Source organism: Nymphaea colorata, chromosome 3 (genome assembly GCF_008831285.2).
Source record: "Nymphaea colorata isolate Beijing-Zhang1983 chromosome 3, ASM883128v2, whole genome shotgun sequence".
NCBI lineage: Eukaryota > Viridiplantae > Streptophyta > Magnoliopsida > Nymphaeales > Nymphaeaceae > Nymphaea > Nymphaea colorata.
The window spans coordinates 4,615,681-4,687,769 of NC_045140.1; the positions used below are offsets into that span (position 1 = coordinate 4,615,681).

Consider the following 72,089-nt stretch of genomic DNA (forward strand, 5'->3'; position numbering starts at 1 on the left):
CTTCTGTTTCATATGGCCCATTCTTTACACCAGGTTCTTGATTTAAATTTGTTGAATTATGGTTTGCAGTTGCATTATTTAAGTTATGTTGTTTTTGGCTGATAACCATGAGTTTCTTTAGTAGTCTACAATATTTAGGACGACAATAGATTATTCAATAGCATTCATGGTTAAGCATGATCATTGTTTTTGACAGTTTCTTCTCGCAGCAGCCACCATCTTCTTCTTGGTTATTGAAAGCAGTGATAAGACATGTGGGGTGGAAACATATCCTTCAAAACCGGCCAATGTCCATAATCTGGGGGCACATCGGTCATATCGCACTACACGGCCTCTGTATTACACGATACAGGTGATACGCGTACGATACACATGTGTATCATGTATCATATGCATATTGTATAGGTTTCTCGAGCCTATACGAGAAACCTATACGATACGCCTGTGCGGTGCGATACGGTTAACATTGGTCGAGATAGTTGGCAAAACCCATTTCACTTCCTTTATTTGTTTTCTTTATTCTATATTTGAAAATGACTCTCAACCAGTGGCATAACCACATGGTGGCTGGTCTAGCCTCACAAAAATTAGTTTAATATATATGTTAATGTTTTGGTGTACTTGATTATTATACATGTAAGTGCCCATTAAAGGTATTGAATGAGTGCTCCCACCAGAAAAAAAATTTTCAGTAGTAAAATGAACTGCAATGATCTCCCGCACCCTGCCACAGTATTAAATTGCGACACAATCACAACAGCATCCACCATTTAGATTTCTCTCGTTTGTTTTCATTAACTAAACAACAAGTTCCTTAAAGGGAGACCCGAGTCAGTGGGTGCAGCACAATGGGTGATATCATATAGGGCTACCCTTAATCTTGGCATACACCCCAAAATCTTGCCCTAGCATTGCTTGGTAACTTTGTGGATTGCTTTGCTAGATATACATTCTAAATTTATTACTAGAAAAAACTACAGCCGCCTGATACTCAACTTGCTTCTTGCCACCATCCTCTTTGTGCATTTCTACGGATCAAGGATGGGTTTGGTGAGGGGAAGGATCTGGTGGTCACTGTCATGTCTGTAAGTAGGTGATCTGCTATCATCTGTTTTTAAACAATTTTTAGTAAGGATTCTTTAGAGCTTTAATGGTGGTGTGCTGTAGAATGGCAAGAACAGTTGATCATCCCTCCTTAGAGGGTCACCTTACTTCACCACATGCTCATTCATGTGCTTTACCAGAAAATTTTCACATCTCTTCTTCCATTTTAATGAAAACGGCTGCATGAACCTATCTAATTCATATGGCATAATACTTTCGTTTCTAACGGAAGTACTCTTTTTTGTCTGTTCTTATTCTTTCTGTGCTGTGTCTTTCCTGATCTTAGACACGGTTATGAAATGCAATTAACTTCCTATTTTCTTCCATTTTAATGAAAACGGCTGCATGAACCTATCTAATTCGTATGGCATAATACTTTCGTTTCTAACGGAAGTACTCTTTTTTGTCTGTTCTTATTCTTTCTGTGCTGTGTCTTTCCTGATCTTAGACACGCTTATGAAATGCAATTAACTTCCTATATTTGCGGATATCGTGAACTCAGACTAATCTCATGTGTTATGCCTTCATTTCTTATCCACGTCCTTCATTTCAATGTAAACTTGATCGGTGGCGTAGCTGCTCACTTGTTTTATATATATATATATATATATATATATATATATATATATATATATATATATATATATATATATATATATATATATATAGAGAGAGAGAGAGAGAGAGAGAGAGAGAGAAAACTTGGTGACTAATGGACCCTGGACATCGGCCGGGTTTGGCCTCCTTTGATACTCCAGGCAGAGCCCGACCGGAGCCTGAGGCAGTTATAACTTCTAAAAGAACTGAGCTCACTCCTGTTCAGTTGACAATTGCTATTTGTTAATTCAGTATTATCATCATATTAGTTTTTCAAAACTTAATGAATTTATTTAATCAGGTTTAATTGGTCTTAACCAAGAAGTTCGGGTTGAAGTCAAAGAATGTATCTTATCCGTTGGTCCAGGTGAGTCCAATATCTCTGTTTAGATTTTAGATACCAACATCGGGTTGAGCAATAACCGGTTGAATCCAGCATTAGGCTCGAGCCCGAACCAGATGATACACAGGTAAGGATGCCAGTGGATCCAATTTGAATTAGATGTGCTCTTTACCATGTCCGATTTATTGGATGTTCACATATTCAGGTTTGAATTCAGATTCAAATATGAATGAAAAAAAAAATATATATACTATGTCTGAATCTGATTAATAACTTCACAATCTGGACTCAGCCTGAATTTGACTTTTATTTTGACATCTGAATCCGGATCCAACTTTTAAATACACAACCGAGTCTTAATTGACCACACTATGGCTATGTTATGTTAATATAACCAACGTTTAGAATGTATGAATATTAAAAAAATAATCCATTTGGAACTGAATCTCAAACAGGTCAAGTATTTATCTAAAAGCTAATACCAATCAAATAACCCTCATTGATTAAATCCAAGCCCAATCTACATATTAAACTTTTTTTAAGCTTTTTCAGGTGAGCAGGCAGAGAACCGAAGCTTTCACCCAACCCCTTGTCTTCAAAGGTATATGACCTGTTTTTTGTGTATCGGGGTGCCGACCCTACTATACTTCAACTTGTGTATCGGGGTGCCGACCCTACTGTACTTCAACTTGTGCATCAAGGGCCTCCCTTTCACAACACAATAAATTGTCACATTTAATACTCAAAATAAAGATTAGCCACGTACTAACCCTCATGCCAAGCCATTATACCAAACCTCTCGGGGCCCACCTTTTCGAAGCATTTTTGAATATGATCCATTGGCATCCCTATGCATAGCCATATGATCACCGCTTAATATCAATACTTATAATTATAATTAGGATTATAATTATTAACCCATTGAGCATACCTCCAGATGTATATGATTATAATTATTTTGGTGCACAACTTGCCTTTAGTTTATTGGCTGCTCTTAGCCGTTAACAAAGCATAGAATGAATGCAAATTTCCAAAGGACTTCAATTAAAAAATGAAGCAATCTTTCCCATTTGATGCATTAAACAATGGAAGGATCTTGACATTAGGAAAAAGAAAAGAACAAAAAGGTACTCGATAATTTATTCTATTATCAATTCTCATGTGGGTTAGGTAAATCAAACAAAATTTCATTTTAAAATATTTTATTCTACGTGTAATTCCCGACAGGCGGTCTGAGTCTCAATCTTAATAATATTGATTGCACTCAGAATTTATACATGAGCATGCACATGTACACACATACACACACATAAAAACATTTTGCATATATTTATATACAAATATATAAATATACTTATTTTCATATTTTAGTCGACAAATCGCACATAGGTGGACTGACCATGTCACCAGCAGTATAAAGTCTCAAAGCTAGCCCCATAAACATAGGGGCCCATGCCTCGTCCACTTCCCCCCACTTCTAGGGTATATGAATATATGAGTAGAAAACGGTACATCCATCGACTAGAGTATGACATCTATCATCTGTAGTGTAAATAAATAATGTCCACAAAATCGAATTGATGATTGAACTTTCACTAGCTCGTCAACTGACCAGCTAGAGATGTCAATATATCTGATTTGGATCGCATATCCGACCAAACCATTTTTAAAAAAAATCGAATACAAAAAAAAAGAAAGATCCAGTTAATAAATCAGATCAGATTTAGATATACATAAATATTGGATTGGATTAGATTCGAATCAGATTTAGTTTAAGTAAATATTTTATATCCAACGCTCTTACATTTTGAAAATTAGCCAGATTTGTTTTAAAATTCAGAATTTAAATTCAAATCTGAATGCAAGCAAAAGAAAAACGTTATTTTCTCAATATTTTTTTAAATATTCTTTTCTATAATTAAAAGAATAATCTTTATAATTTTTTGTTGTTCACGATGACCACACTTTTCATAAAAAGCCTCGGATAACGTTATGTAGACCCGATAAACAAAAGAAAGACGTTATTTAAAATGATAAGGATGTCATTAATAATAAAGAGTAACAACGTGAAAAGAGATTGGTAGGTAAAAAACTTTACGTTGAGTTCTTATTTAACAACTTCTATGAAATTGTGAAGCTCTTATTGAAAAAATTGTCCCTTTCTTAAAATTACCAGTAAAAGGTAGGCTTGATTTTGTCAATTCCCAAGAATGTATTGTCATCAAGCTTAGGGGTGGAGCAAAAGTATTTCATAAGGCAGACTCGATTTAAAGTTTTTAAGTTTTGATTAGGGCCAAGATATCATTTTTCAAAATTTTTATATAAAACAAGTGAAATTTTTTAAAATCTACATGTAATTTTAATTTTAGCTTTTTTTTTTTTTGTGAAAGTGGGCCCAGAGTCCATGCGAGCCTACCGTGGCTCCGCCTGTGATCAAGATTAAACGTGGTAATAATACTCACTACACATATACGTGAATTTAACATTTTACTATTTATACGGATTCAGCCCGCCGAATTCTAGTAAAGTTTCTAAAATCTAACTTCAGATATCAACTCCAAAGACTAATTGACTGGACTTTATGACTCGTAGATTTTGAGTAAACAAAAAAACCATTTAAAATAGTTGGTTAACAAAAAACAAAGTTCTTCTCATTAACACATTTCAGTGTGGATCAAGGTGCTTTTGTTTAGGCAGCGTGGGCTGATGTAGGCCCAAACCCAACTTTTTGTAAAACAAAGGTGCTATTGTATCAATGTTTTATGTCCAGCCTTTTGGATTAGGCAAAGAATGATAATTAAATAAATGTTTCATAGTCAAGCATGCTCATGTTCATTATATAACTAAATTACTGACATATTTTTCTTGCAAATAAACAAATATATACCACTTAAGACTCATTGAAACTTCCAGTAAAAGTAATAGATCGCGTTTTGAATTCAATCCCATGTTAAAAACATAGATCCAACGCAAGTGTCATTCAAATTCAAATTTTATTACTGAAGCATTGTCATGTTGGGCCAAAGTACAGTTTCAGAATTTTAACAAGGGCCAAAATATATTTTTTAAAAATTTTACATAGGATAAATGTATTTTTTTTTAAATTTTACATGTATATTTAAGACGATAAAATCACAGAGTTGAAGTCCCAAGAGATTGTAGCGCATTGGTTGACAAGACAGTCCATTCCTTTTTTAGGTTGTACTATGTCTCAAAACATGCTCTGTGAACCTTGAGGTGGCAGGCATAAGGAGGAGGCAATGACCAACTTTCAAGCGAGTGTTGTGAACCGCTCACCCTAAAAAAAAAATGGATGGAGTTGAGACATGATCAACTTTACAAAGCTATGTATCTATAGTGCGGCTCGTTTTGTGTACCACATCAAACTAAATTAATGGTTTTCAAATTTGTATTGAAATGTTTCCTTAATAGGTAGTTTGATAGTAGATTGTTTCACAAATATAACCTAATCATAAAACACTCACAAAGTGTTCCTGTTGTTAAACAGACTCTTAAGGAGACATTTAATAACAATAACATTAAGTCAATTTAAATGAATCATCTCAAAGATTGAGGTAGATTCATCTAATACAAATAGTGTTACATAAGTTTAGCTCAAACTTTTCGAGATAGATTTATAAAAAACTGAAACACGAAGTCCATGAATTTAGCACAATTTTTAAAATAGATTTATAAAAAACCAATATAATGTTCTTGTCACCAAATGCCCTCTAAATTCTAGACACGTGGAATCACCTCATCCGTTGGCGTGGTACGTTTTAAACAATTTTTTTTTGTTATAAAAGACCTTTGCTTCATAAACCAAGCAATTTACGTTCTCTTCATGTTGTTTCTTATACAAGTTTTTTCTTTTCTTGGTAACTTAGAAGTCATATGTGCTTTTACAAGTGTCAATGTGACACAACATTTTCAACACTAACTTTCTCATTTAAATAATGAAAGGTAGAGATAAGCATGAGATTGGACATGCTTCAATGAATCCTGTCACAAGCAGCCACATGGGCCACATGCTTGGCTTCATATAGACATAAAGCCTCCAAAAATACTTTATTACATATTAAATCTTTTGGAATGGACTCTTTGCCTTTTTTGACAAATACAATTTCTCAAGTCAATTCTTCATCTTAGCTGCGCACCTTCTCCTTACAAGGATTTATCCATTTCCTTTTCGGCCGCGTTTGATTGTCTTGTATATAAATATTATAAGATTTGAGATCCACACATATTTGAAAATCCTGGATCTATTATCCCGTTTTATCTCGTATCCACAGTTTTTTAAGATAATACAGATCGGAAACGCTTGCTTTTACTTTTTTTTTTTTTTTTTTGAGGAATGAAAATATGCAACCTAATCGTGAGATCGGACTGTGCCAATATTTAGCTTGGCATACTTATTGTTGCAATTTTTCAGACTACATATTTCAATATAAATTAATTTAATTTGGGTTTTTGGATGCCTTAATTCGTAATTCCAGATTTTTAGAGAAAAGGCCCGAAATTTCAGCAGCATAACTACCGAGATAATAATGTTTGGAAACTTTTCATTTAAGCGAATATAACTTTTGTAATTCGCAATGCGGATGGACCTTGGCTTTCAGTTAGGTGGCGAAATGTATTAAGGTTAAATTCAAATATCTTTCTGCCATTCCACTGAAAGGCAAACGCATTTTTGTAAGATTTTCAATTTTTTTTTTGCACCACTAGTTTTACTTTTTACCACCACTTAATTGGAATTTGGATCCAGATTTGATGCATCCAGCTGTAAAGCAAACGCTGTAGAAATAGTTATGAAAAAACTTTTAAAAATTATGCCAATTTATATGAGTGTTATTATAAATTGGCCTGAATTGGTCCGTTTAAATTGAATCGTTGGCAGATGGATTTGAATCTTTAGTCAATTTACTTAAAAATTTAATATTGTATTGAAACTTGTGAGTGATCATCAAAGTCTTATAAACAAGTTATTTAAGTGATTGATTGTGTTGATTCTTAACCTTTAAACATGGTTATAATTTATGATTGCTATTTTAAATATTTATGTTATTTAAAAAAATATCTTTAATTTTAATTTTTTAGTCACTTAAAAGGGTTAAAAATACTCTACCAAAATTATGCCAATCAATACCCTTTTTCTACAATTCCAGTATTTGATATGGTCGTTATTTTTGAGGTGATTACTAATATTTCATTTTTTGGATTAGTGTAACAAAAAAAATTCATGGGGGATTCAAAATCCTTGTTTCTTGGGACCGATTGTCTAAACAAACATTGAATCTCGACAACACTTGAAATTTTAACATTTCTATGCATTATTTTTTTAAAGCGCATTCAAAAGATAAGCGTGAGATTTAAATGGAAAGATATGTCAAGTTCTTTTAATCTCAGACATATTGGATTTCACGCCAAAACAACTTCTCTTGAATAAATATTAAAAAAAACCAAATCCAAATCCAAAACGAATTTTGGATCAATCCAAATCAAACATGGACCACAGCTGTCGGTTCCTTCTTTACCGGTTTTCCGTTAACCAAGAAAAGGCGAAAAAGAAAAGATGGAAAAGGGCGAATGACGCGAAAAGAGAGCGAAAAACCAGAGGCGTTCTCTCACGCGCCCTTTTCCACCTCTCCCCCTCTTATAAATTCAACGGGAAGCCACAGAAGGCCGCTTCCTTTCTCGCTTCCCCTACCTGAGAGGCTGCGCTTCCCCACGGCGCGGCCTCTCGCTCTCTCTCTCCCTCCCTCTTTGCGCCTTCCTCCTCTCCTTCCGTCTGCTTTTCCTTTCTGTCCCACGTTGTGTTGTTCGTCAGTTGAGCTTCGGGCACGAGGTGTTCCGTCTTGCTTCCAATGGATCGGAAGGAGAGGGTGGCTTTCCTCGCGCTCGGGCTCTTTTTGTTATTTTATCCGTTCGTCATGCGGATGGGAGTGGAGTCATCCGAGTTAGGAGCAAATTCGCCGGTCTCCGAAGCGGGATTCACCGGCTGAGGGCGCACGACGGCCGGCGGCACGGCAGGATGCTCAGCGCCGTCGATCTGCCGTTGGGAGGCAGTAGCAGTGCCACGGTCGCTGGGTGAGTGCGGCGGGCCGGATTTGGCTTTTTCCTGTGCATTTTTTTGTTGCTGCATTTGCTTGTTTCCATTTTATTTTGTTTTTCCTAGTCGGAGACGGCCAATTGGACGTTCTCTTGAATTAAGGCTTTCGGCAGGCCTTCTTTGAAGCGCCAGTTTCTTTTGCTCTCCCGCTGGCTCTTTTTGGTATTTCTCATTCTCTTTTTCTTCTTTTTGGTGCTAGATTGTACTATACTGAACTCTGGATCGGGAGCCCACCCAAGCATTATTTTGTGCAAGTTGATACCGGGAGCGATCAGCTTTGGGTGAATTGTATTCAATGTCGGGATTGTCCGAAGACGAGCGATCTTGGGGTAATCTGATATTATTTAGCAATTCCCGTATTTTTCTCTTTGTTGCTTGGTTTTGCACTCGATTATTTTGGTGCACTTTTCCGTCTTGCTTTCTTGTTTCTGCAATTACTTATCGTTGATTCACCGTCTTGTTAAAAGAATAAAGTGGTCACCATTGGTTATACATTACATCCGTGGTATTCACTTTTATGGAAATTGTAGTCGGAGTTCATTTATCCGTTTACAAACTTTCCTTAATGATTATTCATTACTTTCAAACTTTAATATAGTTGTTTGATGATTTACTCAGACTACTGTGTTTTTGAAGTTCGTTTAACATGCTTTTGGTACAGCTAGAGTTGACTCTTTATGATCCAAGCGGTTCCAGCAGTGGGTCTTTGGTTGCGTGTAAGGATGATTTTTGTTCAATGCTTTATAGGGGCCGAGTTTCGGGCTGCACTCCTAGTGCCCTCTGCCAATTTTATTTGCAATATGGGGATGGCAGTACGAGTAGGGGCTACTTTGTAAGAGATATCATGCAGTATAACCAATTGACCGGCAATTTTAAAACCAGCCCTGCCAATGCGAGTGTTGTGTTTGGGTAAGTACCCTCTACCCGTTATCTCCCATTTAATTTTTGAGGTTTGAGCTCTTAAATATGAAAAAAATTACCTGTAGCATCAGTGTAACTTTTCTAACACCATGCTTAATATGCTAGTTTAACTAATAAGACAATTTTCAATGTTTTAAGCCGTTGACTTATTTGGCAGTTACTTGACATGATTTTCTGTTCGATCATGTGAACCAACATTCCACATACTAGACTATGACATGGTTGAGCGTCATATATCTGAAAGAAGTGCATAGGACATGATCCTTTTGGTGACTAGTCATTGTTTGGAGTTTAAAAGTTTATCCAAAACAAACATGTCATTTCAAAGATTGTTCACAGGCTCTGTTGCATGGATGTGGGAACGATCAGTTCAGTGATTTTATTTCTTAAAAAGTTTCTTTTGGCACTGTCATAGAATACTGTGTTTGGCCTTCCTTGTATACTATGGTTGACAGATCTGCTGTTTGTTTGTTTAGTGTTTTTTATTGCTGGGCTGGATGTTTATTTGTCAAATTGATCCTTTCATATAAATCTATTAATAGAAATAGTGTTTTCCTTGAGTGGGACTTGGAAAATTAAATAATATGCATTTTTCTCTTCACTGAAAGTTCTTCACTTAAAAAATTTATATGATGATCACTGGCTTCCTAGGATCCAAAAAGTCAGCTCATTCTTCTTCAGGATTGTTTTTTGTTTTGTTCTCTAACGGCTCATGTGTGCTTTTTGTCAATAGCTTCCATAAAATTTGCACTCTGGATTTCTTTTTTAGATCCTTCTAATAAAAAATGTGCCTTTTCCACAGTCTTTTCATTTTTCCTCCTTTTCAACATTAAGCTGTTCTGTACTTTTTTTCAAAATTTTTTTATGTGACTGTATGTGTCCATCTACGCTTCTGTATATGTGACTAGTGATTATATATAACAGTTAGTATTGCATTTTTGTTCTCTATTTTTTTTTTCGTTGTATTGCTCAAAGTGCCTAGTCCAGTCTAGGGACACCTAATCTCTAGGCGCTATTCACTGCCTTGGTTCCATCTAACACTTTTAACAAAGTAGGATTCAACTTGATTTTGGTTAACAGTTATGACAAGCTAAGCAATGGTTTGCCATTGCTTATTGTCAGAGACTGGTCATTGTCTGGTAGTTTGGAAGATATATCCTGTTGCTACCCATTATTATGGATCTATATTTTGTTCTCATTCTGTTTTCTTCAAGTTTGTATTTTGTAATATTAATATATATGTTTATGCATGTTATACAGGTGTTCTGTTCATGAAACTGGGCAACTTGATGCTAGTAGCCAGGCAGTGGATGGAATCATGGGCTTCGGACAATCAAATACTTCTGTGGTTTCTCAATTAGCTTCTGAAGGAAAAGTCAAAAAGATGTTTGCCCATTGTTTAGATGGGGTAAATGGTGGTGGAATATTTACTATTGGACAAGTGGTAGAACCACATGTAAAGATGACTCCTTTGGTAGCTAACCAGTATGTTACCTTTTGCTATCTCACTGAGAACATTTTAATCAGCAGACCTAGAATCTCTTTGTGTGATAATTTAAAACGTGATTTCTTTTTTTGATTTAATTGTAGGATGGTTTTGGTATAGTTAGGGGATCACTATGTTGATATAGATGCTTGATATTCTCCTTATGGTTTTGTCTCCATGCTTAAATTTCTAATAATCGAGGTGTGAGTGACTGAGTGGGACTCTTGAGTTAGGTGCTAACTGCTAAGTGGTGACAGTGATGTGTCTAATGTTCTCTGTGTTTTCTAGAGGAAAAGAGAGGATGTGCTAAACAATGTGGTTGCACTTTGAATTTGGAAGTTTGTACTTGTGCATGTGAAATGATTTTGTCTGATATTCAAGACAATTTTTTGAAGTTTTTGATAATTCCTTTTTTTAGTTGGCTATTGTGTATTTTAGGGCATATTTTATGTTATTTTCCATTGAAGGTCCTTCTACATGCTCGCTCTTGTATATATTCAACTATTTCCTAATAATGAGTAGTTGGAAAACAGTTGGTGCACTTGTGGACTTTGTCCTTGTCATTTTGGTCCATTTATTTGGGAATCTCTAGTTTTCCCTTTTCCTGTCTTGGTATCACCGTATCACGTAGCAGCACTGCTATGATTGGAGTCAGAGTGTTCAGCATTTAAATTTAACTTGATGCTTTCATGCTTATTCAATGATTGACTATGCCAAGGCTCTTGTTTGGATAACTCTTTCTTATCCAAGCAGCTAGTTTTACTTGAGTTTTCGAGTTTGTGTTCAGTGAACTTTAGCTTTTAATATTACTTCGTTTGAATGGAGCTTCTTCACCTTTACTAAACCACCACTCGAGCTATTTCTGAAAAGACAGCTTATTGCATAATAGGCTTCAAGGAAAGAAGTTGAAAGTGACCATTTCATATGTGTATGCATCTGAGGATGTGTACACATTCACCACGTACCTGCATCCATGTTTTCCAAATTGTTGTATCACACCTTGCTTGCCTACAGTTGTACCTATGTGACATAGATATTGATCGCATGGACTTAGCTGCCTTGTGTGGCTTGGTAGTATTTGAATAATGTCTTCTCTCTATGATGCTTTTTTTCTTTTCTTATGTGATGTATTTGTGAGACATTCATAAGGCATTGTTATGCTTATATCAATCTCATAGTTTTCTTCATCACTTGTTATATTCAATGCAATCATCATCTGATATGTTAGTTGTGGCCATCTCATAGGTCTCATTACAATGTGTATATGAAGGCAATTGATGTTGGTGGTGTGATGCTGCGACTTCCTTCAGATGTGTTTGATACTGGACGTGGGGTTGAAGACAGATTGGGGACAATAATTGACAGTGGAACAACATTGACTTACATTGCAGAAGAAGCTTTTAATCCTCTAATGAAAGCAGTGAGTGAACTGGCTGACAATGGTTACTTGATTGCTGTTCTTTCATTTGTTAGTTGCTCACTTGTCTCTGTCTTGGTTCTAGATTCTGTCTTATGGGCCACATGTACATTATTATGCGCTTGAAGGTTCAAGTTGCTTTCGGTACACTGGAAGGTAATTACTGTAAGCATGTAAATTATTGATTCTGTTTTTATCCAGTCAAGAATGTTTTCTATGCTTACAAATGTGTCCTAATTTCTAAACAAATGAAAGATCCTCAACAGCTTTCAGATGCCCAGCCAACAAAATTCTATGTTCAATTAAGAATAAGTATTGTATTTGGTATATAACATCAGGTGAAAAGGAAAAAAGAAGAACATTGTTTAGCCACTTTTAGTTAGGGATGTAAATGGGATTGGGTATATCTGATTACTGATCCAGTTTAATTTGTTTAGTTAGTTGTGGTAAGGAAACCCAGATCTGATTACTAATTGATTGTGGATTTGATGTGCCGTTTCATGACTAAATATGAATGAGTCCTGATATCCTGAGTGTGTCCAATAAACATCCAGTATAATTACATATAAATGTCAGATCTTATGCTAGTCGTTTCTCAATGGTGTTAAGAAGTAGGGTCTGAGTCTGATTACGTAAAATGATTAAGTGAAATTCAGTAAAGGCAGGATCATTCAAATCTGAACCACTTACCTCCTTACTTTATCTTTTTCAGATTTTGATGTTTTCTAAGAAATAGTATTATAATTCATATTGTTTTTGTACTGCATGTGCACATTATTGCACTTTTATTCTACTTCCGTGTATGCCCTCGCACCATAAAAAAAGATGATCTTGGTTTATTTTAGGTCCTGTGAAGATTCATCGTCAAAGTCGTGGTTCTTTTAGGTTCTGTGATTCATCGTAGATTCTTTCCTATTAGGTTTATTTTCAATATCCTCTTTATTCTTTTAGGTTCTGTGATTCATCGTAGATTCTTTCCTATTAGGTTTATTTTCAATATCCTCTTTAGTCCATATTTTCAACCTTAAGCACATACTTCTTGACAATTATTTGAAAGGGACCTTCTTTTTTGTCAATTGTGCAGCTGATCCCTATTTACAACCATCTGAAAAATTTCCAGATGATATGTTCGCTTCTGGTTTGAAAGTTATTTTCCTTTTGGGCAAATTTTGAATAACTTGTCTACTCCTTTTGGGTAAATTTTGTTGCCTGTTTGTCAGTCTTTATTACTTTTGGTATCTTCGATAACCTTTTTTTATGTTGAACAATTTGCTTCCAAGTATTTGCTGCTACAGTCTTTTATGTGTTGATGGTTTTAGCTTTAAATTGTTCTGGTGTCCCATTTTTGTATTACTAGTTTTAGTGGGGTTACCAATTTAATGGAATAATCCAAAAGTTATATTTCTTGTTCACTTCATGAATGTAAATCTCGCAACTGGATGAAAGATGGCATGAGGTTCAATTAAAGGTTTATTTTAAGAAGCTTCCTAGAAAGTAATTAGAATAATTTACTTCTGTTTTTTCTTTGAAATGAATTTTTTATGTCAATGATCTTACTACTTTTTTCCAATTTCTATGTCTTAAGCATCTTAGTTTTCTGTGTTTGTTTCTTTTGTCTGTGTGAAGTGGAAAACTACATTTGTTTTGTGTCAGTCTTTGTTTTGTTCTGAGACATTTCCATGTTAATTAGGTGGGCCTACAGGTTTGGTTGATATTACTGGCATTTTCTCTTGGTGAAATCTTTGGTCTGTCAAAGAACCATAACTAAGATAGCATGATGCAATTCAACCATGCATATTCTTGGTTTTTTTCTTTTTGCCCTATTTTTTTGACCAATTGTTGCTGATTGTTTGTTATTTTGTTCTAATATTTTATACAAGTGGTGCTTTTGCAGGATTCATTAGATTTGGAAAATATGGTTTTGATATCAGTATACTTGCTAATCTACTCTTTTCTACCTTTTATTGGCAGTGTGGATGATGCCTTCCCATATGTCACCTTTTATTTTGAAAATTCGGTTACTTTGAAGGTTCTACCACATGAATACCTTTATCAGATAGGCGTAAGTACTGCTCTCTTGTTTCATAAGGCATTCTCCTTTTAAGATAATATGTTGCATTGTTGAGTTATTCTCTTCTTGTGCTTGAGTGCAGTTTTGTCCATACTTTGTTTCCCCACTTAGATATTCACATCTATATTTCTAGCTTCTTGGTTAACAGACAATTTTTCTGTTTGATGTTTTTCTAAAATTTAGCATTGTATGTTACTCGACTTGTAAGTTTGTGCTGTGAAATTGGACATTTGGTTATTAATATTATACTATAAAATGTAGATATTAGTTATTGTAAAGCATACTGATTGGTTTTTTAGAAGTTTTACTCATTTATAGTCTTAAGCTTGTTTTTACCTAAGAAAATAAAAACGATGCTTGATCATACTAAGTGATATGGGTACGGGTATGGAGATGCGATATATATATATATATATATATATATATATATATATATATATATATATATATATATATATATATATATATATATGCAAAATAATACAAAAAAGTCAAAATGAAAGGAACGTTTAAATAAGCAAGTGATATAAATTAAAATAGTACGTGTTAATGAACAATAGCTCTAAGAACAGAATGAAAACTGAGTTTGCAAAAAATTAAATCAAGTAAAATTAAATAGTTTGGATCAGTTCTAATGTAAAAAGTACCCAATTGTGTCCAAGTGGCAAGTACCCACTTTGGGTACGGGTACGGCGACACGGGTACGTGGGCCTTTTGAAGTACCCATGTAACTTAGATTAAAAGACATCCTCTACATTGCTAGGTTGTTTAGAGCAAGAAATCATCAGTTATCTACTTCAGATACTTCTTTGCAGTTGCCCTTTAAGTTTCAACATGAGGTGCTGCAGCAGCCACTGCTAATTCGTCCATGTAGAATAGGGGAATGGCTATTGGAAATAAAGTACATATCATGTTTGAGATACTTTACCAAACTCAAATAGCCAGTGGCAAATTGTAGTTTAAGCTATGAGTTCTTGTTGAATCCATGAAATCTCTTGGAAGTCTTTCACACCAGCTGTGCCAATAAATCACTCAAAATAAATACTTTTTCTAAAGAAAACAGAGAGTTTAATGGTATGAGGTGCAGCTGTAAAAGCTTATGAAATCTGTCTAAAGTCTAAATTGGAAAGGTTTGCTCTCTGATCAGATTGGAGATTGAAATGCTGAGTGGTGTTTCAGTGCCTGTAGTTTGAACGTATTAAGGATGGTCACATTTATGTGTGGCAGAGGTCTTGAAAATGGATGTTGACAAGGCATACTTGTATGGATTCATTTTGAAAGTTTGTGATTGTTTTATCCTTGATGGCTTTTGATTAATCTGTGGCATTAACGTAGGTTATCAAGTTCTCTTCTGTATAATGAGTTTATTTCTTTTAAGTATATTTTCTTGATTTTTCTACCTACCTTTGATACTTAATCACCTGAAAATTTTCATTTCTTCTCCAAAACCTTTCCCAACTTTGGTTGGTTTTTCGTTTCCTTGATTTTGCTGTCAACCGTTTGTTCTGATTCTATGGTAGGTGTCCATCTCATAGGACATATTCATCTTTTTTTTTTTTTGCAAATGCTATTAAATCATTTTAATATATTTGATGTGTATTTTTTAATGTTGTATTGTTTTTTTTTCTCCTTTTTGCTGCTCCTTAATCTGCTTAAAACACTGTAGAAGGTCATTGGATTTCTAATGGTCTTACAGAAGTTCCTTTTAATTGTAAACTATTTATTTGTTACATATACTTAACTTTTTCTAATTTGTTCTAACTAGTACATCTCTTGCTTGTACTAGCTTTCTTATGCTTTGTCAATGTTGGAGCCTAATTGAGTACAACTGCTTGTGCATTGTGCAGTTTTTCTTTTTGATAATATTTTTTTCAACAGCTTTCTCTTGATACTTGCACTTCTTACCAGTTTATGCAACTGACTGTTGGAAACTTGGAACAATTTGATTTTACATATCCTTTCAAATTTCTGAGATATTCTCTACCTTAAAAAAAGTATCAACTCAACTGCTAATAGCATATACCTAAAGCCCCCTGTACCTAAGACTAAAATATATGCATGTTGTCATACATGATGTGTTATTTATTGCAAAAAATTGTCGAAAATATGATGAACAGTGTCAGGAAAAGTGCGCCATCATTGATCTGTTAGTGTATATGAAATATGAACTGAACCTTTTAGCTGTAAATTGTAAAGTGTAATAACCCATGTCATGTATCTGTTTGGGATGATTGGTTCTGTTGGTTTTTGGTCCATGTCTTATTACCTGCTTTCCTCACATTTTTTGTTCCATTCGTATCAGTATGGCATTGGATTTTTTTATGTACTTTTGCAGGATTTTGATTGGTGCATTGGATTTCAAAATAGTGGGAGCCAAAATAGGGACTCAAGAGGTTGGACTGTATTGGGGGGTATGGTTCGATATCCTTTTTCTTGCATAGAAGGGACAGTTCATAGTTGTGAGCTATCTATATTTTCTTTTTTTTGGTTCTTAGATCTTTATCTTGGCGGTGCTTATCACCGGTAAAAAGGCGTAGCTTCATAAAGCTAGTGGACCCATCTCTTGTCGAAGGGCATAAACGGACAGAATTCAAGTCTGACACAGCCATTCACATAATTGGTTGCAGATTCAGATTCATGTAGGTTAAGGGAACTTATTATGAGGTCATATTGGCTATAAGAGAGCTATTCAGAACATTTATCTATGCATGCACTGGAATCAAATTCCTTGTGCCCTTGGCATATAAGTGAACTTGGACGTGATTCTTGATCAGATTTGGTTTCTTTTTACCAAATGTAGATGATCAGAGTGTATCTGGATTGACAATGAGATAGACTGGGCCCACTGACATAGCACAGAGTGTATTCCAGATGGTGCATGTTTTCTCCATTTTTGTGTTGGAATACATTCTCCAAACGAAAAACTAGAGATATACGGATTGAAAGGTGAGTGCAGTCAAAGGGGGACAACCTCTGGCAAGGAGAGAAGCTTTCTTATTGAGCTCTCCATCTTTTGTAGAATGTGTTTACTTCTATGTCTAAACACTCATGAGGCGGACAAGGGACTAACTCTATATCTAAGTTCTATGCCTCCAAAAGGTGGATGTATTTGTTCTCCATCTTTTTCTAGGCAAGGCGGCATAGAGTTTTCTATGTGTATCTTGCATGTGGGAGCTCAACCAATTGCACTTTGGCTAAGTAGAATCCTTTCCACAATAATTGGCTGGCCGCAAATCCACGTTTATAAGAACATAGGGGAACTCATCTTCATCTTTAGCAACTTTTGATGGCAATGGTTGAACATAGGGTTTCTGGGGCATCACGTCACCTAGATGCACCTTATTTTTTTGACAACTTTCTATAGTCTTGTTTAACATAATTGGTCGTGCTTAAATGTAAATTATGAAGAGAGAGAGAGAGAGAGAGAGAGAGAGAGAGAGAAATGCTATCTTTGACTAATTAATCTTATGTTGTCTGTGCAGATTTGGTTTTGGCCAATAGGTTGGTGGTTTATGATCTTGAGAACCAAGCAATAGGATGGACTAATTATGATTGTGAGTTAATATGTTGTCATTTTTTAGTATGTTTTTTTGTTGCCATTTTTTTTATTTAGTTACATGTCAGTGATTCTTTTTGTGGTTCCTTTTTTTTGTTTCTGCAACTATTCTTTAGCTTTTCAATATAAGCAACTAGCGGAGTTTACCAATCCTTCATTTTACTTGGGCATTAGAGTATTCTTTTGTATGATATATTTAAAATCAGTTTGTGAACTTTCCGTTAATTGCTTAAGATTTCTTGTTTTGTTATCTCCTTCCTATGGTTTGTGGTTTTATATATAATTTCAAGTTTGTCTCTTACAAATTTGTTGCAACTTGTGATAAATGAATGAAAGAGTATTCATTTTTCTTGTGTGCAAACAATACGTGTTGAAGTGTCTTAGAAGTAGTTGACTAAGGAAGCAGTCGTGAAAAAAAAAAAAGAAACCCTCTATTGCAAGGACTTCTAGGAAATAGGGAAAACTGCATGATTTTAACGTTTCATGGTTATAGTTGTAATGATTCCTATTACTACCAGGATTTTTGATGATGAATATTCCCTTGAGAAAAATTGCCAATTTTAGAAAAATTAGGAACACGATTTTACTGTACTCGTACATTATCTAGACATTGTGGTAAATGTTGATGAAAATTATCAACAGCAGGTGCGCAAAAGAGGTCTGTGTTACAGTGAAGTTTTTGAATTGTTACGTTTGTGAAAATTTGAAATTAGTGCTCTCTCATTGTAGAAACACAAACAAGAAGAGAAAGAAAAACAACGATCATGATGTAACGTGGAAAACCCTCAACAAGAGGGAAAAGACCACGAATGAGGAGGAGCCGATGCCCACTAGCCGCCAGACTCTCTCTCTCCTTAGTCTTTCATTCACACCTTAAGGATTAGGGTTACACGACTTAAATAATGCCCAACAAGGGCTACAAGCTGGATCGGATCCGGATCCGGACCCGGTCCCGAGACCCATGTAACATACTTCAACACTCATCTTGCCAGACATGAACTTTCTAGTCCATGCTGATTGTTTGCGACATCTATGGACACAGTGTCTTCAACCATCTTGGTTTCTGGCTGGTCTGAGATTAAGTAAATGATGGTTAAGGTAACGAGTCTCAAGGGCCAGAACATATATGTCTGGGTCAGCTGACGTTGGCCACGTTCAGCTAGAATCTGGTCATCTGACTTTATGCCATATAAGTAATTTTGTTTCTTTATTTAAATACTAATAAACGCACAATCATTTAATGAAATTGTATAGCTTAGGAACGCATTATTTCCCATCTTTATACCTAATGCCGTTCAAGTTGGGTTAAGAATTTACCCGGTGTGAGATATCAGGTTGCTGTTATTTATAACGTTATTGTTTCATACTGGCAAAAGAAAAAAAGAAAAGCATGGTTAGAAAGTGGTATCTTTGAGTTTGGTCTGACATCTGGTCAGATTTAGGTTAGTTTTGAATCCATCTTACCAAATTCAAGCATATCTGAGGTTTAGTCGGATGTTATAAGTTTGTCTGGCTCATTCACCAACTGAAAATTAGTCAATCCTCCTGTCACATAATTTTTTTTCCTTCCCCCTCTCTGTAAGGGTACTTTCTCTGGTCATAGTATTTCCAATTATATCTGATGGTTTTCAAATTCTCTTTTTCTTTTTCAGGCTCCTCAAGCATCAAAATCAAAGACTCCAGGACTGGAGCCATGTATTCCGTTGGGGCCCATAACATTTCCTTGGCCTGTAAACTAGATTTGCCGCGGTTCTCTTTAATTATATATCTGATCATCCTTCTTCATTGGATTTGTTGAGTTAGCTGGTTAATGCAGCTTGATTCATTTTGTTAATTTATCTCATTGAATGAAAAAAGCTGTTGTATTTGTCCAATCCACGATCTTCTTTTTGTCCAAAACCAATTCTGCAAGATGTCGCCCAAATGCAGTTTTAACAAATCTGGATCAGTTGTTGCCGTCATACCAGCAATTCATGTTTCTGCTCTTGTGAATGCCACTCTCTGTGGGTGCTGGTCATAACTTTGGAGTTTTACCATCCTGGTGTTCAGCCTAAAGATCTACCTGATAGTGGGTTATGTGTTCGTGGCCAAATCAAAAAATTCCCTGAAGACTTCCGTGCACATTGCAATCTTAGCCACAACATGTTTGAAGCCAAAACAAATAGCAAAACTGGAGCAAGTTTGTGGAGGACTACCCAAGAGCTTATATATATAGAGATATATATGTCTGGTTGGGGCTCCGATCTTCTGATGGACTTTTGCCTTGTGCTTCAACCAAGGGGACATCACTCACATTGGAAATTCCATGTCTTGGGCATAAGCTGGAACTTCTGGTGGGTGTAATTGAAAGACAGCTTCTGCATCGGTGCTAGAGGCAACCCTCCGTTGACGACGCAATCATCAAAACGAAGGACCTTCAACATTCTGGGATCGACGAGATTCTGCGACAGGTTCGCACACCTGACATGAATTTCTGTAACAGGACACATCGGGCAGTTGTTCTTTATTTCCACCATGAACTGCGGCAGCTTCCCAAAACCCACTTGGACCTGGCGAACTGAAGGACCGTTGTTTTCGCACCTGGATCCAGCCACTGCATAGTAATGTTGCATCTCTCATGTTAAAAATGATGCATTTCTGATATTTGTGTGACATCATTGCACTTCTTTTGCATAGTTATTTATGTGCAGTACTGTGAGAGGGAGTTAGAGAGAGAAAGCTTTCTTTGTGGTTTTGGACCCATAAAAGTGTTGTCCTTGCTTCACATCAAGTTGACAATGATGTCTTGTCAAGTACCTTTTCTTGCGCTTAGCTGATTGAAGAATCCTGTAGGCCGTAGAGATGAGCGTTCTCTGTTCAGCCTTGCAAATTTTCTTCCTAGTTTTATCAATTAAGCTTGCCCCAAAAAACAGGGTAGATTTATGGAACACTTGTTATAGTGTTTCAAACATCCAATCCATTTTTGGGGCCTGACTCATGGGATGTAAGAATGTGGGATGTTGCCAAACGACTTCTTAGCTTCACAGGTTTTGGAAAAAACGCAGAAAAAAGAGAAAGATAGAAGAAAAGGGAGGCGCGTAAGGGACGCGGTAGAATTTCATATCCTGCTTGAAAGATATGCCAAAAGGTCCTTTTCTAGATAGAAATATGTCCATTATTTACCGCCAATGCTATTATGCGTGTGACCATGATGCGAGAGAGCAGATCGAATCACGCAGCAGATGGCCCTCTGAATGTGAAACTCTGTAGGATGCATATATGTTGCAGGCAGCAGATCGAATCATGCGGCCGACGGCCTTCTTAATGTCAAACGCTGTATATATATATATATATAAGACCACCGTTCCTCTCAGGATGCTTGCATGCATCTCAGTGATGGGCCAAGCCCAACCTTGCCTTGTCTGAGGGCCCAGGGTTAAGTGGGTGAGACCATACTACTTGGTCTTGGTGGTGTTTCATGTAAAAAGGGTCGGTCACTTGGTTGACCCATCAGCTGTCTTTGTTGTATGGGTACTCTCTAGTTCTGCAAACTGACAGCTAGATCTGGTTGGAGAGCTCATTCATTATCTATTCTACTGAATTTGATACTTATTTGGTTGAAACGCTAAGAGGATTGGGGCAAAAGAAGGGGCTCCAGCCACCTGCCCAGCGGGTTGGATTTAAGATCTTCAAAGTTTGGAAGATTATTTGTGGGGTTCTACTAAATCCTAGCTTGTTAACAACATCTAAAACAAAAGTAGTAAAAATGAAGTCAAGAATAAGTTTTTGGGAAGTACCCACTCCTTTCAGACAACAGGAAGAAGAAACATTGGGAAAAATTTTCTCCCTGCTTGTGTTCTCTCATTCATGAGAAGATGGGGAGAACTTTCCTTGGGGATGCATTATTTACCATTCAAACTGGACCTTTGGAAGGCATGGAAAACTATTCACTACCCTGGACTTGTGACAGGTAGGATAGGAGAGAGAAAAAGTGGGGGGGGGGGGGGGGGAGAGAGAGAGAGTGATGGGCAATCTGAGGACTGGTGCAACGATTCATTCATCAACCATGCAAAACATGTAAAACATTTAAGCAAAGTGTTGAAACAATTAGTAAAACTATTGAGGTAACCAATTTATAAAAGCAATGGCCTCAAGGAGTGACTTGGACGGCCAAAAAGAAGTCATTTGAGCATCAAGGAAAAGAACTCCAGCTTTGATCTCAGAGAGATGGAAAAAGGGTGAGAAAACAAGGGTGAGAAAACCTTTCATACCTTGTATGATCAGTAAACTGATGGCGGCCATTGCAAATACCCATTGAGCAAGCTTGAAGGTTGCTGTTGTCGGCATTGTTCTTCAGAGTGAGAAAGAGAGAGGGAGGGATAGAGAGAGGGACAATGGTAGGCTGGAGAAGACGCGTTATCTATATAAAGAACAGCAGGGGAAGAGTTCACATGCAGAAAAGATGCAGTAATATTCTTGTGGCTGGTTAAGACAAAAACCGAGCATGTGTACTTCGGTTTCTTACAGATTTAAACAACAAATACGATAACAAAGGGAAAAGAAAAAAAGGAGAAAAGGTTCTCTTCACCTTCAGTCAACAGTTTAATGGAGTACTGTACCTCGATATCACTGCACTTGAGTTCAGAAGCAACTCAACTTTGAGTATTCATGTTTACAGCAAACGCATGTATCCTTTTGGAATTTTAAACCCCCAGGTTTCAAATCCTTATTTTCACGCAAAATTTGCGTTAAGATCTACGAAGTTGAGATATAATAAGGATTTCAGATTCATCGTTTTCAATTTTCGATCTTAAATTTAAGTTGAGCCTTACTTTATATCAGACCTACCAATTTAAGATTCAAAGTAATCAAACGTCTCCAAATAATAATTAAAAAAAAAGGTTCTTCAAACTTCGCACGTTTATTATTTCGTTAAAAATGATGCGGTTCTTTATGTTTTTATCTTCAACCTTTATGTCGATGAGCGGGGCCTTCTAGGTCTCGCTGTTGCTTCTGATCTCCTTGCACATGCTCTTGTAACTGAATAAACTCCCCCATGTGATACGCTCTGCTCTGGATCTGACACAGTGACAGTGCCAAATCCATGGCTTCCTTGTTTTCTTTTCCCTCCTCTTCTAATAATTGTTGTGGAAATTTGTGGTCTCAGAATTTCCTAAGTCAGACCAAGCTTTTACGTGATATATCATGTCAGATGCCAACTTTCATATGATATTACCAACATTTGGAAACATTTGCATTGTCACAACTAGATTTTCTTGCATACCCAATTTCGGCTGTCACCTAAGCATGCCTTGAACACCATTGTAGAACTGTGCCATACATTCAGTTTTAATATTTTTTGTCCAAGAGTCTTTGGCCATTTGATTCACTTGGAATGAATGAAATTTTAGAAGAAGCATTACTCTCATTCTTTAAAAATGTGACTTGCATTATTAAACGAAGAATGGATTCTGGTAGGCTCATTCTGAATCAATATTCTAGAATTATGATCCCACCTTAAGGGATAGAGTTATAATTGTAGAATTTTGGAATTTTTTCATCTGTCAATAGGGCACAAGACATGAAGACTTTAATATCATGAACATTAGAATTTTAATTCCTTGTTTGCCAAACAAGTTATCTTTAATTTTAGAATGAAAATTTCATCCTATCAAAATGAAAGGAAAATTAAACTTGGAATCTTCATTCCAATTCTCAATCAAGGTGGAAATTTGATTATAGAATTTTGATTCCAGAATTAAAATTCTAAGAAATCAAACACCCTTGAGATATCAAATTGAAAAATTACAATAAAACATTTATGCAACCACTAAACTAAGATCAAATCGCGATTCATTTCGCCTGGCCGGAGCGCTTCATCCATATTGACATTATTATTGTCCACAACGCGCCGCCTACTCTAGCAAACCAAGTGTGGTTTCAACTTGTTGGCAACATAGACAGTTGTTCACAAGATATTTGTTTCATACCCTCTAGCCCAAAAGGTCTGCTCTAACTTTGCCTTTCACAAGAACTGATGCCCATGAAAACATTCTAACCATGATTGCCTCTTTCAATTGTGATGTCCACCATCCTCTACCAACTCTTTTGAATCTCCATATCAATGATCTTTTCAAAGGCACTTAAAAGTCCTTGATAATAACAGTAATAAAAAAAAACACATGACTTTTTGTTGTTATAACAACAATTGGTTGATTCCTATGGAAATTGGATGGAAGCATGTTGTTTGTTATGTTCTTGGTGGAGGAACATGAAAAGGAGTGCCCTCGGTTGGCACGCAGCACGGGGTGCATGCGTGGCACATAAAGGGTAACACGTAGAAGGTGCGAGAGCATAGCATTCAAAGTGCCTTCAAATTGGATTAGAGGCTTGCCTTCTAGTAGCTACTGCGTTTGGAGTGTTTGGATGCCATCAAAACTTGATTTGATAAAATGTGGTTTTTTACTCAAAAAAGAATGTTTTGTTGCTCAAACAGTGTTTTGTGCATGTAGCCAAACGCGACCCTAGATTCGATCAAACCCGATTTTGTAAAAAGAAGTGAAAAACCTCAACCATTCGGGTTTTTTTATGAAAACCCAAGTTTTGGGTATGTCACTCAGACAAACAAACCAAGTTTTAAAACTCATTAAAAAGTTTGAGTATATAAAAGTGAGGTAGATGAGGGTGTCATCCAAATGCCCCCTTAAACTTTTTACATGGTTAGTATAAGCCTTCTATAAGCTTGGTTTTGCTAATTCAATTGTTGAATTTTATTGAAGGTTGATCATTTTTCCCACTTGGTGAATATACCTAGGTTTCTCTCACACAACTTCCAAATGCTAAACGGACATTGTCGAAACTCAAACGGCATTTTGCCACATAACTATATTCACAAATTTAAATTAAAGGCAACAAGACACCTTTTATGAGCCGTAAAATCCAAAGATATGAGATCCAGTGTGCAAAACAAGAGCCAAGCCGATAGGGACGAAGCTAGGGCTGGGCATCGGACCAGCCCGGGCCCAGACCCAACCATCATGGACTGGGCCCCTATTCAATTTTCATAAAAGAATTAAAATATGTATATTTCAGATATAGATATAAGAAAAAATATTTAAAAATTAATATTTTTATCTGGCAGAATTGGGTCTGGCCTGGCCCGGCCGATGTCAACCCGGGCCTAGGCCTGAACCTACTTTTCAAAGCCATGGTGGCCCGGCCTTGATGCAACTTCTGCCCAGTGCCCAGCCTTAGACAGCTGTAGGTTTTTTTTTTTCCCCTTCTTGGGGAGAGGGGATTATATAATTTGCAAAATTTCCACCTGGCCAAATGAAAATTTCTGTAAGATCTATGGGAAGCATGGTCCCTGCCGGCCTTCTTTGGCTCCACCCTTACAAGCCAACCTCGGGATTCGAGTCTCAAGAAAACCCCTTGAGATCATGCTGATGAATTAGTAAGCGCCCATAGAATTTTGACCCAGTGGGCCTGGAGACCATCAGGCCGTGGTGGCCTGACTAATGGGCCCGAGCCATCAGCTCACTTCAGAAGAAGGACGCCTAAAAGATGCTGATCACACGGCGCATCCTACACAGTAAAGGAAGGAAGGAAGGATATTTTGATAATTTGTTAAAACAAAATGTCCTTCATAGTCTTTTTTTTTTTCATTTTCATTTTTGTCTTTATTTCATTTTCATTTTTGTCTTTTGTTTGTCAATATGCAAAATAAGTATGTTAGTCATTAACCATATTGGCGCAGAAAAATTCGTGCACCAATATGATGCATATAACAAGGTTCGGCCAACCACTGGCACAGCTGTGCTCCTTAGATTGCTCCATTCATTACCCTTCTCTTTGAGTTTTGTTTTCGCCTATCTTAGCTGCATTGATGTGGCTTCACATTCTCAACTATATATATATATATATATATATATATATCAGATCGTAATATGTACAACTAGAGAGGACAAGAGCCCAGTTCGGCCCAGCTGAGGCAGCTCAAGCTCAAGGCTTGGCTCTTAGAGGGCATTGGCCATCGAACTCGAACCAGGCTCGAGTTGACTAGCTCAAACTTTGAGCTCGGCTGGTTAAATGAGTTCATCCGGCCGGAGGTTTGAACTCAGTTCATTTAATAAACTAGTTTAGCTCCAACCAAACTTATATATAAGTTGAGCTCGAGTTCCATGCAGCCATGCATAGAACCTGATTGAGTCCCTAACCCGATCCATATATTTATGATTTACATCTACTAGAAAAAAGGAATTGCGTGGGATACCCAAGCAAGATTATGTTCCAAACTGCCATAAATATTATCAATATTAGCTTCATGAAACCTATATGGCGACTGAATTATATTTTTTCTCGCTGTTTTGAGAAGTCAGATCCAGGATAAAGTCAGATAGAGATTAATGGAGCAGTATGAACCCTAGATCCACTCCCTCATAGTGCTGTAATAGAGACTCGGCAGTGTCGAGGGCCGAGACATGAATAGATGGGTCAAGTGGCTTCTGCTCCGTACCAGATCTAGTTTCGAGGGTTATTCATGACAGGTTATTTTAGATCTGGATATAGTTGTATAGATCCTGGACATTGCATAGACTTAAGTTATACTGCAACTTGCATCTCATGGCAGTCTGAAGGTTAGCCTCCAAATCTCCCTAAGAAAGGGCACTGGTTTCAGATTTTATGTTGTCTCACCAGTAAGATCTCAAGTTCACGCCATTAAAGATGTTAACTTTTGGTCAGTCAAAAAAATAAGATTTCCTATTAATGAAGGTAGTGAACTAACTAAAATCTATTTTTCCTTCTATTTTTTTTATTTTCATTATTGTGCAATTTTAAACTCTAAAGTGTGATCTGCTTGATTTGTTTCGTCTGAATTCGAAACAGAGTCTAGCCACTGCCAACCTCTGCCCCATCCATTGCAGCAGCCATGTTTTGGACTCTAGAAAACATTCAAAAAAGCTAAAACTATTAAAAAAAAAGTGCAAAACTAGCAAATGCAATCTTTCAATTTGTTATGGAACATCCAATGTTCTTCAAGCTCCATCTTTTCAATGATTTGCATTAAAACTTGGTTTTCAATGTAAGTCAGGTTTTGGTGATTCTTCTTCTTCTTCTTTTTACTATCCACATACTCTTTTACTTGACTGGATTAAAACTTGGTTGAAAATAGTGTCGTGTATGCATGCTATTTTAGATCCAAGGGGAGATACTTTGAAGAGGCTGAAGCCCCTCCTCCCTTTCCCTGTTCCTAGAGTCAATCTACTTTCAGATCAGGGTGAACTTATAGTTACTCCTTTTAATTTGAGAACAGTAGCATCTGCCACCATTTCCAGTATAGAGGAGTATCAACACAGAAAATCAAAGTAATGACCAGGCTTTCATTAGTTCACCTGCCTGACCAATCCTTCAAGAGGAATGCAACCCATTTCTCATTTTGAAGCCCAAAATTGAGCAAAGTATACAAACTCTCAAATACCCAAGTTATGTAGGGTTTGTCATCTAAAGGATACCTTATGTGAGTACAATTTATATACGACGATGCATGAAATACATCATATTTTTAACATATTTTGAATGTATTCATCTACATTTTAAAGATCTAAAATTCCATGTTTACATTGTTTTTTGTGTCAAGGAATGAGACCTCCAATTTTATGCAAAAGGGTTAAAATGGACATGTCATAGTTTTGGTGCTTTAGAGTAGATTTCAGTGTTGACCTAGATCCAAAACTACTCCAAGCTAATTTTGTTGGATCTTGGATAAAATTTGACCACCCTAACCTTTTTAATACTCAAATCCATCCAAAATGTGAGGTTTTATAATGGTAACTTTGCTCAAAAGAGAGCCCAACATAAGCTATGTCTTTTCAAGGTTTTGAGCAATTTTCAAGATTTTTAAGGTCTCCTAAAAAAAGGACAGTTTAAACCAAATTTTCTCATTATAAATAGAGGTTTTCTCTCGTGGAGAACCTTGTCCAACGCTTTGAGGACTTTAAAAGAGTTTGGGTCTTCCTTTTCCAATTATAGCACATAAGGAGATTCTTGCTGCTGTCCCGATCATAAGCTCTTGGAGACTGTTAGGGTTGCTGTCAAGCCGAGTAAGTCATTTCATCTCTTTCCTTTTTCCATTTTCAATATTTCTTATCTTCTTCTCTGCTTTTTGTTGTTGGTTTTTGCAAGTGTGCAGCAAAAAGCTGCAAGTGGAATCATGGGTCTAATGAGGGACTTTTGTGACCCTTCCATTTTCTATACTTGTTTTTTTCTTTTCAGATTTTTGCTAACTCATTAAAAACAAAAATCTTAAGAGAGGGGTGCAATAGACAGGGTGAGGAATGGTAGGCGGCCCATTTTTATTTTGAATTTATGCAATGTCAACTTTTTGCATTGCAAAAAGAGAAAGGAAAGACACCGATATGCAAGTTGAAGATAATAGAGGCTTCAACTTGATGCACCAAAGGTAGAACTATTATCCTGAAGAAAGTGGCAATGGTGGAGCTTCGGCCCTCTTGTTGTAAAGTAGGATGAAATACTCCGAAGTCTCCAGCCTTGGTGTAACTAGAGATTCTTGTGGCTAAGACTATCATTCTCCTTCTTGTGTTTTACATACCTGTAGAACAAACTTTACATCAAGTAGGGTCTTGTCAAAACTCTCTTCTTTAAATTGAAGACCATATATCACATTGTCTTTCACTAATTCCTTTCATCGGACACAGACCGGTAAATCTTCTTCTTCCCACTCTCTTAGTGTCATGCCATATTCTTTTAGGTCCATTTTCTTTGTTTTTGATGCACAAATCACCATAACAACAAGGATTATTTTTGTGCTATAGTTGGAAAAGAACAAAAGTCTCTAAAGCCCTATAAGCCTTCGACAAGGTCCTCCAATGGAAAATACCTCTATATAAAGGAAAAAATATTTTTAATTAAAGTTCTCATTCAAAGCAACTATTCAAGTTCCTAAAATTGCTCAAAACCTCAAAAATAACTATATATGTGTATGACATATGTTGCATTCTATTTTGAGCAATGTTACAGTTATAAAACTTTATATGTGAAAGGATTATGGTTTTAAAGATATTAGAGAATGACTTAAACTAGAATGACATTGTCTCTGGTTCACTGCCAAAATCTATTTCAAAGCAAGTTGAAAGTGTAATCCTATTTTCCAAAATATATTCAAGTGATAAACTTTTAACACTGAAATCAATGAAAATATGGTATTTACACTTTTGAAATATGAATGAAATGTATGCCAAATATACTCAAAATATGATGCATTTCATGCATAATCAAACTTTTTCATACTTACACTCAAAAAATAAAGGAAAAAAAAAATGAACAAAGCTATGTAGATACAAAACATAACAAACTAATGTGACAACAAATAACTGCATTTAGTGTATCCACCAAACATTTTAAACCCCAAGATTTTAGTCTAGTGGACGAGTAAGCTCTATAGTTTTTCAAGTGATGCCACCTATAAACATCATTGCCATGCATTAATATATTTTCAAAAAACATTGGACATTACTTTACTTTATGTGCATCTTAAAAAACTAAAGGCATTTGGTTAACATGCCAAGTCATTGGGCCTTGAACACCGTTCACAGTTGTTTCACATGGTCTCCCATTGAGCTGTTGTACACCACAATATCATCAATATATACCACCACAAACTTATCTAAGTACAAATAGAATATCTTGTTCATTAGAATCGAAAAAGTTGCAGGGGCATTTATCAACCCGAACGACGTTACCAAGAATTCAAAGGCACCGTAGTGAATGAGACAAGTTGTCTTCGGTTCGTTGCCGTCAACAATCAGAACTTGCCAATACCCTAACGGAATGTCTAACTTGGAAAATACATGTGCTCCACCAAGCTGATAAAAAAGTTTTGCAATCAAAGGTAAGAGATATTTGTTCTTCACTATTACCTTGTTCGACGCTTTATAATCCACACATAGCCTTTTGAAGCCATCATATCTAATCCTAACCTTAATGTATCTCTAAATTACCTAATGTGAATAATCACCTTAGCTAGAACATAAGTATCCTATGTAAAAAGAACAACAAGTAAATAGCAAAACTCTAAGAAATTATCCCAAGTTAATATTTGATTAAAGCAAGGCAAAGAAGAAAAGAGGATAAGTAACTACACTACTGAAACATGATCCTCTACTAGGCACCCTCGGAAAAAAGACCTAATGTGAGACCACTTCCTAAATCTGCTAGAGCTACCTTAAATGACATTTCCTAGGGTGAGGAACACTCTCCTAGATTTTAGGAAAGCTTCCTACAAGCTATGGTTAATCTAAGATTACCTAGAGTAGCCTAATGCAACTCAATGAAAGAAGAAAAACTATGGTTGGATCAATTAGACATGAACAGACCATAAGGGGCCTTTTGGGAAATGTCTCATGCATCTAAGCCAAAAGTTGTTTAGATTCATTGGATACTTTAAAAAAACATTCAATGAATCTGCCCCATTATTTTGAGTAGATGTATGGAACAATAACATATTGTTACTATCAACGCCTAAAGCTTACAAATTAAATTCTACAATTTAAGTCTAACTAACATCTTAATTTACTTTCTTTCTAATAAGTTACCAAAAACCATTGACTAACCTACCAAAAACCATTGACTAACCTATAAAGAGCAGTACCTAAAGAAGGAATGCCTTAGTAAGAATTCTAATGGCTGCCAGCATCTAGAAAATAGCTTGCTAGTTGCTGCCTAAAGTTTGAACAATAATATACGTAAATTTTAAGTATAGTACAAACCAACTTCTTTTGGCTATCTAAACTAAAGAAACCTAATGAATTATTGATAAAAACATGGAAACCACAACATAAAATATGTCTAAATCTTTAAATTACTATCTCTTAAAACATGCCTAGACTAACCAAACTTACAATATGCACAATATATCGCAATTCATACACAACATGAAATAATCTAACTACTAACTTATTACAAAAATAATGAAGACACATAATAATCTACCGGACAATCAAAACAGAAATTAGGTACTTATTGTAACATATATTTTATCTCTTAACACTCAAATTATCTAACAGTCATTATGAAAAATTTAGTCCTATATTTAAATTGTAGGAAATCTTTGAGGGTTTATGAGCTAGTTGACTAAATCATTAGTTTTGTTAGTTCTTAGCCTTTTGGTGCAAAAACATAAGCTGCTAGGGGGTTAGAAAGAATATGAAAGACTAGGAGCTTGGAGTGTTATGGATGTAGAAGTTTAGTATCATATTGAAGTTTCATTAAAATCTTTGAATGTTTATAAGGAGGTTGGCTTAAATGATTAAATGTTTTGATGTGTAGTCCTTTTTAGCAAGGAACCAAACTTTCTGAGGATCAGGTTAGCATCCATTGAACTAAGAGCTTGAACTCAATATGGGAATAGGTCAGATTTTACAAGTACGACATCTTTTACAAGGTATATAGACAAAAAATAATGTCATTCTACCATTAATATCATGGCTAAACAACAATGAAGGTAATCATGTAATGTAGAATATAAACACTAGCCATAATGAATAGCAAGCTATTATTGAGTCATTCTACCATGCAATTTATTTCATCCCTAATTCAGCCGCTATTTAGCTAATTTTTGTAAATACATGTTACACTAAGAAATTGTAACGAACAAAACTGCTTATAACTCTAATAAATTGAAACTAGTTAATTAAATCTTGGGCAAATATATCAAAGCTAAATTGTCTAACAAAAAACTTAGCATATTCTAAAGAATGGGGTAAAGAACAACCTCAAGGGCATTATAAAGAATCATGGCTAGAAGAGAATGGCCCAACCTCGAGAGAACATCTCCTACATTCTCTTGTCTTGCTATCATATGTTTGAAGACATGTGGAAAAGAAAAGATGACACACATGGTTGAAGAGAAAACACAATGAGGTAAGCAATGGTGGTAATTTTTTTAGCTTCCTTCCAAGTTGCAACAATTTATAAAATAAGAGAAAATAACATCACAAAGGAAACCAATACATAATGGCTAGGAGAGGCAAAGACCAAAGGAAAATAGACCAACAAAAGATCAAGATAGAGGTTGATAAAAGACGGAATCAATACAGAAGTGAAGGGATTGAAGTTAACCAAAAGCACCAGAATGGATGCTCGTCGGGCAGTCAGGTACTTGGTCCATAATGGGCCAGGTCTGAGCTGCATTTGAAGCTAGCAGGCCAGTTAACATGTCATGTCAAGCATATCTGGCTGGTACTAGGTGAATGATCAGGCCTTATTTGTACTTTATTTTTATTTATTTTTTGTTTTTTATTTTTTATTTTTCATTTTCCCCCTCCCGCCTCTCTCATCATCCATGTCCTTCTCTCTGCTCTTCTATCTCTCTCATCTAATCGGTTCACTAGTGCCAGACTGGCTATCAGTGTGTGACTTTCTCCCCTCGGGTAAATCTGTCTCTCTCTCCCTTTCAGCATGATGACATCGCTACCAAGGGATTTATGTGTTTAGAAAACCCCAGTGATGTTAGGGGGCTTATAATAACAGAACCCCTCAACATCACCTAAAAGGTTCTGATGATAGAAACCCGCTAGTGGTCACCAGGGCATTTGGTTTTTTAGCAGAAATCGCTGAGGCACGGTTGTTTTTTTTTCTCTTATTTTTAATAAACATATCACAAGTTGGCCTGCCAGGTTGAGCCCAGGCTTGAGCTGCACCGGCCTAGCAACTAGGCAGTCCAGGCAAGGGCTGCTGACAAGGCTGGGTGGTCTGACCTGGCCCAGCCCTACTTGAGATACCACTTTGTTTTAATTTGAGAGAAGGGCCAAAAGGTTGAGATATCTCCCACAGGTTGAACGACCAACCTTTCAAAGGAGAACATTATTTATTTGTTAGTGAAATTTTACCTAATGTCTAAAACAATTCTAATTAGGAAATAAATTCTAGAAACTCATTTATGCATGTTGATTCAAAATAACTCTGTCCAATTGTAAGGGAATTTTGCTGAATTTGAGCTAAATGAGCATTGGAAAAGGGTCTTTGCTTGGATGCAAGGATAACTTTGATAAAGAATGCAGTCTTATTCTATTTGAGAAAGCAAATTTGGATCTGGATCTTCTTCAACTTCACTCTAAAATGCACAAATGCCTTTAAGTTTTCCAATTTAAGTCCAAATTTGGACCTAAACTCCTTAATACTTAAAATAATAGCAATGTGTGTATTTAACCAGGACAACATGGATGAACACATGCTTTCAGTGTGAATAATTTACTACATCTCATGTATTATCATTGAGTGCCTAAAGCATTGCCACCTAAACACAATGTGGATTATACTAAACTTCAATTGTTTGAGACTAAATGCATGATGTAAATCATATTTTTAACATATTTTGAATGTATTCATCTACATTTGAAAGATCTAAAAATTCCATGTTTACATTGTTTTTTGTGTCAAGGATTGAGACCTCCAATTTTATGCAAAAGGTTTAAAATGGACATGTCATAGTTTTGGTGCTTTAGAGTACAGTGTTGACCTAGATCCAAAACTACTTCAGGTAATTTTGTTGGATATTGGATAAAATTTGACCACCCTAACTTCTTTAATACTCAAATACATCCAAATATGAGGTTTTTTGTAATGGTAACTTTGCTCAAAAAAAAGGCCAACATAAGCTATATGTATATATAGTGTCTTTTCAAGGTTTTGAGCAATTTTCAAGATTTTTAATGTCTCCTCAAAAAAGGACAGTTCAAACCAAATTTTCTTATTATAAATAGAGGTTTTCTCTCATGGAGAACCTTGTCCAAGGCTTTGAGGGCATTAAAAGAGTTTGGAGATTGTCAGGGTTGTTGTCAAGCAGAGTAAGTCATTTCATCTCTTTCTTTTTCCATTTTCCATACTTCTTGTCTTCTTCTCTACTTTTTGTTGTTGGTTTTTGCAAGTGTGCAGCAAAAAGCTGCAAGCGGAATCATGGGTCTAATAAGGGACTCCATTTTCTATAGTTTTTGTTCTCAAATTTTTGCTAACTCATTAAAAACAAAAATCTTAATAGGGGAGTGCAATAGACAGGGTGAGGAATGGTAGGCAACGAACTTTCATTTTGAATTTATGCAATGTCAACTTCTTGCATTTCCAAAGGAGAAAGGAAAGGCAACGAACTTTCATTTTGAATTTATGCAATGTCAACTTCTTGCATTTCCAAAGGAGAAAGGAAAGGCACCGATATGAAAGTTGAAAGATAACAAAGGCTTCAGCTTGATGCACCAAAGGTAGAACTATTATCCTGGAGAAAGTGGGAATGGTGGGGCTTCCGCCCTCTTGTTGAGAAGTAGGATTAAATACTCCGAAGTCTCCAACCTTGGTGTAACTAGTGATTCTTGTGGCTAAGACTATCATTCTCCTTATGTTTTACATACTTATAGGACAAACTGCACATCAAGTAGGACTTGTCAAAACTCTCTTCTTAAAATTGAAGACCATATATCACATTGTCTTTCACTAATTCCTTTCATCAGACATAGGCATTCACCTGGTAAATATTCTTCTTCCTACTCTCTTAGGGTCGTGCCATATTCTTTTAGGCCCATTTTCTTTGTTTTTGATGCATAAATCACCATAACAACAAGGATTGTTGTTGCGCTATAGTGGGAAAAGGAAGAACAAAACTTTCTAAAGCCCTATAAGCCTTTGACAAGGTCCTCCACTGGAGAATACCTCTATATAAAGGAAAAAATATTTTGAATTACCTCAAAAGCTCAAAAATAACTATATATGTGTATAACATATGTTATGTTCTATTTTGAGCCATGTTACAGTTATAAAACTTTATATATGGAAGGATTATGGTTTTAAAGATATTAGAGAGGTCTAACAGGTCTAAGTTCCAACATGACATAGACTAGAGTGAGATTGTATCTGGTTAACTGCCAAAATCTACTCCAAAGCAAATCGAAATTATAATCATATTTTCCAAAATAAATTCAAGTGATAAACTTTTAACATTGAAATCAATGAAAATATGGTATTAACACTTTTAATATATGAATGAAATGTACGCGAAATATACTCAAAATATAATGCATTTCATGCATAATGAAACTTTTTCATACTTACACTCGAACAATAAAGGAAAAATGAACCAGCAAAGCTATGCAGATGCAAAACCTAACAACCTAATGCGACAACAAATAACTGCATTTAGTGTATCCACCAAACCTTTTAACCCCCAAGGTTTCAGTCTAGTGGACGACTAAGGTCTGTATAGTTCTTCAAGTGATGTCACCTATAAACATCATTGCCATGCATTAATATATTTTCAAAAAACATTGGATATTACTTAACTACTTTATGTGCATCTTAAAAAACAGAAGGCATTTGGTTAACATGCCAGGTCATTGGGCCTACTCAACCTATCTAATCCTTACCTTAATGTAACTCTAAATTACCTAATGTGAATAATCACCTTAGCTAAAACATAAGTATTCTATGTAAAAAGAACAACAATTAAATAGCAAAACTCTAAGAAATTATCCCAAGTTAATATTTGATTAAGCAAGGCAAAGAAGAAAAGACGATAAGTAACTACACTACTGAAACATGATCCTCTACTAGGCACCCTAGGAAAATAGACCTAATGTGAGACCACTTTTTAAATAGCATTTCCTAGGGTGAGGAACATTCACCTAGATTTTAGAAAAGCTTCCTACAAACTATGGTTAATCTAAGATTTCTTGGAGTATCCTAATGCAACTCAAAGAAAGAAGAAACTATGGTCGGATCAATTAGACATGTACAGACCATAAGGGGCCTTTTGAGAAATGTCTCATGCATCTAAACCAAAAGTTGTTTAGATTCATTGGATACTTTAAAAAAGCATTCAAAATGTGCCCCGTTATCTTGAGTAGATGCATGGAAGAATAGCATATTGTTACTATCAGCCCCTAAAGCTTGCAAATTAAATTCTACAATCTAAGTCTAACTAACTAACATCTTAATTTACTTTCTTTCTAATAACTTACCAAAAGCCATTGACTAACCTAACATAAAGAGAATTACCTAGAGAAGGAATGCCTTAGTAAGAATTCTAATGGCTGCCAGCAACTAGAAAATAGCTTGCTAGTTGCTGCCTAAAGTTGGAACAATAATATACGTAAATTTAAGTATAGCACAAACCAACTTCTTTTGGCTAACTAAACTAAAGAAAACTAACAAACTATTGATAAAAGCACAGAATGCACAACATAAAATATGTCTAAATCTTCAAATGGTTATCTCTTAAAACATGCTAAGACTAACCAAACTTACAAATTCACAATATATCCCAATTCATACACAACATGAAATAATTTAACTACGTATTATAGAAAATAATGAAGATACATAATAATCTACTGGAAAAAATTAGGTATTTATTGTAACATATATTTTACCTTTTAACAATCAAATTATCTATTTATGAAAAACTTAGTCATATATTTAAAATTCTACGAAATCTTTGAGGGTTTATGAGGTAGTTGGCTAAATCATTAGTTTCATTAGTTCTTAACCTTTTGGTGCGGAAACATAAGCTGCTAGGGGGTTAGAAAGAATATGAGAGACTAGGAGCTTGGAGTGTTGTGGATGTAGAAGTTTAGTATCATATTGAAGTTTCTTTAAAACCTTCGAATGTTTATAAAGAGGTTGGCTTAAATGATTAAATGTTTTGATGTGTAGCCCTGTTTAGCAAGGAACCAAACATTCTAAGGAGCAGGTTAGGATACACTAAACTAAGAGCTTAAACTCAAGTATGAGAATAGGCCAGGTTTTATAAGTACGACATCTTTTACAAGATATATAGACAAAAAATAATGTCATTCTACCATTAATATCACGGCTAAATAACAATCAAAATAATAATTTTATGTAGAATAGAAACAATAGCAATAATGAATAGCAAGCTATTTTTGAGCCATTCTACCATGCAGTTTATATCATCCCTAATTCAGCCGCTATTTAGCTAATTTTTATAAATGCTTGTTACACTTAAAAATTGTAATGAATAAAACTGCTTCTAACTCTAATAAATTGAAACTAGATAATTAAATCTTGGGCAAATATATCAAAGCTAAATTGTCTAACAAAAAACTTAGCATATTCTAAAGAATGGGGTAAAGAACAACCTCAAGGGCATTATAAAGATGCATGGGTAGAAGAGAATGGCCCAACCTCGAGAGAACATCTCTACATTCTTTTGTCTTGCTATCATATGTTTGAAGACATGTGGAAAAGAAAAGATGAGCAATGGCACACATGGTTGAAGAGAGAACACAATGGGGTAAGCAATGGTGGTAATTTGTTTAGCTTCCTTCCAAGTTGCAACAATTTATAAAATAAGAGAAAATAACATCACAAAGGAAACCATTTACATAATGGCTAGGAGAAGCAAAGACCAAAGGAAAATAGACCAACAAAAGATCAAGATAGAGGAAGATAAAAGATAGAAACAAAAAAGAAGTGAAGGGATTGAGGTTAACCCAAAGCACAGAATGGATGCTCGTCGGGTAGTCGGATACTTGATCCATTCTCTCTCTCTCTCTCTCCCTCTTAGCATGATGGCTTCGCTACCAAGGGATTTATGTGTTTAGAAAACCCTAGTGATGTTAAGGGGCTTATAATAACAGAACCCCTCGACATCACCTAAAGGTTCTGAGAATAGAAACCCGCTAGTGGTCACCAAAGCATTTGGTTTCTGAGCAGAAATCGCTGAGAAACAATGTTTTTTCTTCTTCTTTTTTTTTTTTTTAAATAAACATATCACAAGTTGGCCAGGCCACCTTGAGCTGCACCGACCTAGCAACTGGGCAGTCCAGGCAAGGGCTGCTGGCAAGGCTGGGTGGCCTGACCTATCCCAGCCCTACTTGAGGTACCACTTTGTTTTAATGCCAGAGAAGGGCCAAAAGGTTGAGATATCTCCCAAGGGTTGAACGACCAACCTTTCCAAGGAAAACATTTTTTATTTGTTAACAAAATTCTACCTAATGTCTAAAACAATTCTAAGTAGGAAATAAATTTGAGAAACTCATTTATGCATATTGATTCAAAATAACTCTAGGTGCCAATTGTAAGGGACTTTTGCCGAATTTGAGCTAAATGAGCTTTGGAAAAGGGTCTTTGCTTGGAGTGCAAGGATAACTTTGATAAAGAATGCAGTCTTATTTTATTTGAGAAAGCATATTTGGATCTGGATCTTCTTCCACTTCACTCTAAAATGCATAAATGCCTTTAAGTTTTCCAATTTAACTTCAAATTTGGACCTAAACTCCTTAATACCTAAAATAATAGCAATGTGTGTATTTAACTAGGACAATGTGGATGAACACATGCTTTCAGTGTGGATAATTTACTACATCTCATGTATTATCATTGAGTGCCTAAGGCATTGCCACCTAAACACAATGTGGACTATGCTATTGACTTGCCCCTCGTGCATGTCCATCAGCCCAAACCCCTTCTCTCATGTGTTTGCCCTACTTACCAAACTATGATGGCAATACACCCAACTATCTGAAGACCTCTATGCAGCACCAAATTTGTTTTGGTTCAAGGAGAAGGCATGGATATGGTCAAACCTAAAAAGAATATTTCGTAAGTTGAAGTAAGAATTTGCAAGTAAGCTTATCTTGCAATTGTTGGGTTTTTTCAAGCCATTCAAAGTGGAGATCTACACTTTGGATCACCTACTGGATGGGATTCTTATGCAAGGTAGTCGTCCAATTGTCTATGAATGTTGGAAATTGTTTGAGACTAAATGTCAAAATACAATTCATGCATAAAGATTATTGTTTTGGTCTGTTACCTTAAGTCGCATAGACATTACCTCTTGAGGAGACCCTTCTTGGTTCTAAAAAATAATGTACTAAACAATTACTACTTCACTTGGAAAAACTGAGTCCCAAATAGACCTTTGGCAAAATGTCCTAGAAAAAGTTTGAATTCACTATTGTACACTAGTTTAAGAAGATGGGGCAAACTGTCTTAGCAAAAGTTTGAATTCACTATTGCGCAAAAGTTTGAAAAGGTGTACCAAATGGCCAATGCCTTGTCCAAGAACATGAAGTTGGTTTAATAATGCTTGGCAATACAAACATCAAGAAAGTGTATTGTTCTGTGTCATAAAAGAAACAACGATATGGAGAGTGTTATACATACTTGAAGTCTTCTATGTGAGTCTTTCTTGCCCACCTCATATAGTTGCTTGCCCTAGCTAAAGAAAGCAATTTTGGAAAGCCCATCAAGTCAGTTCTCTTAATCAAAAGATCTTATAAAGAAGAAGCAAACTTGTAATGCAATTGTAATCTTGAGACAGTATGTGCAGAACTGAAAGCAATGAAGAAAAGAAACAATAGAACCAGAACCAATGAAGAGAAAAACAGGATGAAAATGAAGAGTTAATGATGAATATGTTCTGAAAATGAGATAGAAATGAACCAAAAAGAAGTAGAATTCACTATAAAAGAAGAAGATGACTAAAAATATAGAAAATGGTTAACTAGGGTTGAAGATGAGATACAAAAAGAAGTTGACAAAGAGACTTGATCAGGTTTAGCTAAATGTTAGAAAGTGCCAAGAAAAAAGAGAGAAAAAAGATGTTGACATGGTTGATACTGCTGGAAAGTTGATGGTAATGGCAATGGTGGAGCCAGAAAATTTGGGTCGGAGAACTAATTAAAATACCCTCGTACTTTTAAATGTTGTTGGGCAACAATAACATTCTATTATTGTTCGATGAACCTACCCCAAAAATTGGGGCAGACTCATAAAACACTATTACAAGCGTTTAATGAATTTGCTCCATGTTTTTGGCGCAGATTTATGTAACAATAACAGTATGTTATTCTGGTCATGCAACCTTTCATTTGGCACCTATAGTATATTGTCAATGTTCAATAATATTGCTCTAAAATTTGAGGTAGATTCATGAAACACTATGTTAGAGGGTTTCATGTTCTTCAATTTTTTAGGTAATCTCATTGGACAGTAACAATTTGTTATTGGTGCCTACCAGCCAGCCTCTTACGGGAGCATAATATATATACAATAAACAAATAGTTGAAGACGCCAATATAAAAATAACAAAAATTTGAGGGAATGATGTGAGCAACTATGAACACAAGCCCACATGTTATGCTGCTATTAGTAATTGGCCATTATGATCGTTTGTGACTCAGTGCAAAAGCTTATTGCTGCTGCTGCTTTTGCAGTTGCTATGGCTGCTCATTATGGACAACACAAGGTAAGCTTATTGTGCGCTCTCTCTCTTTATCTCTTCAATGACTGGATTGGTAGAAACTAGTGATCGAGCCTCTAATGGGAAGCACAAGGAGAAAGGGCACCTAGGCCCGAACCCAGCTCAATTATAATAAAATATATAAAAATATGATATATATATATATATATATATATATATATTAAATAAATTATCGAACCGAGGGCGAACGATTAGAAGAAAGAGGCTTGACCTAGTAACTTGTGTAGTCAGCCCAAACGCGCATGGGGTACCAGGCCTCCACCCTTGATCCCTCCCTACTACTGACTATTACTTGTGTAGGACAACGTTTTATTCCTCTTCCTGGAAAGACGATTAGATTATACGAGTATGGTATTATGTGCATTCAAAAGGAATAAATGAAATAGTTAGCCGCTTGTGCGATTAACTAACAACATCAGTCGCATGTTTTTGCACACCCGAAGATTTGGCGGCTTTTTGGAAAATATATAAACTTTTGATCTCAACTGCCGCGAGAGAGAGAGAGAGAGAGAGAGAGAGAGAGAGAGAGGTAAATTCCATCCTTCCGGCTACCGGAGCGCGGAGGTGGTAATCGTCTCTATCGTTGCTGAATCCTCGACGATCGATCCGACGAGCAATTGAAGAGCGGCGCCGGAAGCAGCAGAAGATGGCGGAGATTGTAGACCCGGACGGTCCAGACGGCGTCCGCATGACATGGAACTCTTGGCCGCGTACGAAAGTGGAGGCGAGCAAGTCCGTCATTCCCATCGCCTGCGTCTACTCGCTGATCCGTGCTCCTCCCTCCGCCACCGATGCGGCCTTTCCGCTTCTCCCTTACCGCCCGCTCCGTTGCAGGAACTGCTCCTGCGCCCTCAATCCGTACGCCCTTGTCGACTTCTCTGCCAAGTTCTGGGCCTGCCCCTTCTGCCTCCAGCGCAACCCCTTCCCCCAACACTACTCGGCCATTAACCCCTCCAACCTCCCTGCCGAGCTCTTCCCCCAGTACACTACCGTCGAGTATGCCCTCTCCGCTGGCCCCGGTGGCCCCGCCGCCGTTCCAGCCCCGCCGCCCGTCTTTCTCTTCGTCCTTGATATCTGCGTCATCGAGGAAGAGCTCGAATTCGTCAAGTCGGCGCTCCGACAAGCGCTCGGCCTGCTTCCCGAGCATGCCCTCGTGGGGCTGATCACCTTCGGTACGCAGGTGCACGTCCACGAGCTAGGGTTCGCGGACCTGTTCAAGACTTATGTGTTCAGGGGCACTAAGGAGATCTCCAAGGAGCGGGTCCTCGAGCAATTGGGGCTAACAGGCCGTGGCGCCACTGGCTTCCCGAGGGCGGGGGCCGGCGCTAATCAGACCACTGCTTCTGCGGGGATCGCTGGGAGGTTCTTGCTTTCTGCTGCTGATTGCGAGTACACTTTGAATTCGGTTAGTCTTTCCATTTCCCCCTTTTTTGGCGATGAGCAATTGGCACACTTGGTAAACATGTTTGTAGCTTGAGTTGTGTAAAGTTTTGTCCTGTTTGAAAATTACTTGGTGGGCATTGAAACGATCTTCTCCTCTCTGGCCTATGATCACTAAATTTTATCAATTTTGTTGTTTTTTGGCGTAGCTTTTGGATGATCTGCAGAGGGATCAGTGGCCGGTGTCACCGAGCAACAGGGCGGCGCGATGTACTGGCGTGGCGCTGAGTGTTGCGGCAGGCCTTCTTGGTGGGTGCGTGCAGGGTACGGGCGCTCGAATCATCGCAATGGTCGGTGGTCCATGCACGGAAGGGCCAGGAACTGTAAGAGTGCTATGCGCTTTTGTTCTGCAATTTTGATGAATTTACCAATATCCTGTTCTGCTCCTTTCTCTGCATTTCTTTTAGTCCCGCTGTTTTTGGCATTTAAATTTTACTTTGCAGTTTGAATTATCTGTGTGAAGCTTCTCTGGAAGGACTCCAGTCCATTGCAATCTGTTTCGTTCTAAATGCTGAAAAGCCGATGCATAATTTCTCGAGAAACTTATAGGCAGTTTTTTCTGCTTTCATGTGTTTTCATATTATGAAATCCGTAATTGAACCATTCTAAGAAGTTTTAGATGTTGCATACTTTCATCATGGTTAGTAAAAGAGGAAAAACGTCGTAAGTGATTTCAGAAAAACTGAACGAAACATCTTTGCTTTCTTCTGACTTTGTGCAGACTAAGCTCTTTTTTTTTTGTCTGATCTGGTTATTTAACTTAGTTGCTTATACCGTGACCATTTAGTTGATGTGTACCTTGATAATGTTTGCAGATAGTGTCTCAGGATCTGTCAGAACCAGTACGTTCCCATAAAGACCTGGACAAGGATGCAGCACCCCATTTCCATAAAGCCGTCAAGTTTTATGATAATGTCGCCAAACAACTGGTTGACCAGGGGCATGTCTTAGATCTTTTTGCTTGTGCTCTTGATCAGGTTAGAGCTGTTTTTTCTTTTAAAAAATTTCTGTAGTGCTTTTTGTGATTGAGGAGCTTGATATCATTCATCCATGTACAAGTGTTGTGGCTAACATAATATGAAGGTGATCGAATGAATGGAATTTACATAATAGTAAGAGAACTTGAAAATATAAAGAAGGATGCGTGCAGTAAAAAGATAAATAGTTTCAAGTTTATGACAGAAAATGACTTCTCCGCTTACATAGTTAGTTTCATGAGAAGAAGACTTGGATATGAAGGGAAGGCTCCAATAAGAGTGGGCAGTCTGCTTGTAGGAGTTGTTTTGTGCTGTGAGCATGCTGTAAATGATTAGAATGTCTTACAGACGTTAAGCATATTACAGGGTCAAACCCAATCTTGATTCCCATCTGTGAATATGTGAGATGAAAACCCAGCCCACCAGCATGACACCAAGCGCGTACTGGCAGCAATGAGTAAATGAGATGACCAAAGCACCAACTGCTTCCACTTGTGGCTCACTTGATAGACAACGAACCCCTCTCTTCTTCTCTTCTTGTATGCGGTCTACCTGCCCTGTCCCAGGTAGACATGGAGGCAGGTGTGACTGGACATTAGGAAATGAATTTGTCCCCGAACAACTAAGTAGCATGGACTCTTCAAGAAGGTTGCCGCAACTTGGGTGTGGCTACAGCAACAAACAAACATATATAGACCACAAGAAACAAAACTAACAACTAACACACACACACACATATATATATATATGGGACCCACCAGTTTTGGTGGATTCTAACATGGGGTGCATTTTGCATTTGTCATTCGTATCACATTATGGGACCCAGCAGTTGCTGAAGGAGTACATTCTCTAGCATTCAATGTTCCATCAGTCAAATAAGCTCCAAAAGAAGATGTTTGGTTTTATCTGGATGTAACTATATATAAATTATGAAAAAGTAGGATTATAGGAATATGCTGTAAATACACTCATAAATTATGAAAATCCTTAATTTGATTTCAATAATATTAGTCAATAAAGTAGTATAGGTAGTGCATTAAACTGAATAAGAACCCTATTATTCACATTTCGCAACTTCAAAGTTCAAATACATTTTTAGTCAATAAATTAAAAAACAAGCAAGCGCTACAACAAAAAGTATTTATGCTACTAATGTTTCCGAGGTAACAATTAATATATAAATAGTTAACTAACTGGACAAGGCATACCAAAATGATGTTGAAAAGAAAATTTATTTTTCTAGAGGTATTAGGCTTGGTCAACCTTTATTTTTCTAGAGATATTAGGCTTGGTCAACCTTGACAAAGCCTGAATTGGAACCAAAACAGACATGGATGCATTGGGTGAACCCAACACTTCTTTGACCATGTCCAAAGCCACGCTGGTGTCTAGCCATGTCGAGACAGGTATGGTCCAAACAGAAGAGTGGCATGTGGTACAGCCAGCCATCAAATTAATCATCCTGGATGCCATACAAAATCTGTGATAGACAAGTTTTTCGGGATCACATTCTGTTCTTATGTTGTCTACTCTTTCTTCTATTGCAGGTTGGAGTTGCGGAAATGAAAGTGGCAGTTGAAAGGACTGGTGGTCTTGTTGTTCTTGCAGAGAGCTTTGGACATCCTGTATTTAAAGATTCTTTCAAGCGCATCTTTGAAGATAGTGACCAATCGCTGGGGCTTTCCTTTAAGTGAGTTTTTCTTATGTAAAACGCTGCTTACAAATTTCTAGAAACACATTTGTTTTACTTGTGGTCTTTCCCTCAAACTTGAGAAATTTATGCAATTTCTTCTAGCTAATCCCTTATTCTCGAACTTAAGAATGCTTAGGTGTCTATATAGTTGGTGCTCTGTTTATTGAAATCTCTATTGCTCTTTAAATATTTGTCCTTCTTACATGCATTTACCATTAGATATTCTGGAGACTATGTAGTATTCAGTGTAGCATTTGATGACTGAGTAATTTACCTTACTAACTTTATTCGGGAGTTCTGTTTGTTGAAATTTCTGTTTCTGTTTAAATATTTGTTCTGGTTACATGCACTAATCTTTAGGGATGGTGTGGACTCCATAGCATTGATTATAGCATTTATTCCCAGGCTACCAGTTGCATTTACTGTACATCTAGCACCTTTTCTGATGCTATCAGTTGCATTTAGGTTTGGTTCTCTTTTGCAGTGCGAATTAGGCATCACGTGTAGATTGTATGCATGCCTTGTTAAGCTGGCGTATTTTTTTATGCGTCTTATGCTTCTCTGGGCTGCCTGGTTCTTGTTGATGCAGTGGAACGCTTGATATACATTGTTCAAAGGATATCAAAGTACAGGGAATCATTGGGCCATGTACATCCTTGGAGAAGGTGCTGTACTTAATTTTTATACTATTTTTTATGTTGATGATGCAACTAATTAGTTTGATCAATTTGGTCCTTGCTATAGGATTGTCTTTATTGAAACTTTGAGATACTTGCCATGAATGGTTTGATTATTATGTAATATTTTGCAGAAAGGGCCATTGTGTGCAGATGTTGTCATTGGGCAAGGGAATACAACATCATGGAAAATGTGTGGTCTGGATAAAAGGACTTGTTTGACTGTCTTCTTCGATGTTTCGCCAAGTGAACGGTCAAGCCCTGCAGCAGCAGGTGCAAGCCAGCAACTATATATTCAGTTTCAGACAACGTATGCCATTTCTATCCCCCTTTTTTTTTTCCATGTTGCTGTATATGTTACGCTCTTTTAAACTGTGTCATCTTAATTCAGTTACCAGAACCCTGAAGGACAGATGAGACTCCGTGTGACAACTATCACAAGAAAGTGGGTGGATGATTCTGCTAGTACAGCGGTTGGTCATCAAATTTCTTAGTGTACATGCTTGACTTGATGCTTTATCTGACACTTACCTAGGCACAAAACTAAACAGATGCAGCAGATTAATTATTTTCTGGAGAAGTTTTGTATGTGACCCATTCAATAGATTACTTGTTCTTTTGTTTTTGACTTGAAAAAAAGAAAAGAAAAGAAGTCCATTAATCAAGGAGAGTGTTAAGTTCTGGCCTCATTTTACTGTCCTTACTGATCATCTAACAAGACCCCTTATCTTATCAATCTGGAAGGATATGTAGTTAGTGATGGTGCTCTTCCTGACACTGGATCTTGTTAATGCAGCTGGTGATAGGCTGCATATGATTGTTTTCATCCTAGCTGCATATGTGGCTCAGATGGACATCCATCTGTCATAGCTAGTCTTCCTTGGCTGAGTCAGCAATTTGAATTCTCCTGCATGCATTGTCTCCATGACGCAATGACCACCAAATTTCACTCTATTCTCAACTTTTTTTTTCTTTTCAGTTATTTACATCTCAAATAAAAGGTTTGATAACTACCCTTTTGTGTCCTTGAAACCATAATTTCTGAAGCTTTCCATCCTTAACTTGCTTTCCTTGAGAGAATTCTTACTTTGATAGGTTGTGAACTGCGCTTGCTATGGCAGTGAACTTTCACATCACTATTATCGCAGGAATTTCAATAAATTAAGCTATTAATCCAGGTTTTCTTTTTTATTATGAACCAGAAATTTTTTATCTGGCTCTTTTGATGAGTTGCTTTGCTTATTCTTGCCTTTGTCATTAACTGAAGAGTGTCTTTTATGTAACACGTACCCCTTGTATAAAGGTCTTTTCGAAAAACAAAAAATCAATTTATGTTACCAAGCTGGATAAATGCCACCATTTATATTGGAAATTGCATCTTAAATTGTGTTTCAGTTATGCCTTTTGTTCTATTGCACCCCTTACATGGATACATTGAATTTGCAGGAACTAGCTGAAGGATTTGACCAGGAGACTGCTGCTGTTGTATTGGCAAGATTAGTATCTTTGAAAATGGAAATAGAGGTAACATTTTCCTTCATTGTTTGTGTGTTTGTTGTTTGAACATTTAAAACTGAAAAGCTAGATGTTGTTGCTATCATGAGATAGCTATTTCTTTGATGGTGCTGTTTTGATCCTTAAGGCGGATTGTTTAATTTGTCTTCTGGATCAAACATGACAATTGGACACCAGAGGTTGGTCATCTTGTCTGGTGTGTCCTGGGTCCAAATCCTATTCTATTGTACTATTTTGTATCTGGCATCAGCATGTGTCTTTTCTGGGCTTTTGAAGATTTTTGGCAACAGACTGACGATTGGTATCTATAATTGTTACAAGATTTGTGTTTTAGAGGATAGGGAACCTTTTCAAGTGTGTCGCCTAGCAGTGGGCCCTGATGTTTTCCATGCTTCTGCCAAATCTTCGAAAATTGTGTGTACAATGTCTGACAACTTTGTGCAAGTTTAAGGGAGAGACAAACCAGCAGCAGCTTAACAGTGAGAAGTGGTCTTGCGCATGTAAGTGGAAGCCTTAAAGCTATAAGCAGGTCTATAATGAACATGTGAAACATGGTTATCATGTCACAGCAACCAGGACTTAATGAGCATTTAAGAATTGCAATTTTTAATGAAGTGAGCACAGAAAATAACTGAAGGGAGTGGGAAAAATGGTTGTAAGGTTTTTCAGTTTTCAATAGAATGGTTTGGTGCTCGGTTACAAAAATTGATGCATGTGCAACTGATGTGCACTTTAATTTAGTATTAATAGTGACAATTTATTCTATGGATTGTGACTTGTATATTATGTTTATCAACCTCTTAGTGATACTATCATCATGAGCTATCAAAATGTGGAGCAGTAGGGATTTGTGCCATGGTGTCATGACTTCACCGCCACCTCCTTTTCCTCTAAAGTTCTTATTTTTGTGGTCAGGAAGAATTTGATGCAACCAGGTGGTTAGATCGGTCCCTTATAAGGTTATGCTCCAGATTTGGTGACTACCGGAAAGATGATCCTGCTTCTTTCAATTTAAATCCAAGCTTCTCAATATTCCCACAATTCATGTTTAATCTCAGACGATCTCAGTTTGTTCAGGTGACTATTTTGTAGAATCATGTTACAGTTTCATGACCATTTCTTCTAGGTTAATCTGTTGATCTAACTTGTATATACTTTTGCAGGTTTTTAATAACAGTCCAGATGAGACTGCATACTTCCGGATGCTCCTAAACAGGGAAAATGTCACCAACTCTGTGGTTATGATTCAACCTTCCTTGATTGCATATTCCTTTAATTCACCTCCTGTGCCAGCATTACTGGATGTGGCTTCTATTGCAGCAGACCGCATACTTCTCCTAGATGCATATTTTAGCATTGTTGTCTTCCACGGAATGACAATTGCTCAATGGCGAAATATGGGTTATCACAATCAGCCTGAACATCAGGTTGGTTTCAAAACTCTAAATCTGTACAACTCTTCTTCCTATACAAGTGATGGAAATAATTTCTTTCAGGAGAATAGTTGTCCAATTTTCCATCTGCCTTTGCAGGACCAATTCCAAGCACATATGGTCAGCAGAAGGCATTGAATGGAAATTTCAATCTTGTTGAATTTCAAGATTGGTCTTGAATGCAACTGAAGCATGAGCTACCCCTTGAATCTTGTCCTTTAATCTGTCGCCCTTGTTATGGAACTATTCTTCTGATTTAGTTGTGTCTACATGTTGGAAGTGATACCATGGTCTTTCTGCAGGATGCACGGACTCTTCTAATCACATGATATTCTTTGCAGGCCTTTGCACAGCTGTTGCAGGCTCCACAAGATGATGCTCATTTGATCATCAGTGACCGATTTCCAGTCCCCAGACTGGTTGTTTGTGATCAGCATGGCTCTCAGGTTTGTTTGATCTTTTCCCATTGCTTTTCTTAAAGTTGACTGGAAAAACATGGATAACAATGAACTTAGGCGTTGATTCTGTCAGGCTCGCTTCCTACTGGCTAAGTTGAACCCTTCAGCTACCTACAACTCTCCACAAGAAGTTGCTGCTGGCTCTGATGTGATATTCACTGACGATGTCAGCTTGCAAGTCTTTTTTGAGCATCTCCAGCGATTAGCCGTGCAAAGCTAAGGGAAGAAAGAATGAGTTTGCCCGTTACAACCGATCTGCATTCGTTGCTGCGTGCCAGAAAGCACAGATCCACAATTCAACCAATAATGGTCAAGTGCTTCCTCTGATAAGTAGCTGCCTGCTCATAGAATGCACATAAATGCTGAATGTCTTGACATGAATTTTCTCCTTTTTTTGGGTGTCATAATGTATTATTTATTTATTAAAGTTTTGGAAAAAATCTTTTTCTTTATTAGTGATGTGCAGCTTAGTGCTTTTGTATTTGAATTGTTTGACAGGCTTGTAATTTGCTGCAGTATTTTCTGCAGAAGTACTTTTCTGGAGTCATTTTTCGTGGAATGAATCCATTAGATCTTGTGGCCCCTTGGAACAGCGTCTTTATGGTCTGCCATTGATGGTGGATCCAGTGCGAAAAGCTATTATATCTGAATAAGTCACCTTATGAACAATTTTGTGTTTTGGCTATCCTGTTAGAATCCGATTTCTTCCAATTTGGATAAAAGGACTGTTAGAATATATTGTATTGGGAACCGGGTCCATATCTGGACCCGGTCCTATGTGGGCACGGATACCGAGGCAGGCTCGGTACCTTAGGCGGCACTCTTTCTCTCCCTCCTATATATTCTTCACTTCCATGTAATCGTTGAGTTAAGTGAATATTATTTTCTCTCTCCTAGGGTTGCGGTTTGCCCCTAGGTCAGAGCTTCCCCGTGGTTTTTCACCTCTTTCTGAGGTTTTCCACGTATATTGTGTGTTCTTTCTCTGCTCTCTCCTTGTGGTTCGTGTTTCTACATGGTATCAGAGCCACCGCGTATGAGATCGTTGGTGTGCAAGTAGTATTTTTTCCGCCGTTCACGTGCCGCCTCCGTTGCCGTTTCCAGCACCGCCGCCGACACTGTTCTCAGCGCCGCTGCTGTTGCTGTTTTCAGTGCTGACGCCCTCCAGGAACGCCGCTGCCGTCCATTGTTCCCAGCGCCGCCGCCGTTTTTCCGCCGCCCAGGAACGCCGCCACTGTCGTTCCCAGCGCTGCCCTGCCATGCCGCCGTCGCTGCTCCCAGCACCGCCGTCGCCTGGGTTATCTCCGCTGCTCCCAGCGCTGCCCTGCCGCCGTCGCTGTTCCCAGCGCTGCCCCGCCCTACTGCAGTCGCCTGGGTTATCTGCGCCGCCGCCGGGTGTCTTGTTTCCGCCGCCGTGGGTTGTGCCCTCTCTACAGCCGGTTGTGACCTTCTTCGGGGATTGCGATGGCTGACGCAGCGATGCCCAAGCTTGATGATGCCCTCGACACGGGCAGCAATACCAAGGGTGAGAACTTGCCTGTTCATGTCACCTCCATTCGGCTGAACAAGGATAACTATCTTTCGTGGTCTGCTGCCCTAGAAATCGGGATTACTAGTCGTGGTCGTCTGCACTATATCACTGGGGAGAAGCCTGCTCCTTCTAAAATTGATTCGCAATGGCCGACCTGGGCATTGGAGGATAGTCAGGTTAAAGTATGGATTATTAGTTCGGTTTCCGCAGATATTCAGCCTTTAATCTTGCGTAAATCGATGGCGTATGATATGTGGACTGTTCTTGCACGTATGTATGGTCGTAAGAAGCGTGTTTTACGTGCCTATCACATCAAACGTAGCATATATGCTCTTAAACAGGGTGATTTATCTGTTGCCTCCTTCTATGCTGCCCTGAAGACCAAATGGGAGGAACTTGACTATCATGTGAATGATGACTGGAAATGTGGTGTAGATCATGCCCTGTATTGGGAAAAGGAATGGATGGACTGCACCTTTATCTTCCTTGGAGGCCTGCGTGATGAGTTTGAAACCATTCGAAGCCAGATTCTTAACTGTGATGAGATTCCTGGAATCGAAGAGGTGTATGCCCGTATTGAGTCTGAGGAGCAACGGCGCCAGATTATGCATATTAACTCCCATCAGGGGAGTTCTCCAGGAGCCTTTGTGAGCCATACTTCAGGGACGGGGCAACGTCCTACTCGACGATGCAGCCATTGCAACAAAGTGGGTCATTCTGTTGATTTTTGTTGGGATCTTCATCCTGAGAAGCGTCTCATCCGAGGTCGTCCTCCTCCTCATCGCCGTGCTTCTTCTGTGCCAGAGCCTAGCCCGGGGTCGTCCAATGTTGCCAAATCCAAGCTCTCCTCAGATCAACTCAGAGAGTTGCAAGCCTACGTTAGTCGGTTGTCTACCCAGGATGATGCTTCTACTTCTGAGGGGGCTAAGTTAGCCCAGGCTCTGGTTGCTACTAGTGATCAAGGTTGGATTGTTGACAATGGGGCTACTTATCATATGACAGGGGACCCTACGATGTTTCAAGAGTACAAGTTGACCTCTGGGCAGCAGCGTGTGTCTATGGCTGATGGTTCTTCTATCTCTGTGGCTGAAAAAAAGGAGTTTATCACTACTAAACAAATATTGTCTTCATATGCCCTGCATGTTCCCAATATTCTCGTAAATTTGTTATCTGTAAGCAGTATTACTAAAGAGCTAAACTGTAATCTAATTTTCTCTGCTGATCGTTGTTTCCTGCAGGACTTGGGGACGGGGCAGAAGATTGGGATTGGTTCGGCTATTGATGGGCTCTACAGACTGCCCGTTCGAGTTGCTTCTGCTTTGATTTCAGCCACCAGTGAACAGTTGCCTAGCGTGGAGGCCAGATCCGTCATTATGCGTTGGCATGAGAAACTTGGTCATCTTCCATTCCAGTTGCTTAGAAAGTTGTTTCCTATGATGTTTCATTCTGTTTCTTTGGACACCTTCGCCTGTGAAGTGTGTCAGTTGTTTAAGCATGTTAGGGCCTCGTACCCTATTTCGTTCAATAAAGCCAACCGTCCTTTTGCTTTGGTTCACTCTGATGTTTGGGGTCCTTCGGGAGTACCCACTTGTCGTGACTTTCACTATTTTATGACTCTTATTGATGACTACTCCCGATGTACGTTCGTGTATCTGTTGAAAGAACGTAGTGAAGTTCCCGACATTGTCAAAAACTTTGTGGCATTTGTCGAAACTCAATTCCAGACCACTGTTCAGGCCTTCCGTACTGACAATGCCCGAGAGTATGTCTCCCAATCCCTTGATGACTTCTTGCGAAGCAAGGGTATTATTCATGAAACATCTTGTAGCTACACCCCTCCTCAGAATGGCGTGGCTGAAAGAAAAAACCCGTCATTTGTTAAATGTTACCCGGGCAATTATGTTTCAACGTCATGTCCCTAAGAGGTACTGGGGGGACGCACTTCTCACTAGTGCTCACCTTATCAACCGTATGCCTACTCGTGTGTTGGATGGTCATTCCCCTTATTCTGTGTTGTGGCCCACTCAGAATCCCTGGCCTTTAACCCCTCGAGTGTTTGGGTGTGTTTGTTTTGTCCATGATCATAGTCCCACTCTCAAGAAACTTGATCCTCGGTCCATCAAAGCAGTCTTCTTGGGATATTCCTCCACCCATAAAGGGTACAGGTGTGTTGACCCTAGCACTTTCAGAGTATATGTCTCCAGGGATGTGACCTTTCATGAACATGAGACATACTTTCCTGCGAATCCTCTTCAGGGGGAGTGTCTAGGTGACAGAAGGAAAGAGTATTCTTCGCATCAGTTGATTCAGTTCATGGACTTCTTGGATTATACGGTGAGTTCTCCAAGTGTGGAAGACGTTGTCAGTGAAGACAGAGACAGTCAGATGGAGGGGGGGGGCCTGTGGAAGAACAGTCTCGAGATCACCTATTTGGTCAGGTTTACAGTAGGAAGAAGAAAGATGTTGATGTTACCAATCCCAATCTTCCCAATCTTGTGACCTTCCCGGATGATCCAAGTCCAATGAATGAAGAACTTCCCATAGCTCTGCGCAAGGGCACCAGGTCATGTACTTCTCATCCTATTCAGAGATTTGTTTCATATGCACAACTCAGTAAAGACTACAAGTGCTTTGTGTCACGACCCAATTTTTGACACCAAAAATTTTCTTTCATTTCTATAATAGATGAAGCAATATTGAGTCATGACCAGAACATAAGACATTGTTTTATTTCAATAATAAAATACTTGGACCCAAATAAAAATAACCACAAATCCCCAAAACCGACGCAGTGTCTAGAATGCCAATGCCCGTCCATCACAAGACTGAGGTCGTCGCTCCAAAGTCAAAATCTATCAAGGACTACCTGTAGATAGAAAGAAGGGTCAGAATTCTTCTGAGTATGAGAAAATCCAGACATGAATGAAACATGGCCCAAAATAATATTTAGTTTCGTAAAACGATTCCAAAAAGGCCTTATGAACTACAGCCATAAGTTTTCCAAAACTTTATACACACAAAAGTTATGACTCATTATCAGAACAAAACGAGGTGTGCACAACCTCCCAAACATTTCGTAGGCTTCCAACCGTGGTTCTCTGACGATGTCATGGTCATCGTGTCGAGCAACAGAAATCCTCGTGGGCACTCACGGGCAGAACAAAACATATCTTCACCAGGCGATCCAACGGATCGAGGGTACCTGAAGTGAAGCCTCCTGAGATATCCCAGATCGCCGCTGCAGCAGCATGGCCCCCTAGGAACCCGGTTTGAGGGACCAGGAGATGACTCTCTCCCAACACAGCAGCAGTACCCCGGGCCCTTGTGCCGCCCAATACCCTGTGGGCCCTCCAGTACAGACAGAGGAGTGTGACTACTACCTCCCGGAACGAAACCAAACACTGGGCAAAACAGAAAGCTCGCACTCGCATAAACCATCGCACAAAGTCCACGTTTCGCCTTCGAATTTCAAAAGTGAGGGTTTGCCAATGCTAGACATCTTCTAGTACCTCTCACAGAAACCGCCCTTAGGCTCGATTTTCCAGACCACAAAAATAAGCCATTTCATATCTGGATTTAATGGCAACAAAACAAAGTCCAATAGACTTGCAACGGTACGAAGCATATCACATCCAAATTAACACAATAATCACTATTTCAAAACAAGAGAGTTCAACACCTTTTTCCTGAAATTTAAATAACAGAAAAGGTACCACAGAGCAATAATGCATAACATTACGTTTTTCCTTCGAAATTACAAACAAATATAAGAAAACCCCCTTTTGACAATTTAAGAAACTGAGAGGGTACCAAAACGTGATTTCACATTAAATACCCGGTTTTTACTGAAAATTTCTTTTGCAAACCTCTTTTTGACGAGGTTTTCAGCAAAAACGTTGCGGCATTGTCTTTTAAAATTTATAACAGCTTATTCGTAAATTATGCTAATTAGGTGGACCCGCTTTGAAACTTTTCCATCTTAATATAAAACCCATCGAGCCCTCGTTTTTCTTCATTTCCTTCGCCCGTTTTCTCTCTCCTCACGGTGCCTTCCTCCTCTCGCTCGACCGCCGGTGGGTGATGGCTTCCTCTTCTCATCTTCAACAACCCAAAACCAGTACGGGAGAGAGAGAGATCGTCTTCTTCCGGTGAGCACCAACGCGAAGATTCCTCGCCACCAACCGATCGACGCCGTCAGCCACCGCCGCCGCTCCCATCTCTGCTTCCCCCGTTTCTCAGCATTGTCACTGTGAGAACGGTGACCACCAGTTTCAACAACGTCTTCTCAGTCTCCCTCTTGCTGCGATAGTGAAGAATCAACAACAAGGAGGAAACCTGCCATATCAGTGACGTTTTCTTCTTTTTCACCCAAATCGGCTCCCTGCTACCCACACGAAAAGACGACTGTTGGCCACTGATCATGCTTGTCGATAGAGCGGTGGTGCCTTCTTCCTCCTTTCCTGTTTGTTTTTAGATTTGGGGTTCACCGCAAGTCGATCAGAGCATGTCATGTCCTCTGTCGATGTTGGTCGGAACTTCCCCTTTTATTATTATTTTTTTTTTTCTTCTCTGCTAGTATCATAGCAGGTTCGGGAAGACAACCGAGTCTTCCCACTGCAGATTGGTATTGCTCCTTCTGTGGCCCGACCCTCTCATTCATGTATCAAATCTTTCTGTTGTTTGATGATGTATTAGGTCGTAAGGTCGTCTGTGTTTCGGTTCTTTGTGGATAAAACGAAATTATACCTAGCATGCTATTTCCGTTCCAGTCTTCAATAACTCATGCATAGATTCATGTTCAGGCATATATAAATTGATAAACTCTCATGCATACGTATCTAGAAATTCAAAATATACAGGCTTCATGCTCCATTCATGATTGAAAATCCCCATACCTCTGAAAATCTTGGCAGCAACTTCTGCTTCTGGTTCCTTTCCAGCAGCCACAAACCTCTACTCCAACAAGAGAGCAAGAAGAAGGACGTTACGTTCTCTCTCTCTTTCTATCGTTGAGTCCTTTCTTCTAAGAAAGATGGTTAGTTGTCATCAAATGTGATTAGATCAGCTCTTATCTCCATCTTTTTCCACATTTGTCTCCATTTGATAAACTTGGCAGTTTTAAAGAAAACGTGGGTCTTACACTTTGTTACCTCTTTATCTATGGCTGTTATTCCCAGGTCAGTGGAAGATGCAAGGAAGGATCCTAAATGGCTACAGGCCATGACAGAAGAGATGGACGCCCTGAAAAAGAACAATACGTGGGAGGTTGTTGATATCCCCAAGGGAACTCACTTAGTTGGCTCCAAGTGGGTGTTTAATGTGAAGTACAAACCTGATGGCACTGTAGAACGCTATAAAGCTCGTCTTGTTGCTAAAGGGTTTAGCCAGAAATATGAGATTGACTATCTTGAGACGTTTGCTCCCGTGGCAAAACTGAAGACCGTAAGGGTCATCTTAGCTCTTTCAATGCAAAAGAAGTGGAGTATGGACCAACTTGATGTAAAGAACGCCTTCTTGAATGGTCACCTTGAGGAAGAAGTCTATATGAGCATGCCGCCTGGGTATGCTCGGAACGGGAAGTGTTGCTATCTCAAGAAAGCTTTTTTAATGGTCTCAAGCAATCCCCTAGAGCTTGGTTTGAAAGACTAAGGGTTGTAATGAAGACTAATGGGTATAAACAGGGAAATGGTGATCACACTCTCTTCATCAAGCAGAGAAATGGTCTTGTGAGCCTTTTACTTGTATATGTTGATGATATGATTGTCACAGGTGACGACGAGGGGGAGAAAAGGAAGATGAAAGAAATGTTAGCTGCAGAATTCGATCTCAAAGATCTGGGTAAACTAAGGTATTTCTTGGGGATTGAGATCGCGCGATCTGAGATTGGGCTTGTTATGAGCCAAAGAAAATACACGTTGGATCTTCTAAAAGAGACAGGTAAACTGGGATGCAGGCCCTTTCTTACCCCAATGGAGTCTGGCACAATGATAAGTATCAAATCTGGGACTATCTTGGATGAGGATGGAAAAGGGAGGTATCAGCGTCTGGTTGGTAAACTTATTTATCTCACTCTTACTCGCCCAGATATTACGTATGTTGTGGGTGTGTTAAGTCAGTTTATGCATGCCCCTACTGATTGTCATTGGAAAAGTGCTGAAAGAGTATTGGGATACTTAAAGAATGACCTAGGGAAAGGACTACTCTACACTCGACAAGATCAACTAAGCATTGAAGGATACTCTGACGCCGACTGGGCAGGATGCACAGATACTAGGAGGTCTACCACAGGATACTGCATATTTCTTGGAGGTAACCTTGTGGTATGGAGAAGTAAACGTCAATAAGTTTGTTTCAGGTCCAGTGCTGAGGCTGAATACAGGGCAGTTGCTATGGGGGTTACAGAGATGTTATGGCTCAAAATTCTTTTAGCAGATATTGGGGTTAAAATTTAGCAGATATTGGGGTTAAAATGGAAGAGAAGATGAGGATGTATTGTGACAACAAGTCTGCGATTAACTTGGCAAACAATCCGGTCATGCACGACAGGACCAAACATGTGGAGATCGATCGTCACTTCATACGGGAACGCATAGATTCAAAGGAGTTGATTCTGCCTTATATGAAGTCTGAAGATCAAGTTGCGGATGTCTTAACTAAGTCTTTATGTACATCTCAATTTGAGAAAAATGTTAGTAAGCTTGGCATGTTTGACATGTATGCCAAGCTTGAGGGGGAGTGTTAGAATATATTGTATTGGGAACTGGGTCCATATTTGAACCCGGTCCTATGTGGCACGGATACCGAGGCAGGCTCGGTACCCTAGGCGGCACTCTTTCTCTCCCTCCTATATATTCTTCACTTACATGTAATCGTTGAGTTAAGTGAATATTATTTTCTCTCTCCTAGGGTTGCGGTTTGCCCCTAGGTCAGAGCTTCCCCATGGTTTTTCACATCTTTTTGAGGTTTTCCAATATTGTGTGTTCTTTCTCTGCTCTCTCCTTGTGGTTCGTGTTTCTACAAGGACAATGAATCTCAGCCAGTTAATACAGGATTTCATTTTCTTTACCACAACTGTTCAAGCACAACTAGATACTGTTTGGTGATTGGAAAATCAGATATTTGAGGTCCTTAGGACCATAGGGATATATGTACCTGTTTCCTAGTCCAGTGAAACTGTCTATATGTTCCCACATGTGCATCTATACTTTAACAAAGATATAAAATTATTTTAATTTGTTCTTGCCTTCAAGAACTTTTGAATTCCATACTGCAGGTTCGACAAGGAATCCAAGAACTTCGTACTTTTTTACCGGAAAATTTTCACTAGATGCTGCCAGAAGATTGAGCATTCTCGGTTTTGGCATTTCTTGCTTTTTGCTTGCACAAGAATGCAGAACTCTCTGTTCTTACAGCTTTTATGGTGGTTCTAAGTCAGGACATGTCAAAAGTGGGGGAAGTAACTCACGAGTTCTCACATGGCACAGGGTCGGTTTGCGCATATAAAGACAGACATGAAATTATTAAAAAGCAATCCCCATCTCCAAGTGGCTTCTTGTAGAAATTCCTTTATACCGCAAAGGAATATTGGGTTCACTTAATTTGGTGATTTATGGAAAACCTCTTAATTATTAGATATTTGCAGAAAATGCTGGCTTTTTTTTTTGTCATATATCTGCCTTTGTTGAGTCAGGCAGGAAAGTGATTAAACCGCCTTGATCATCAACCAAGTGTGCAAGGGTGTCATTAGAAAAAAAATAAAAGAAGAAGAAGAAGAATCAAAGTTTCTCTTGATGCCAGAGTCGATCTCTCGAATGGATGTAGATTGAAAAACTTGTTCAATGCTATAACCGAGTAATTGGCAGCTATTTGAGACTATAGAATGAGTACAATGGCTCTTTATAACAGTTCCTCTTTATAGCTGTGCTCGTAGGACACGAGGTAAAACCTGATTTTAATTTAACTAAACTTGTGTTTGGATGACACCTTCTAAACAACAACGATCTCTGGAAACCAGGTTATGTGATAACCTGGTTTTCTAATCAGTTTTTAAAATTTAGTTTGTGTGTAGGTTATCTTGGAGGAGGGAAGGAGACTCAGGTTATTCACGCCCTTTCGAAAACAGCCGTTTTGAGTTCGATTGCATTAGCTCGAGCTTGGCTTGAGTTTGAACGTTGAACCTCCCACATACCACTCACATGCATACCCGTTTGAGCAATTTACCTTTTTTTTTCCATAATTTTATGAAATTTTTATATATTTTCTTTGTCGAGCTTAACCGAGTTCAACCAAGCCGAGCTCACTTAACTCGAGCTCGACTCATTTAGATTGTCAGGTTCAAGTCAAGTTTATCGAGTGAGTTCGAGGTCAAGCTCGAGTTAGCGACTCTTTTAACAGCCCTAACAACACCCAAATGGCCCTTGAAAGCAAACTTTCAACAGGTGATGAGACAATAAAACCCGAAAGCGTGCACCAGGCTGACTTCGGTCGCCCATGTCAGGTGACCTCAGGCAACCTTTTTAATTTCCGACAATGAAAGAAGAAAAACTTGTTTTCATTCAGATTCCTTTTTGCTATCAGCAGGCGACCGGAAAACGGCCAGACTGGCATTATCCGGCCATTCATTGCTTGCATCTGTCTCCTACGAGGGGAGACAAAAAATTCAGTACTGCCAGTTTTCTGTTCAAAATAGATGGAAGCTCACTGTCCTCTTAACAGCGGGGAAAAACAAGATTGTACACCCAACTTATGACCTCTGGTTAAAGTGACTGCATCACACCAGCTTCGCTTATCTGGAGAACAGATTACCATGTGGAGTTCTTCCCCACATGCCAGCGACAAAATCCTTTGAGCAAGAATCCGAAGCTGCTTAGACATGATCAGAAAAGCAATCTGACAGACCCCTTTCGAGAAAGATGTGGTCGGCGCCACCATCCACTCTTCTTATTAATGGTGTACTCCTTGTGGGCTTGAAAATTTGTACTAGAAATTGTTGAATGAGTGATTTTGGCAGAAGCCCACATTCACTTTCGAACTCTAGATTGCTTGCATTATTGAACTACGGGATATTGAGTTCTATAATCTCATTGGATTTGAATTCATCAAGAAAAAAAAATGGGAATTCGAACCCGATATATGTACAATGCAGTTTTCCTTCTTCCAAAGTGGGGAATATGGGGCTTTGCTACCTAGAAATGTGAACAGTTCGGATTTGGTTTGTATTCAAATAAATACCACTTTGGCTTAATTTTTACAAATCCCAATTTTTAGTTTCAAATTTAGATATAACTAACATAAGGTTTGAGTTTTATGTGCAATCAGATCAGATCCTTATAGGATCCCAATTGGGTATCAATCTCAATGTGGCTATGACACTGCATGGTGAATCTGAATTTGGTTAGTAAATGGATTTGAATTTTGTTTTTGTTTTATCAAATAGTCAAGAATTCAAATTTGAATGGCAAGGAGCATTCATTTACTTCACACGAGATCTGAGGCATCTGAAATCCAGGGGATTTGAAGCTGTTTCCCTTTCCTAACCTCACATATGAGGTTCCAAGCATATATATTGTGGGGACAATCCAATGCTTGTTTATGTCAAATGTTGCCAGATGGTTAAAATTTAAAATATGCATCATTGTGTTCATCATGATTTATAATTAGCGATGATTTATGGTAGCTTTAGCAATGATGGTTAGAATACTTTTTTCGGAACCTTTGTCAACGCCCAATGAGCTGTCACAATTGTTTTCTTGATGGCTTTGACAAGTCTTTTCAGCAAAAAGAACTAATAATTATATAATGACACTTCAATGTTTAAGATTTAATTGTTTACATGCTGATGAAGATTAAGCCTGGGTGCGGGGCCCAAACCCAAAAAAGCGGGCTCGGGCAGGCCTGATTAGTTTTTTTTTTTTTTTTAATAATATGTTATTATTAAAAATGTTTTTTTATATTTAAAGTTTTTTATTTTACATTAAAAATTATCTTAATTAGGCCAGGCCCGAGCTCGTGTTTCAGGTTTCGAGTGTCGGGCTGACCCAAACCCGACTCTTATCGAGCCGGGCCGATGCCTAGGTCTAATGCCGATGGCTGCCTGTGGATGTGCTTAGATCATTTGAAGTCTTGCCAACCCACATAAGCTGAGTGCTTGGAGGTCTTAGTCCAAGTTATTTTTTGTCTTCCCTATAAAGGTATTCTAAGATAGCTTCCAAGTTAAGCTTGTAGAAATGTGAGGATGTGGGGACAAAGAGAAAAGGACATTTCAACATTATTGGGTACCTTTTCTTTCATATTTTTTCTTATTTTAGACTTTGAAATGATCTATCAATCAACGTCAGTTCAATCTTCATAAAAAGACCACAATCTTCTCGAGGGCCGTGATCCGAATGATTCTGCGCCAGCCTACAATGATGCCATAGCTTTCATGGCTTCCCAAATTAGAAGTAGTCATTGATTAATAATAAGATCAGTCAATTACTTAGTTTTAAAGAAAAAAACCGAGGAGATTTTCATTGTCGGGGATGTGTAAGGTAACATATCTCTTGTTTGATTCCAATGGATGTTATTCTTTTTTTTTATGGTTGATCTCTAGTAGAGTAGTGGGTATGAGGTATCCTTTTTCCCTTGGACAATGTCAAGGGCTGATAACCCGCAGTTGGCACCCAAGGTTTTTGTTACTGGCATCGCCAAGAGCCTTGTTCGGGCGAGAGTAGAGTCCTTTTCTTTTTTTCAATTAAGGCAGGAACATATTTATGTTTTGGCTCAGCCCAAGCTAGGCCTGTGGCAAAGGCCAAGCAAAACGCTCTTTTCTAATGTTATTGACTGGGGCCGACTTGGTGCCTAGTGTTAGCTTTAACTCGTATTTTTGACCCAAAAGTCATGACCCCAGAGATTATGCTTTAGCAAATTAAGCCTTTGACTAATTAAAAGCAACGAATCACGTGAATCTCAAGGCAAAGCATAGTTTAGTGCTTGGCTAACCTCCATTCCATGGTTCATTTTCCGTTGAAAAAAAAAAAAAGAAAAAAAAGAAAAAAGAGAAAAGAAAAAGGTTAGAGAGAGAGAAAAGGTTAGAAAAACAAGTTAAAGGGAACGTTTAGAGCAAAGCCCTTTTTTACCATACCCTTGAATGTTAAGGATTCTCCTCTTCTTAAATTTTCCAAAAAGGAACAATAGAACTTCTTATTTTCAAATTAACTCATGCCATAAAAAAACAACAGCTTTTATCTTTACAACTTGAAAAGAATGCGATGAAATTTCATATTGGCTTGTCAAAATGATAGCCTTTAAACCTTGAATTCCTCATTCTGCAGCTGCTATTACTACCGGGGCTATAAACAGGTCTTGTTAAGCTGCAATGGCGGATGAAAGTCTTCCTGCAACTACCTAAATAACAATGTAGCCGTATTTGAAGATTATATCTGGTTAAAAAATCAACTTTTAAAAGTACTGCCCATATAATTCACGTCAATTTACAAGTTGTATGTATATAAACAGAAATTCAATTCCAATTGATCCTTGCTTCATGATTCATGATTATGAGCCTTAAAAAAACAAAAAAAGAAAAGACAGAAGAATGACATTCGATTTCACTTTTGGTAAGCACTTTTCGGGATTTGTTTGACATGACTATCAAGAATTAGTGCCTTCTTGAGCGGGTCACTGGGGTTGAAACAACTTGCTACTTTGATCTATCTAAAGTATTAGAGTTCGAAACAACTTGCTACTTTGATCTATCTAAAGCATTAGAGTTCGATAGAGTGATAAGTGGTGGTACTAAAGGCCTGCTTCCCTTCAAAGGTCCAATTGGTCTTCGGTTCTTCGTCGTTTCGTTCTCATGGGTTCATTTTACCACTTCCCAGTGAGACACCAGACGAATTTACGTATACAATATATTTTGCGGGTCAAGTTGAACAAGTGGATCCAAATCTATCTTTTCATGTCTTGATCCAGATGCCCAATTGTAGATTGCAAATGAGAGGAAAGACTTGCTTTTGCTTCATAGGGAGGAAGTACAAGTCCACATGCCAAACATGAAGGCTCTTGTAAGCAAACTTAATTTACATGACTGCTTTAGTCTGAAACTTTCTTTTGAAATTCTTAAATTTTATATCATGGTATACATAATAAAATATTTTCTCATATATAAAAATGCAATATAACACATTATAGCGTAAAAGTACACGGAAAATAAGCTCAAAATGGTGGACTTGAGATCCGCATCTTGTTGCTATAGAGCTTGCTTTTTCAATCTGAGCCCATCGCTATCAAGCTTCTTAAGAACGAAACCGAACCGAGAGCCTGAGTTTCTAGAAAAAGTTAGAAAAGTTGGGCTCTTTTTCAGATTGGCCCTAAAAAATTGGACTGAAAACAAAATATCTCGAATCGGCGTAGCTGCTACTCTGCCGGGACTTCTCCGTGCTGATTGGAACGTTGCGAGAGCAGAGGGGCCCCCGGGAGCGTGGGGCCCGCGCCCGCCACGAGAAGGGATTTGAAATAGTAACGGAACGGAACGGAAGCAGAGGGGAGGGATAAAGGGAGGAGAGAGGACAAGTTATGTGAAACGGACTGCACGCTCCCCATGTGGCCGACACCCACGAGCCCCCTACCCCTACCCTTTCTTTCTCTCTCTAAAGTGGCCCTCATTTGGAGATTAAAATACTACATGCCATGTTTTCTCTTATATCAACTTATCAAACTACACAAAAATAAATAAGCTGGAGGCAGTGAGCCGATAAAATAAGAATGTATATCAAAATTTTGAGACAAGAAGTCCCATAAATGCAAAAATTGGGGATAAGAAGTTCCCTAGCTACAGAAACAAGAAGCAAAAAAGAAAATACGAATTAAGAAAAGTGATAGAGAAAGAGGTGAAAGAGCGAGCTTATTTTGGTTATCGGTCACTTAGTTCTTTTACGAGGGCCGTTTGATTCATCGTGTTCAATTGTCAAAAGACAAACAAATAGAAAAAACGTGTATATTAATACTATATGATAAAAATATCTGTTTTTTTTTGTTAACTATTCATTATAATGGATAGACTATCCAAATCAATGCTGGATGACTCTAGATAATGAGAGTCATCATTCAAAATCGATGTGCCAATAGAGTGTAACAAACTCCAATCTCATGACTGTAAGCCTTTTACTTGGGTTGGATCTATGCAAAATTTGAACTCGAATAATCACTCACATTTTGATTGGGTTTGCGGCTGGTGGGGTTTGGCGCATTAGTTGCGGCTAGCGGCTCGTAAGCAATCAGTCACTAATTCAAGAAGCATTGACGCTTTTTCTTCATAGAATATAGAAGAACAAAGCCGCATATGAGCTGGTGTTGGCAGTTGCATGCACTAGTCTTCTTTGTCTACACAACTGTGGTATGAAATATTTTGGTCATGTATATACATTTGTGGTTCTAAAGATAGGTAACTTTCTAGATTAATGATTCTTACCCAAAAAATTTTAGCTCCACCATTGGGGAGAAGGGGAGGAATATGATTCCTTGGTGGCCCTTTTTAAAAAGGTGTCTTGACAGATCATGGAATAAAAATGATAATTAAAGTATGACTAAACATTTTTCAGTGAATTGAGTATAAATAGGATTTCCTCAACTTGGTTCAACTTTATTATATAAGTAAAGTTTAAGTGTGAGAATGGTTCAACTCTGTAGTTTCCGTATTCATATTGAAGATTTTGAGAAAGCTCACAAGTGTACATTTATAGTTTAAGGAATAAGTGAACTACAAAATATGAATATTAATTGATAGTTCACTAAACATTGTTAATCAAATTGATGAGATGTTTGAACTAAGTCATGCTTTATTCCAAATTAGTCTTTGGAAAATGATTAAAATGTTAGGATTTTATTTAGAATATTTTAATGGTTTTTATCTCTTTCACTCTCACGGCACAAAATAGAAAAGCAACCAACGTCACTAAAAATAAATCACTCCCAACATGATGTTTGGAAGGGCTGCAAGGCTTCGAACTGATTGAAGACAAACAAAAACCACCAAACCAAGAAAGAAGGACGTATGAAGGCAATACAAAAATCAACATACGCCAACAAAACCTCTTATACAAACCCCACTGGTCTCGAAAAATACAAAGAAAGGAAGTTAAACCCTTAAAGACACACAATATAAATTCCTAGTAGACACATATAAGCAGCACAAAAACAAGGAATCATCACAATCGTTGATTTTTACATGATAGATGGTTGAAACAAAAAAAAAGGATTTTTACATGATAGATGGTTGAAACAAAAACAAGGAGAAAAATGTGATATAATACTTTAATCATGCAGAGTAACTTAACAATCTTTCTCTTCTTTTTTTCTCATCTATGCAACTCATAAGGATCATTAGCCACGATGAATCCTTATGAGTCTAATACTAAAAGGCCTCACCCACCCCTACCAAGATATATATATATATATACCAGGATCTCCGAATCCAAGAATAATACATTAGATTCATTAAGGAGTGATTAATGTTCTTTCCTTTTTAAAGAAAAAAAAAAGATGGGACCGTCCAAGATGGAATTGGCGGATCTCTTCGTATCCAAGGATACATTGAATTCGGTCTTGGCGTCATTAATGGCATGGAACGCCGAGTTCTCCTAATGCAGAATACGGCGGCATTCCTTGCGAAACCGTCGGTAGAGTTCATTGAACTACAGGTTAGAGAGTCCACCAAATTGGCGGAATGCTAAGTAAGAACTAACCAACACACTCACGATAAAAGGGGGGCATTTGTTCTGCTACATGCAAACACAAGGCAGATATGGACGGGGACACAGAGCACCGTCCCTGGAATGCTAGGAACTGTATGCCCCAAGACCGCCGGTGTTCCTGTATCAAAGTACACCCTGTCGTGTTCGGCATTTGCAAATTATTATGAAGATTGGTAATGTTTGAAGTTGAGGTTGGAGTTGGATTTAGTTTGGATTTTATATTAGATTTAGATTTAACTCGTTTTCCGATGCATATAATCCAGGTCTCTTTGGAAGTCCAAATATTCCAATATAATAATATTAATTAATTTTATCCAATCCTTAGATATCTTTTTTTATTAATTCTTATGAAAGTGTACATGTACCAAGTTAAGATAGCTTGTGAGGCACTCTCTTTGTTTATCAAGTTCCATCAATTTCATGATTTTCACAAGATCCTTGGACTCTTCAAGAATAACCTTTTTTGAATTTTTTATTAGGTGAGCAGGAGAAGTATTTTATCAAACTGCCTAACAAGATGGACGAAGCCGCTACACTTTCTCCCCTTCCCCTTAGTACTAGGCCTGATTTTGGTGTCTCAGAGTAACGCTCTTACTATGTTTCAACTCACATATCAGTGCCTCCATTTTACATCATAGAAAATTGGCGCTCTAAGAATTCAAAATAGAGACTGACCACCTACCAGCCTCTACCCTATCAGTTGCGCCAACTCTCTCTGAAGTTTTCTGAGTCCTTTATGTCTTTACATTGAAGATGATAGAAGAGAAATTTTCATGAGTCCCTCATGAGTGTATTAAGGATCTTGCATTGTCAATTTGGATTAAAGTTGGACAAATCTAACAAAAAAAAATTTAAATACCTCGGTAGCTTTAGCAACAAAGCAAAAACTTGTTCAAGTCTGAAAAATCTAAGAAATTAGATCTCAGATCTTTGGGTTTAGGGTCCAATTAATGAAGCCAAAAATGGCGGAGTTGATTAATTTCAGAGATCCTAGATCTAAGGACTTGAGATTCAGCAGTTGCTTGATGGCCGGATCTGTATTAACTCCATCCACTTCTCTGACCTTGGACATCTTCTCCCAGATCTCATTCTTAACGACAGTAATATAGCTAATGATACACTGCCAACAACAGCTCAATTGCCCCTAGCTAAGCATCAGCTTAAGTCCTCTTCAAAACTCTCTCTCTCCCTCTCTCTCTCTCTCTCACACATATACACACATACAAATTTACCAACATGTTACATAAGATTTATGGGTGGAGCCATAATTTTTTTTATGACGGGAGCTGAATTAAAGTTTTTAAATTTTGATAGGAGCCAAAATATCATTTTTCAAAATTTTTATATAAGACAACTAAAATTTACATGTACCCCCCCCCATAAGATTCTATTAGTCCACTTGAACTGGATTAAATCTTCTTTTTTCTACTTATGCATGTTAAAATTGAGTTCTCAAATTAAAGAACTTGTAGTTCTTCTCACAACACATAGACTGGGATGCTAGATATAAGGGGTGAAGCTACAAAAATTCTAGTTTAGCGGCACTATGTATTCAATTTAAAATTTTTAAGGGCATTAATATGTAAATGAAAAAAATTGCTCAAAAATATCAATATAAAAACCTATGTGCAATTGCCCACACGCAACTCATGCCTGCATCCACCCTTGGTAGATGCATATTTTTTTGACACAGATTAAAATGGTAATGTTTTGGGATCTCAGCAACACTCACCATATGTGTGTGTTTGTGTGTATATTTTATTGTTCACATGCTTGTACGTTAATATTTACCTATTGAATGCATCTTTAGGTCAAACTTACCATGCTCACCATATCTTCATATCTTGAAATTCGGGAATCAATACTAAGTTGATGTTTTTCATATTGATAGTTTCTTTTAATGCATTATATATATAGATATAGATATATATGTATTCATCAAATTAAAAAAAAAAAAGGAAAGAAAAAAAAAATGAAGAATCGAAACTTGTGGTACTGAATTGGACCTAGCCCAGATTATTTCTTGATGAACTCAAAAAACTCAGGTGGGCTCGAGCCCAACATGAAACGAGGTGAAGCTCGGTTCTTTGGCGGTCTAGGACGGCCAGGTTTAGGAAGAGAAGATTCGAACATTAAATACTTACTATGAAATCAGATATATTATATCTTTCTAAGGGCTTTACATTTTGATTTGTTTGCATTTATCGCCCCAGTCTGATTGCCTTGTTGAAGTTAGAAAGCCAGAGTGGGACTCAAGCGGCAGATCCCGTACTTGTTACAGCAAGGAACATTTGAGGGCAGCTTCGTAATCCGGTTTCCAAAATTAGACCGCCGGAACGGTTACATATGCGTACTCTCTCTCTCTCTCTCTCTCTCTCTGCTCTCTTTTTCTCGTTCTGCCTTTTCTGCCTCTGAGCGAGTGAGAGATCGAGACGACGGATGATGGTTTCGGGGCGTTTCTCTTGGTGGCTCTGCTCCGTGTTTCTTCTCTGTGCTTCTCGGGCTCTGGGTGGCGACCCTTCTGTCTACTATGAGTGGGAAGTCTCCTACAAGGATGTGTCTCCTCTTGGAGTGAAGCAGAAGGTGTAGTTTCTCCTCCCACTTCCGTTCTCGTCATGCCTTTGGCGGGTTTTTGGATTTTTCTTCTTGGTGGTACATTTTCTTCCGTTTGGTTTGAACGTTGTGTGTGGAAAGAGAAGACGGGTGGTTGCTTGTTCTTGGTTTGCTGGTGAATGGTCATGGGTTAGTGCTGATTTCTTATAAAAAAAGTGGTGGTGAACTTATGGAGTCTGCAAATTCTTGCTGGGTTGGAAACACAGAGAGAAGAGCCAAGTGCTGGAAAAAAGTGAACTACGGGTTTTGCTGGGGTTACTGTTAAACGAGTCTCCTTCCTGTGTAAAAATTGAGTTCGTTTCCTCTATTGTGGAGGTCTGGTCTTCAGTATCTTCTGTTGCTTCTTTCTTGGCTACACTTGTTGACTTCGTTGGTTGCTTTGCTTTTGTATACTGTGTTGAAGAAAATATAATTTGGCATTTTATGAAACTGGTTATATGTGGCGTCTTTTGGGAAGATAAAATCTCTTGATAGGAAGAGTTGTTCATCTTCTGCTCAATCGCTTCCCGTGCCTCGGTTTTTTAGTAGTAATCTGTTATCCTTGGGAAGTTTCGTCTGCATTTGATATGATACTGCATTATCACGTTTGCATTTCTTTTGTAGCAAAATAAGATCGCCACTGGCATTTTCTTCCTGGCACAGCCAATCAATATTTGAAGGTTGAACCGATATAATTCATCCCTTTTTATCCTTTGCACAGCTGGTTGCTCTCCGATTTTCTCTACGGCCAGAAAAAAAATTCAGCTGAATCACCCAACATTCAAGTCTATTTGATGTTCACTATCTTGGCTTGTCCTATCTTCCCGAGCTCGGTCAGATTATGGTATATTGAGCATGCCCGGTCTTTGACCTGTCATCTCCTTTACCTTTCTATCTCGGCAGAATTCTTTCTCGAACCTGGAACTTAGTAGGTTATGGTGAGTCATGTAAATGTCGATATTTCAGCCCCAGAGTATCTGCATAGTGAGTGACAGCTTTTTTTAATTTTTCCTTGCTCTTTTGAAAAACTTTCCTTTTTTCCTGATGGGTGTTTTCTTATGTTTATTTCTTTGTTGTCTTGTCCGTTTGTCCTTTGTGAAAATTGTCTTGTTTCTGACTGGTATGTGATTTGCATTTTAGGTAATTGCAATCAATGGAATGTTCCCTGGACCTCCTATCAATGCAACCACCAACTGGAATGTACTTGTGAATGTCTGGAACAATCTGGATGAGCCGTTACTCATCACTTGGTATGGGCAGCTAGTCAAATGTAATAACTCCTTTTGGCAATGTCTCATTGCTGTTGCTGATGATCACGTTTACATTGCAGGTCTGGTATACAACAAAGAAGAAATTCCTGGCAGGATGGCGTGTTGGGAACAACTTGCCCAATTCCCGTTGGTTGGAATTGGACATACGAATTTCAAGTCAAAGATCAGATTGGAAGTTTTTTCTACTTTCCATCAATCTATCTTCAAAGAGCTGCAGGTGGCTATGGTGATTTTATTGTGAATAATCGTGAAGTCATTCCAATACCTTTTGAAGCACCTGATGGGGATATTACCCTTTTCATATCCGACTGGTATACAAGGAGTCAGAAGGTAGGAATGTTTTGCATTGAGAACTCTCAAAGGCTTTTATCGCAGGGCACCTTTTGTCCTTGATTCCTTGGAATTTTATTGGCCTCATTTTCTGGCAGGATTTAAGAAGGGATCTGGATAATGGTTTAGCTCTTGCGATGCCTGATGGGGTTCTTATAAATGGATTGGGCCCATATCGGTATGATCAGGCACTTGTGCCACCTGGTATAACATATGAGCAGATAAATGTTGAACCAGGTAAGAACTAGCTTGGAGTTCTAAATAGCTATTTGTGTTAAAAACTGCTGTCAGTACTTGTATTGTTTACCTGCATAATTAATGCCCCTTCAAATACTTTATATATTTTCCTACTTTTTGTACATGGTATATACCACGTTGGTTTTTCTGCTGGTCGCAGTATCTAGTTATGTACTTGCCTCTGGTTGATATTGAGCACTCCGTTTATGATTAATCTACAAGTTTGAGCCATTATACTTAACAGTTTGCTCAGCCTCCTGCCTAGGTGCTGGTGGTGGTAAGAACTAAGCTGGTGTTCTGACCAACTATATGCTAAAACTGCTGTTTTGTAACTGTATTATTTGGCTTCAGAATCAGTGCACTTAGGAATCCTGTATATATTTTCCTACCTGTTCTATGTATCACTTTTGTTTCTGCACTGGTAACAGTGTCTAATCTGTACTTTCATATAGTTGATATTGGCCATTTAGTTTATGACTAATGTACAAGTTGGAACCATTATATTCAACAGTGTGCCTAGCCTCCTGCCTTGGTGCGGGGAAGTAGCCTAAATGCTAGGCCGAGGCACCTGGGTGCTGGATGGTAGCCTAGACACAATGGCATGAACTCCCACATTGACTCTTTTGCTCTTTATCTTCCCCCCTACTTTCTGGGGCATAGGCCTGCTGAGTGCTTTTAATGTACACAGACTAGAACTAAAACCCACTGGAAAGCTTCCATTTCACCAAATTCTTACTCTTTCTGGCCATTTCTTAAAACAGCTACTCTATTTTTCTTAGTGTTTTGTATGGACAAGTTTTTGCAGTTGTGCAATTTCTCTCATATTTTACAGATTATTGGTCGCCATCTTATATGTTTTATCAATGTGGGATTGGAACAGGAAAGACTTATCGAGTCCGAGTTCATCATGTTGGTGTGTCAACTAGCCTAAATTTTAGAATTCAGAACCATCAAATGCTGCTTGTGGAGACTGAAGGGTCATATACAGTCCAGCAGAACTATTCAAACCTTGATATTCATGTTGGTCAGTCGTACACATTCTTGGTCACAATGGACCAGAATGCAAGCAGTGATTACTATGTGGTTGCAAGTGCACGATTTGTCAACTCATCAGAGTGGACCAAAGTGACAGGTGTTGCCATCTTGCACTATTCCAATTCTCAAGGCCCTGCATCTGGCCCACTTCCTGATCCACCAAATGACAGTTATGACAAATCCTTCTCTGTTAACCAGGCCCGATCAATAAGGTGACTATAACCTTCTGACAATTACAATGTGATCCAAATTTTGAGTGCTAATGGTTCTATCTTGTAATATCCCTTCAGGTGGAACACATCAGCAAGTGGTGCACGTCCTAATCCGCAAGGATCCTTTAGATATGGTCAGATTCCAGTTACTGATGTGTACAGGATAGAAAATGAACCTGCACAAATGATCAAGGGGAAGATGAGGACCACGTTGAATGGAATTTCATATTTCATACCTTCCACACCTCTAAAGCTTGCAGACCAGTTTAACGTTCCTGGAATTTTTAAGCTTGATTTTCCAAACGAACCAATGAACAGACCTCCAAAAATGGATACATCAGTAATAAATGCTACCTACAAGGGATTTGTAGAAATTATATTTCAAAATGCTGCTACAACTGTTCAGAGCTATCACTTGGATGGATATGCATTTTTCGTTGTTGGGTGAGCTCCGCTTTTTGTTAATTTTCTTCTTCCATAAGCTTTCTATTCTGATGCATGAGGCATGATTGGTGTCATTTGCATCTATTGTTGCAGAATGGATTATGGAAACTGGACAGAGAACAGCAGAAACTCGTACAACAGGTGGGATGCAGTTGCGCGCAGTACAACACAGGTATAGCATTAAGTTTGAGGTACAGCAAAGGCATAACTGACTTTTAGTCCAAAACCTAAAATAAAATGAAGCCAACTGTGTGCAAGAATGTCTCCGATGAGCCAGAGTTGGTGTTCTTTCCAGCAGATTAATTCGAGGGCCAGCTACCGAAGTGTTAAAGTTTTCTTGCAAGCAGTATTTTCTTCACAGTGTTACACTTGGAAGTTAAAAGTTAATATTTTTTCCTTGGAGGATGCTGCACTATATTGCATCAGGGAGTATTAGTAGTGAGGCTCATCAGCAACGTGGGCATGGAATAAGATGGAGATGTCTTAAGGGTGTCATCATTCTTAGGTCTCAATGGCCTTTTTAAAGGTTTAAAACCATGTTAACTATATAGGAAATAAATTATTTTTATAGGTAAATATGAATTCAACATCAGCATCGTATATTGTTACCTGCATACATGCTTCGGCATAATCTTAGTCTTGGTGGTGAAGTTAAAACATTAACTTTTTCTCATACCTGACAAGTAATTCTGAATTAGATTAATGATACTTTCTGATAGTTCTACAGGAAGAGGTTTATTATGAGGTCTTGCTATTCTATCTCGGAAAAATAGGTTACGAGTTACCTATCGTTTCTTTCCGTAAGTGGGTGTCAACTCTGGAAAAATCATAGCCTTCAGACGGTTCAAGTCGATGGAGACATTCTTTTTCCATGTGATCTCATCTTGAAGTAATAGTCTCAAGTACCTTATGAGTGCTTGTCATATTAAGAAGAGGCATTACAAGCTAAATTCTGTGCCTGTCATGGGTCTTCTGATGCATCCCAGTGGAAAAGAATATTAAAATGCCTGGAACTATGGTCTATCTTGCATTTTTTTTTTCCGGGTTGTAAGTGATTCATAATCATCCTGCATGACCTTGATGGTGTTTAGAAAATTTAAATTGGATGAATTGTTGTGTTAACCGAATTGTGGTGCGTCATTTATCCCAACCTCTTGATGCTGTTCTCAGGTTTAATAGTTACTTCTCAATTGACTGATTGCACAGGTTTTCCCTGGTGGATGGACAGCCATTCTGGTTTATTTAGACAACGTGGGAATGTGGAATTTGCGTGCTGAGAACCTTGACTCATGGTATCTGGGGCAGGAACTCTACATGAGGGTGGTTAATCCAGAAATTAACAATAAAACAGAGTTGACACCTCCCGACAATGCTATATTTTGTGGTGCACTTAAATACATGCAGCAGGAGTAAGACAAGCATCTTTCGCTTATTGATTTATTTTTGGGTTTATTTTTGGGTATCATATTATTAATAAGAGATTTTTCTGCTGTTGTTGTCATGTTTGCAGATCTTATGATCATAAGCATGGTCCGGCATTCTCACCGGCTTGGACTCTCACCACACATAGATCCATGCTGGTGTTGCTTCTCATTATTTGGGCAGCTGCTTTTTACTGAAGAGGACACAGTAAGAGTTTTATTT

General features: G+C 38.0%; 4 protein-coding genes across 7 annotated transcripts in view; 3 read left to right on the forward strand and 1 right to left on the reverse strand.

Moving 5' to 3' along the window:
* Positions 1–7,706: 7,706 nt before the first annotated feature.
* Positions 7,707–19,480, forward strand: LOC116249953 (aspartic proteinase 36-like; the record flags this gene model as incomplete). The annotated part of the gene is made up of 10 exons (XM_031623272.2): positions 7,707–8,131; positions 8,353–8,482; positions 8,815–9,062; positions 10,335–10,559; positions 11,806–11,980; positions 12,063–12,133; positions 13,949–14,039; positions 16,384–16,459; positions 17,531–17,602; positions 19,257–19,480. Coding segments are annotated over 10 exons (1,659 nt in total), but the record flags the coding sequence as incomplete, so codon positions are not given.
* A 224-nt stretch (positions 19,481–19,704) lies between these two features.
* Positions 19,705–22,013, reverse strand: LOC116250230 (uncharacterized protein At1g05835). The gene is made up of 2 exons (XM_031623766.2): positions 21,855–22,013; positions 19,705–20,197 (listed from the first exon to the last, which is right to left on the reverse strand). The coding sequence occupies exons 1-2, from the start codon at positions 21,928–21,930 to the stop codon at positions 19,890–19,892; spliced, it is 384 nt and encodes a 127-aa protein (XP_031479626.1). The 5' UTR covers positions 21,931–22,013; the 3' UTR covers positions 19,705–19,889.
* Positions 22,014–40,369: 18,356 nt separating this feature from the next.
* LOC116250774 (protein transport protein SEC23-like) lies at positions 40,370–51,110 on the forward strand. Of its 4 annotated transcripts, none has more exons than XR_007572911.1 (13): positions 40,370–41,276; positions 41,461–41,634; positions 42,127–42,288; positions 43,836–43,978; positions 44,571–44,646; positions 44,793–44,968; positions 45,050–45,131; positions 46,105–46,182; positions 47,089–47,250; positions 47,337–47,600; positions 47,948–48,052; positions 48,138–48,373; positions 50,831–51,110. XR_007572911.1 is itself a non-coding variant. In XM_031624706.2 (12 exons), the coding sequence occupies exons 1-12, from the start codon at positions 40,518–40,520 to the stop codon at positions 48,282–48,284; spliced, it is 2,328 nt and encodes a 775-aa protein (XP_031480566.1). In that variant the 5' UTR covers positions 40,370–40,517; the 3' UTR covers positions 48,285–48,516. The 4 variants fall into 4 exon arrangements, 1 of the variants encoding a protein (XP_031480566.1); XR_007572912.1 differs by lacking the exon at positions 50,831–51,110 and adding an exon at positions 48,563–48,629; XR_004171520.1 differs by lacking the exon at positions 50,831–51,110 and having other exon boundaries at positions 47,706–48,052; positions 48,138–48,181.
* Positions 51,111–66,686: 15,576 nt separating this feature from the next.
* LOC116249741 (monocopper oxidase-like protein SKU5) overlaps positions 66,687–72,089 on the forward strand; it is a 5,703-nt gene continuing 300 nt past the window's right edge. Inside the window, exons 1-9 of the mRNA XM_031622973.2 lie at positions 66,687–66,907; positions 68,057–68,166; positions 68,247–68,517; positions 68,616–68,754; positions 69,635–70,001; positions 70,080–70,445; positions 70,539–70,617; positions 71,652–71,854; positions 71,956–72,089. The exon at positions 71,956–72,089 is cut by the window's right edge and continues 300 nt beyond it. Of these exons, the coding sequence (XP_031478833.1) occupies positions 66,764–66,907; positions 68,057–68,166; positions 68,247–68,517; positions 68,616–68,754; positions 69,635–70,001; positions 70,080–70,445; positions 70,539–70,617; positions 71,652–71,854; positions 71,956–72,064 (1,788 nt within the window). The 5' untranslated portion in view covers positions 66,687–66,763 and the 3' untranslated portion in view covers positions 72,065–72,089. The remainder of the gene's footprint in view (positions 66,908–68,056; positions 68,167–68,246; positions 68,518–68,615; positions 68,755–69,634; positions 70,002–70,079; positions 70,446–70,538; positions 70,618–71,651; positions 71,855–71,955) is intronic.

Coding starts and splice junctions, on each gene's coding strand:
- LOC116250774 (XM_031624706.2), top strand. CDS start 40,518: ATGGCGGAGATTGTAGACCCGGACGGTCCAGACGGCGTCCGCATGACA. Junction 44,647..44,792: donor CATGTACATCCTTGGAGAAG/GTGCTGTACTTA, acceptor AATATTTTGCAG/AAAGGGCCATTGTGTGCAGA. Junction 44,969..45,049: donor TATATTCAGTTTCAGACAAC/GTATGCCATTTC, acceptor ATCTTAATTCAG/TTACCAGAACCCTGAAGGAC.
- LOC116250230 (XM_031623766.2), bottom strand. CDS start 21,930: ATGCCGACAACAGCAACCTTCAAGCTTGCTCAATGGGTATTTGCAATG. Junction 20,198..21,854: donor CAGTTTACTGATCATACAAG/GTATGAAAGGTT, acceptor ATTACTATGCAG/TGGCTGGATCCAGGTGCGAA.